The sequence below is a fragment of the Delphinapterus leucas genome, chromosome 21, assembly GCF_059928025.1.
Source record: "Delphinapterus leucas isolate spDelLeu-1000000601 "Yukka" chromosome 21, BTC_Dleu_Yukka2, whole genome shotgun sequence".
Lineage (NCBI taxonomy): Eukaryota > Metazoa > Chordata > Mammalia > Artiodactyla > Monodontidae > Delphinapterus > Delphinapterus leucas.
Genome location: NC_143149.1, coordinates 13,221,526 through 13,293,368, shown reverse-complemented (window position 1 = coordinate 13,293,368; position 71,843 = coordinate 13,221,526). Strand labels below are relative to the sequence as shown.

The 71,843-nt window shown below is 45.3% G+C and overlaps 1 protein-coding gene across 1 annotated transcript; it reads right to left on the bottom strand.

The window, feature by feature from the left end:
- Nucleotides 1-14,808: 14,808 nt before the first annotated feature.
- On the bottom strand, nt 14,809-41,520 carry HELT (helt bHLH transcription factor). Its single transcript, XM_089903545.1, has 5 exons — nt 41,304-41,520; nt 16,680-16,864; nt 16,137-16,361; nt 15,766-15,862; nt 14,809-15,331 (listed from the first exon to the last, which is right to left on the bottom strand). The coding sequence occupies exons 1-5, from the start codon at nt 41,518-41,520 to the stop codon at nt 14,832-14,834; spliced, it is 1,224 nt and encodes a 407-aa protein (XP_089759671.1). The 3' UTR covers nt 14,809-14,831.
- Between the last annotated feature and the right edge of the window lie 30,323 nt (nt 41,521-71,843).

The following is a 71,843-nucleotide window of genomic DNA, read 5'->3' as shown; positions in this document are numbered from 1 at the left end:
GCGCCATGGCCGCTGAGCCTGCGCGTCCGGAGCCTGTGCTCCGCAACGGGAGAGGCCACAAGAGTGAGAGGCCCGCGTACCGCAAAAAAAAAAAACAAACAAAAAACTGCATTTCAAGATCAAGGAATTAAATTATGTTGTAAAACACTTATGTACCTGACAACCACTAAAATATAGGCATAATGAGGAAGCCCACATCAGAAAGAGACTTTTATGGGATTAGGAAGATTAGTCAGAATTAGTATTTAAACTGAGTCTTGAAGATGCAGATGTTGTTTAGAGAATACTGCTTTTAAAAAATGATTTTCAGAAATAGATGTTTGCAAACCATGAAAGGAAACATTTCATAAGAAAACCTATTCATAAGTGATTAACAAAATGGTATCAAGCCAGTAGAAATCAAATAAGTAGACTAATGAATATCCCATTAACAAAGAGTATATAAAAATCCCAAATTGAAGAAAAAGAATTACCTAATTTTAAAATAATTATTTTTAAAATTCTGAATCTTTCCGTATTTTTAAATGATGTAAAAATCATCTATTTAGAGATACTATGTCTGTTAAATTGTCATTATTATATCTTTTTTACATTGTAATGCTTCTTAAGCTACAAGAAGTCCAAAATACAAATTTCGTAATAAAAAAAACCCTGCATTTCAGAATTTTATATTCGGTCAGTGGAACAGTTTAAATTTTAAAGGCATTTTTTCCCTTCAATATGATTGAAAGTAATACTTGGGAAACAAATGGGGAAGAGGCTGGTGTATTTGAGTGGAGGAAGAGAGGATGTCCCTCATTCCACGAGAAGCTTTGTAGGTGGGGTGTCAGCAAACAGGCTGGACTGGAAACTCCCAACTCAGTGGGCCAGGGAAGCTTCTGCCTAAAGCAGTGAAAGCCTTAGTCACTTTTCTCAGAAGAACTGATTAGCTCGACGAGCAATTAGAGCCAGAAGGAGGGTGTGTGCAAACACAGTGAGCATCTCCATGACTGACAGCAAAGAGCAGGATGCACCCAAGAGCTGAGTGGAGAGGCAGAGCTGGGAACAGTTCTGAAGGGGCTAAAGGTGAAATTTGAGACTTTTAATATTAATAGTTCATTCCAGTTTTTTTTTTAAGTGCTAGTTTTGTCAAAGGGGTTAAACCTGATTCTGATGTAGTCTCTGGATCCAGCTGCTGGATAGAGAAGACAGAGGAACATGATGAGCTACACATGAGTCCTCCACCAGCAGCATCCAGCCTTCGCAGAACTACAGCTGTTGTAGCCTGCCCTTCCTGACAGATACACTGTAAGAAAGTGAAAGGGATGGAGGGAAAAGCTAAACTTAAAAGAGATTTAAAAGACATATCAAATATTTTTAAAGAAGCAAGAAAAAACTGTATTGTCCAGGATACACAGTTGGGTGATAAAACTTTTTTTTTAATCCAAGCAAGTGATTTCTGTAAAAGTCAGGATAATGGTTACTTGGTTGGGGAGAAAGGGATTGGGATTGGCATGAAGCTACATGGAGATGGCAAAATTCTATTTCTTAACCTTTGCCATAGTTACAATGGTATCCACCTTAAAATAAATCATTAAAATAATATTTGTTTTATGTGGTTTTCTGTATCTTATTTAATTTTACAATAAAAAGATTTTTAAACATGTTTAGTTCTTATTAGGCATGTTATCATCTTTAGTCTCTTCTCTAACATTCATAATCCTTTCATCATAATTTAGCAATGCAGTTTGGCCAAGTTTACATCAGATCTTTATTCTCATGCATAAATAATTTACATTCCTGAAATCATTATTATTCATTTCCATGTCAAGCATTGCCTCCATAAAGATCAATTCCAGTGGCTGCCTACAAACGACTCACCTGCGGTGGGATCTCTGTATTGCTTCCACTACTGTAGATAATACTTGTCATTTGTTGTCAAGTTTGGAAATTGGTGTTTATTTAATAAAGATGCTGTTGTTTTAATTTAATAGTATATTTTAATAGGAATAGTAAGAGACTCCATTTTGTGTTGCTCTATTCAATTTAACAAGAAAAGAGCCTAATCTTAAGCTTAAGCTACTCTGAGGAAGTATTACCATTTGTCTCTTATAGACATTTCTTGCTAACCTCCACTAGGCTCTGATGCTAAAAAGATGAGTATAATCTAGTGCCCTTTTAAAAAGCTCAGAAACAAGACCATCAAAAATAATTCAGAATTATGAAATGCAAATAATCTGATACTGGGCTTCAACTCTTTATGGAGAAATCCTATGTAAATGCTACAAACACTAGTCCCTCGGACTCCAGTGTTCCTCCTCTCCAGTTCTTTCTCCACACTGAAACCAGAGCCATCTTTATAAAAGACATATCTGATCAAGTCTTAAAACAATTCACTGGCCATATGGACAACTGTGAATTCCTCAAAAGTTCCTTGTTCGTATTGAATACCTCTGAGGTTTCACACAGGTGTTCTCTCTACCTGAAACTCTCTTCCTTCCTCTTCGTCCCCAATTCACCTGGTTAATTCCTACACTTCCTTCGGGCATCAGCTGAAATGTCACTGTCTCTGCCTCATTAGGACCAATTGGGAGCCTCTGCTCTAGGTTTCCCCTTCTCCCCAAGCACCCTGAATATTCCTTTTTAGCATTTATCATGCTTTAATAACTGCTTACCTAATTTCTTCCCCATTAGACTGTATAACTGCTATCAGGATGTCACTTGCCTTATCCCCTGTTTCCTCAATCTCTGGCATGTATAGGCACTTAACAGGTATTTGTTAAATGAATGATAGGGGTTTTGTACAAGCGTAATGAGTAACACACAGAAGTGCCTAATGAGACTGGGAGGTAGGAAGATGGGGTATCAGAGAAAGTTTTCATCTTAAAAGGGAAGGTGGGGGGCTTCCCTGGTGGCACAGTGGTTAAGAATCTGCCTGCCAATGCAGGGGACACGGGTTCGAGCCCTGGTCTGGGAAGATCCCACATGCTGTGGGGCAACTAAGCCCGTGGCCACAACTACTGAGCCTGCGCTCTAGAGCCCACGTGCCACAACTACTGAGCCCACACGCCTAGAGCCTGTGCTCCGCAAGAGAAGCCACCGCAATGAGAAGCCCGTGCACCACAACAAAGAACAAAAGCAGCCAAAATAAATAGATAAAATAAATTCATAAAAAAAGAAAGGGGGAAGGTAGAATTTTCTTGGTAAAGAAAGGAGGTGAGGAGGCCGGGATGGTGGAGGAATGAATTTCTAAAAGAAGGAGGAAAGAACCTACGCAAAGGCAGGAGAGAGCTTGACAAGTTTAGGAAATTACAAATATTTTGGAAGACAACTAAAAGGGGTCAGAATAGGCATGTTATTTAGACCCAGTGACCCTTACCACTTAGACTTAATTTACTGGAAGAATGTTGTACAGAGTGGTGCCACAACATTACACATCAAGAAATATATGCAGTCCTGCTGAAAGACTCAACATCTTATAGTTTCTGATTCTTTGTCTCTCTTAGGTGAGGTTATTTAAGGGATGATCTCAGAAAAAGGTTTCAAGAATTGATCCCTCTCACACTGGATTTATCAGCAAGGCAGATTTTAAGGTGATTTTCACTGGGCTGTGCAACAACCTGAATGAATATGAGTGTGGACTGCCAGGAAGGAGATGTGATACTAAAGGAGAAGGAAGGTGAGTCAGATCTAGAGAGTAAGAAAATCTAGGTGTATGTTTGTATTTACTCAAAAAACAGTGTACCATTTTTTTAAAAAAGAATTAAAAATTTACTCAGTTTGTGTGTATACACGGAGTATCTTTTAAAGGTGACATAAAAACTGGTAATAGTGATCGCTTCCTAGGAAGGGCACTGCGGGGCTGGGGGCGGAGGTAGGAGGGAGACTTTTGACTGTATATCCTTTTGTACTTCTAACATTTTGTACTATATAAATGTACTAGCTATTCAAAATGTATTTTAAAATTAGTGTGTGCATAGAAAGGTTTTAAGGAAACATAAAAAATGTGCTTACATTGGATGGTGAGATTAAAGGTGTTTTTGTATCCTCTTTATACTTTCCTATGTGTTTCCAATTTTCTATAATGAGCATATATTGCTTTCATAATTAGTTTTTTTAATATCTTTATTGGAGTATAATTGCTTTACAATGTTCTGTTAGTTTCTGCTATGTAACAAAGTGAATCAGCTATATGCATACATATATTCCCATTAGTTTTTTAAAGTTACATTATTTTTTTAAACCTGAATTTTAGAAACATCCAACTGCCCAGTTTTGAGGTCCTGGAGGACTACAACTTTACACAAGAAGAGTATTCCTAAACTTAGATCTAAATCATGCAATTCCAAGAAAGAGTGAAAGTGTTCCTGATTGTGACAGCTGTTGCATAGAGGAAAGGGCAATGGACTGGGAAGCAAACATATTATAGTTCAAATCCTAGCTCTGCCACAAAATAGTTATGTGACTTTCAACAAACTCTCTGAGTTAGGCCTCATCTGAACATTGAGGGTAACGTTTCCTACTGCAGACGTGTTTGTGGAGAGTAAATGGTGTAACCGTGTGTGAAAGCCCCTAACACTGGGCCAGGTCAGGGGAGACATCCAGGAACACCTTTGGGGGACCTTAGCTCCCTCTTGATTTCCATTAACCCGACTAAGGCCACCTCAGACTGTGTTTGCAGCCTTAAGACAAATCCCCTAGAGCTGTTCCAACCAGGTGGCTGCTCTGAAGTCTATTTAGAACTTCTGGAGTTGCCCCTGTACCTGATCCCTAGCAAATCCCTTCCTAAAAAAGAGATCTCTTTCTATCAATACCTTTCTTCCATGTCTTTTCTGATGCAGAGAAGAAAACACTCAGATTAAGACTGGTTTTAAAAAAGGGGAGGGGCAATGAATTGACAAAATAAAAACCATTATTTCAAAAATTCAATATTGTAAATAGGTCAGCAGTTTCAAAGGAAATTGATTTAGTTTATACAGCAACCTCATGCAGATTTTAGTCATGCTAGCTAAGTTACTGGGTACAGACCACTGGCCAGACACTGCTGTTAACTCTCTTAATCCTCCCATTAATCCTATGGGATGGGTACTATCATTCCATTTAATGATGGGAACTGAAGCCCAGAGTTGTCCAATAATTTTCAAGGTCATATAATCAGAAAATGGCAGAACCAGGACTTAGCAGCTTAGCTCCAGAGCCCATGTTCTTAATCACCTTACCTGTTGATAGTATTTAATGTCAAATAATGATATTGTTTGATTATAAAAGTCCAGAAAAAATAGACCAGAACATAGATTTCATGTGCAGTTGACCCTTGAACAACTTGGAAGTTAGGGGCACTGACCCTCAATGCAGTAAAAAATCCACATCCAACTTTACAGGCGGCTTCCATAACCGCAGTCCCGCATCCTTGAATTCAGTCAGCGGTAGATCGTGTCATACTGTAGTACGTGTTTATTGAAAATATCCGTGTATAAGTGGACCCAAGCAGTTCAAATCCGTGTTGTTCAAGGGTCAGCTAATTTTGTCAGTGTTTCGTACCAAGAATTTCTGAAGCCATTTAAGAGGCAGATTTGTGTGAATGGGCACAAGGCTGCCGCAACTATGCATTTCCCTTCACGTGAGAATGAAGATCAACTTTTCATTAGAGAAGAGTCAGCAGCTTTGAGAGTGCTGATCAGTCGCCTAAGGGAAAAGGTGTTCTGAACTTTTCTTTGCCTTTGAAAACCAGCATTCACGATAGCCAGGGGTGTGAATCGGTGTCACTGTGCCTGATCAATCAGTGTCTGTGTGCCTGATGTTGCATTTGGGGTAGTTAGTGTCAAGCAGTGAGGCCTGAGAAGTGTGCAGGGGCCACAGTGGGAAGGCTGACAAGGAACTTGGACTTTTTCCTGAGAGTAAGAGCAGGCAGGCATTGAATAATTCTAAACAGGGGAATTTTAGATTTGTGTTTTAGAAAAACGGTCTGGTTGATATGCTGAAAATCAATTAGAGGAAGCAAAAATGGACGCTTATGAGATTGGTGGGAAGTTGAAAAGGGTCACTGACAGCCTGGTTTTTGACTGTGGCAGAAGAAATAGAAATGAATGGATCAAGAGATATAAGGTAAAATCCACAAGTCTTGATGTCTGTTTGGATGTGGAGTTAGGAGAAGGGTGAGAAGCTGGTCAAGGGATAGTGGTGAATCAAGCAGAGACAGATTGTGAGTCTGTCTGGAGGTGAGGATAGATCTGGAAATAAGGCCTTAGTGGTTTCCTTCTATTGCATGACATGGTTTTGCCTAGATTATGAGCCTCAAAAGAAACCTTCAGGGGCTTCCCTGGTGGTGCAGTGGTTGAGAGTCCGCCTGCCGATGCAGGGGACATGGGTTCGTGCCCCGGTCCAGGAAGATCCCACATGCCGTGGAATGGCTGTGCCCGTGAGCCATGGCCGCTGAGCCTGCACGTCCGGAGCCTGTTGCTCTGCAACAGGAGAGGCCACAACAGTGAGAGGCCCGCGTACCGCAAAAAAAAAAAAAAAAAAAAAAAGAAACCTTCAGGATAACTGTATCCTACCCCATAAGAGAAGAAAAGTTGGTGATTGGGCAGGAAGGGGCTGGGTAGGGAAAAAAGGGGAGAAGCAAAGGGAGGAAACATTTATGTTTTGATATTTTTATATATTTGGGGAGGAAGAATTTATTTGTCCAATAATTTTCTCTTCTGTAAGCCAGTGTGACTGGAAGAGCCTACAGAGGGCTTTTCAATATTAAAAAAACAAACAACCCAATTGAAAAATGGGCAGAAGACCTAAAGAGACATTTCTCCAAAGAAGACATACAGATGGCCAAGAGGCACATGAAAAGCTGCTCAACATCACTAATTATTAGAGAAATGCAAATCAAAACTACAATGAGGTATCACCTCATGCTGGTTAGAATGGGCATCATCAGAAAATCTACAAACAACAAATGCTGGAGAGGGTGTGGAGAAAAGGGAACCCTCTTGCACTGTTGGTGGGAATGTAAATTGATACAGCCACTATGGAGAACAGTATGGAGGTTCCTTAAAAAACTAAAAATAGGGGCGTCCCTGGCGGCGCAGTGGTTGAGAGTCTGCCTGCTGATGCAGGGGACGTGGGTTCGTGCCCTGGTCCGGGAAGATCCCACATGCCGCGGAGTGGCTGGGCCTATGAGCCATGGCCACTGAGCCTGTGCATCTGGAGCCTGTGCTCCGCAACGGGAGAGGCCACAGCAGTGAGAGGCCCGCGTACTGAAAAAGAAAAAAAAAAAAAAAAAAAAGAATAGAACTGCCATACGACCCAGCAATCCCAGTACTGGGCATATACCCTGAGAAAACCATAATTCAAAAAGAGTCACGTACCACAATGTTCACTGCAGCGCTATTTACAATAACCAGGACATAGAAGCACCTAAGTGTCCTTCGACAGATGAATGGTTAAAGAAGATGTGGTACATATATACAATAGAATATTACTCAGCCATAAAAAGGAACGAAATTGGGTCATTTGTAGAGACATGGATGGATCTAGAGACTGTCATACAGAGTGAAGTAAGTCAGAAAGAGAAAAACAATTATATTAACGCATATATGTGGAACCTTGAAAAATGGTACAGATGAACTGGTTTGCAGGGCAGAAATAGAGACACAGATGTAGAGAACAAGCATATGGACACCAAGGGGGGAAGGGGGTGGGGGTGGGCGTGTGATGAATTGGGAGATTGGGATTGATATGTATACACTATGTGTATAAAATTGATGACTAATGAGAACCTGCTCTATAAAAGAATAAATAAAATTCAAAAAAAAAAGAAAGAAACTGGGTGTTGATAGTAGTGGCTACCTTTCCTTCGCAGAATTCAAATCAGTTCTTAAGTTCTACAACTTCCTCCTTAGTGAAGATGAGCTTTATCAAAGTATGACTGGGAGTTATATGGAAAAATAGACTACAGATTTGTTTTGGAAGAAGCTTGCTAACAATAGCAAACACTTGATACCCAAAAATCCACCATCAAGTGCAACATAAACTCATCCTGTATTCTTGTTACCCACATCACTTGGTTCCTGTCCTCATAGCAAGTCATTTGATGCTTCTTGGAAATTACTGTTTCATAAACTCCCTTATCTCCAAAGCATATTCAGCTTTCATGGTGTCTCTTTCTGTAATACATAATTGAAAAGATTTGAAAGTATTGTCCCACTGATACATGTTCTCTTCATGACAAGGAAACAGACAACACAATGCTACTTTCAGTAGTTTTAGAAATTATCTTTCCATTTTTTTATAGTCTTCTAAGAAATTCTTACCTTAACTTCTTCCCTCTGAAATTAATGATATAGCAGTGAAATTCCTTCCCCTGCAGCCCCCCGTCACCATATATGTTTGGGCCATCATCAGCCTAGGGTTCAGGGTCATGATAGTTATTATTCAGTTCTAATTTGACAGTATCCACATTACCCTTGTCTTTTTTTTTTTTGCGGTACGCAGGCCTCTCACTCTTGTGGCCTCTCCCATTGCGGAGCACAGGCTCTGGACGCGCAGGCTCAGCGGCCATGGCTCACGGCACCAGCCGCTCCGCGGCATGTGGGATCCTCCCGGACCAGGGCATGAACCCGTGTCTCCTGCATCAGCAGACGGACTCTCAACCACTGCGCCACCAGGGAAGGCCCTGCTCTTGTCTTTTTGACTGGGCTGTCATGTAAGTCAGATAGGGTTCAATGGTATTCATGTCTGCCTCTTTACTGTACAGCACAGTAGGAGGGGTTTGTGAAATTAGGAATTTTTCAAACTTTCACAAATTTATTGCTTGTGGCCAGAATATATATTTGCAAATGACCCTCCCTTCAATTTGACTTTTTCCAAACAGCTTCTCCAAGTACCCAGAATTGACTTCCCGGACTTCCCCCCCAGTATTGCTGAGGCTAGACAGGTTGCAGTTGTAGGTGTGCCACATACATGGCACACAATACATCAAAAAAGTAGAGAGATGAGTTGTAACTTGTAGTCCTAAAACTTGTGTGCATCCTCTCCATGCCTTTATAGCAATTATTTTCTTCACTAATTATACTTTAGGTTATATTTAGAAAGAATAATAGGGCTAGATTACAGATTTATATAGCCTGGCATAAATATAAAATAGAAATCATGTTTATGTAAAAAATAAAGTTCTGTTCTTAGTGGATGGAGATGAAAGTCTTTTATTGTGGAAGGTATATCTACTGATATACCTATGACAAAACAGCCATAGAGGAGGCTTGCTTTTTGTTTCATCAAACATTGCAAAAGGGCTCCTAGAAATATTGTACCAAGAATGTTTCATCATATTTATAAAGCTTTAACTAGTATGTTTTACTGACTCTTGCTTTTAAGCTAAACATAATAAATGAGGCTAGGTGGGAATAGCAAAAAGTACTCAGGTTCCCATTTCCCTTGGGGTTCTTTTTCCTCACACCCTCTCTTTATAGCTCAGCCCAGAATTCCTGCTCAAGTTTCCCACCCCCATCGTCTGTGGTTTTGGTAACTTTCCTGTTATCTCCCACGCCCCCATTCAGCATAACACTGTCTACTGCCTCTCTCCTGCTTTGCTGCAGCTCTTCCCAATATATAGAGGGTTTGTCAGAGATTATAATGGGACAGATTTGCAGTCCTTCATAATGGTTGCTTCTTATCTTCCAAGTGAGCCAGAAATAGTTGGGTCCCTCAAGCTCTAATCTAGCCACTCTCTTCAGTGGTCTTTTCTCTGGTCCCAGCTCGTCTTTCCACGCACACTTGTGGACACAGCAGCCACCTGTGCACACACATGCGGACACTCTTGTGCCTACACTGCTCAACGCACACAGGCATATATGTATATCTGCCTTCCTGGCTGCACACATATAGGCACCCAGGTTCTGGGGTTTTAGGGCATCCAATAAATAAATGTCTTTTTTTTCCCTCTTAACCTGTGCTCAGAATCATTTAGGATATGGATATGGGATGTCAGGTGGAGAAAAAAAATGTCTGTTTTGAGACTGACTGGAGGATGTGACATCTGCGTGTGGAGAGTGGCCTTGTAACACTTCACCTTAGAATTAAACTTAGCCATCAAAAGCATAGGAAGAGCTCTAAATCTTCCAGCCAGCTTAGATGGGAACGCTTGCTTGCTTCCTGTGGGCAGGTTGGCGCCCAAAGATAAAGGGGCTGAGGTGAGTGTGCTCGGGTCCACCTTTTAAACCCTCCAGTGGGGTAGCTGAAGAATGTGAAAGGGCTGCTGAGAGAGGTTGGGAGTGTTACCCCAGTGATACCTCTTCATGTGGACACACACATGCAGAGATCATTCTTACCCCAGGCCGTGGGTGCATGGAGAATCGGATATTGGGAGCCGAGCAATCAGAAAACCAGAGAGCATGAGAAACGAAGGCCAAGTGAGAAAGGGAGTGAGAGTGAGGGGTCGGGACCCAGGCAGCTGGGGGTCTGCAGCACTGCCTTCACCTGCATCAGGGGGTGGGTCTGGAGCCAGCATTGGGGCAGACAGGTGACAAATAGGATGGACAGAAGACTTGAATGGGAAAAAATGGGGGAGATGCTGAGAGGAACATAAAGCTGCCAGAGAAAGTGTATTTAAGGAATATTGAATTAGTTTATTTATTTACTCCATGATCCAGAAAAGAATGCAACAGCCAAGTTTGTATGTTAATAATAGGCATTAGAATATGTACTTTGAGAGAGAATGTGGGAATGTGGGTATAAGAGCTGTAACAAAATAACATAAAGCTAGATTTCTGTATTTGAAAGAGCATAAGAGATAGCATTCCAAGGTTATTAGGGGCCCCGAGTACCAATCATAACTCGGAATGGGGCTCATAGGCCTCAAAATGACCATGGGATGGAATTTGAGCTCCCTACCCCCACTTGCCCTAAATGAAGAATATTGCCTTGTTTCAGAATAAGCCTTGGGGTTTAAGAAAGAGCCCTGGGGTTCAAGATTTTTTCATCATGTGCCTTGACGTTTTATTTTTCAGTTTGAGGTGGTCCCAAGGATCTGACACTTGCAGGGGGGAGGAATAGATAATTATTATAATAGCTAACATTTATTGAACATTCACTGTGGGCCACACACTGTCTAGAGTGCTTTGAGTGTACCAGTTCATTTAATCCTCTTAGCAACCCTATGAGGTATATGTACCTTTAATATCTCTATTTTATAGATGAGGAAACAGATGCAGAGTGGCTTAGCAATTTGCCCAGAATTGTAAGAAGCAGAGCTGGAATGCAGATCCAGGTGGGGTCTGAACAGCTAATGGTGCAGAAAAGAGGAGGGTGGAGTCGACTCAGCCCAGTCTTGGCTCTTTCCCGTGTGAAAGGAGCAGAACCCTCATCAGGCTAGTTTTGAATTCAAATCCTGGATTTGGCGTCTTCATTTAGCTGGGCCTTCAGGAAGAGTTAACTGCCTTAACCAAGCAGGCCAAGTGTGTCTCCTGCTGCCAGACCACAAGGTAGAATTTCTAGGCAAAGGCAGGGACGTTGGTCTGTCTGAAAACCCTCAGAATGTGTGTAGGTTGCTCCACAGATTTCTGGGTGGGTATACAAGTACTTTCTGGTCTCTACTGAAGTGGGGAGGGGACTAAGGGCCAGAAACAAGAGGTCTAGGGGAGATGTAGAATCCAAGAGACTCAGTACTATGATGTCACGCCACACATGTTTATTGAGCTCCTACTACATGCCCCATCTTGCCTTACTTTTCTTGGTGTGTTACTCTATGCAGATACCCATTACCAGGTTCCTAGGAATTCCGTGCCTTTGTGGGGTCAGGTAGGCACTTGCATAGCTGCTCTTCCACCTTCCTTGTCTGGTATCTAGCAGGCCAGACTGCAGGGCCCCCACTGGTACATGGCTGTGTTTGTTCAATAACGCTTGGAAGCACAAGTGAGCTCTGTATTACCGCCTTTTCGCTGGGGTGTCTGGAGGGCCAAGAAGCTCCTAGTTGTAGCCCTACAGAGCCACAGGGACTGAACCAAAGCACCAGCCATCAGCTTTGTTCCTCAAGCCTCTAGAGAAAACCTTTGATTTCATGGGGATGATTATTTTTATTCTTGCCCACTCAAGGATGAAGCCCAAGAAACAAGGGGTTGCCCCTTTCAGAAGTATCACAATGGGTCACCTCCAGCCAAACCCACTGTTTTTTGTTTTTTGTTATTTCTGGGTTTGGTTGAGCCTCTCTTGGAAACCATTACTATACAACTTACTTAAAAGAAAGAGTGGAGGGATTGGGCATAAGAGACTCAGACAGAGGGGGGAGTAGGTGGGGGGCTTGGGACAGAGAGGCTGGAAGTAATGTGTTGTCAGAGAAAGTACAGGAAGAACACATTAAAGTCACAATCTGATTTAAGTCGATTCCATTTTGTAGTGACATTTTTAATCTTCTGCAAAGTTTGACTTTTCGCCAAGCCTGGAGAATTGGAACTTTGGAAGAAGGTTTCAGAAAAAGACACAACACACACACACACACACACACACACACACACACACACACACACAGAAAGGGGGAGGGAGAGAAAGGGGAGGGAGACTTTTATCCTAAAGTCATTGTAAATCCAAAGCAGGGTTTTATCCTCCACAGTTAAATGAGAAAGAAAAAAAAAAATCAAGAATACCAACATTTGAGGTACAAAGACTGTCATGGGCCAGTGGAAGTTTGCAAAATTATATGTAAATGACCAAAGTTTTTACTATGGTGGCCCTGTGCTTTCCCAAAGCTAATCCCAAAGAGAAAATCTACTTAGCAAAAGAAAGTTTTGTCTAATTTGGTTAACAGTTGAGAAGTGACAAAAATGCTGAATATATTAATAATTTATATTTCCAGGGTAACACTATATCTTTAATGCTTCACTGCCAAAGGGAATTCAGATTGGCTTAATGCTCAGAGAGAAAAAGGCTGAAAGGCCTTCCTTCATATTCTGTATCCAGCGCTGATAAAAATGGGTGTAAGACATGTGTTCCAATAATAGGCACCATGCATTCTCCCATTTCTGCATAATTTGTTTTCATCCCATATTGCTCAATATATATTTGTTACCCAGTGGCCTCCTGACCTTACACTGACTTTCATGCTCCAACTATATCATTTCATAAGGGAGGAGATACTTGTTTGCATCTCACATTTTATAGATAAGTATTGTAGTGATATATAGTGCATGTAAGGGCAAGAACCCTTTACTTGAAAGACTTTTTCTAAAGTTTATAGATTCTCCCTGCCCCCAAAACATACACATTTAAGATTTAAGTTTCACTTTATGGACAACATAATGAAGTGCCTGTGTGTGTGTGTGTGTGTGTGTGTGTGTGTGTGTGGTATTTTTGGTCCTGTCTCTGTAATCAAGTTTGAGGGTTTATAAATTGTAGGCCATCTTCCTCCATGACCTCAGTAAACAGTCTAGGTCAGAGCTCCCTTAAGCCCTGTCCACAGAAATGGAATAAGTTAATTTATTGCACTCCAGCTAACCTGAGCAGTGACAAATAATCGTAGTTCAGCTAAATGGCCTCAGGAAACAGGAAAACCTGCTACCTAATTTTGAGTTATTTAAAGGGCATCAAAGGGAACGGGAACAGAAAGAAAAGACAAAGAAAAAAAATCAATGAAGGAAAAATTTTAAATTCTCACAAAGACAACTTTAACGGGTTGGTTACCTTGTTCATTTTACCAGTTAACATAGAACAACAGTGAGGCTTACTTTGCTCTCTGGGTCCTAGAAAAACCTGATTTCAGCTTGTTATTTTAAATGTATTGCTGTTTTGTGGGTAAGACAGATCGAATTGTCGTTGAAAACTACAAGCCCCTTACAGATCACTAGCCAAGTCTTCCCTAGACCCCAAAACGTTCCTATGTTCTGGGTGGAGCGAGAAGGTTAAAATCCCCCTCCCCCAGGAAAAGGTGGAGAAGCCTTTCTCAGCAGGCCCAAGAACCCAGCGTCTCAACGCCGCACCAGTGGCCGGATGTGGGTGTGGGCAGAGGGAACAATCCTTTCGGGGGAGCACGTCTCCCAACCCGGTCGCCGCCGGCCTCTCACCAGGTTGCCCAGCGGCCCCTAAGCTGAGCTGATTTGTGCGCCAAAGGCAACTCCAGCTTCCCGAACCCTTCGGTGCCGACGAGTAGTTGTCATTCGAAGATAAACTTCATCGTCTGTTGTTTCTAAGCCACATTCGGAAGCTACCTCCTCTACATATTTTTTACCAGACAGGTTGAGGCCGTAAACCTAGTCACGCATCCCGATGGTCTGAGTTTCGGCGCGCTCCAGACCAGCGGGCATGTGGTGCGCGCGTGTCCGGGGCCTCGTCCCGGGTTAGGGAAGGGCGCCCAGGTCGGAACTGAAGAAAGTCCGCCAAAGCCAGCTTGGGGAGGGTCCTTCGATTTGTATTTTCTGAGAGCTGAGGGCCCTGTTCTTTGAGTCTGCCCTTCCCCCAGGCAAATGCCCAAGGTGCGCCCGAGGCACGTGCGGGTCTGGAGCCCCGGGGGAAACGCGAATCCAGCCTGGAAGCGACCCCTCCACTTAGCCTCCCCGCCTCCTCAGACACCGCAGCGACCCGCCCCCTTCCCCACCCAGACTATTGAGGGCCGTCACCTTGGCCCCTATCAGCCTTGCGCCCGAGACACCTCGGAGGGGGTGGGTTTCGGAAGAGCAGAAGGTAACAAGAAATCCATCTTTCTGGTACCTTCAGAAAACGTTTATTGCCAAGGGGGAGATCCTTCAGAAGACTCTTTCGCTTTTGGCCTTCCCCCACCCAGCTCTTTTGTTGGCACCGTATTTACACTTGTACAATATACAGTATTTCTCCCAGGCAGCGCCCGAAGCGGAAAGAAATCTGCGGGCGAGTCGGCGTCAGAGCACCGCGGGGTGCTGGGGCGTGTGCAGGTTAAGGGCGTTGGGGTGGGCGTGGCCGATCAGGTTGAGGTAATGCCGGTCCAGGCCCTGCACGGGCGTCAGGAAGGGGCTGTGCTGCTGCGCAGGGCTCGGAAGAGGCACGGGCGCGCTGGGCAGGTAGGGCAGCGCCGGGCTGCGGGCCGCGCCGTGTGGCCAGGGGAAGGACCCCGGGGCCGCGCCCTGCGGGAACACGGACGCCTCACCAGGGCTATGGCCTGCGAACTCGGGCCCCGCTGGGTGCAGCTGATAAGAGAAATCCGGCTCCGGGAGCGAACCCAGCGGCTGGAAGGCGGGCTCGGCGCCCAAGCGGGCCTTGGACTGCAAGAAGGCGAGGATGCGCGCGTACTTGGTGTCCTTGGTCTCCATCCTCTCGACGGTGGTGAGGTAATGCACCAGGTTCTTCATGCACTCGTGGTAGCCGTAGTGGAAGTAGTTGGCAAACTCCGCTAGCAGTTCTGCTGGAGGGGCGAGAAAAACCGTAGAAAGAAAAAAACTGTGAGCGCCCTTTCCGACCGGGAGCGCGAGGCGGGGGCCAAGCACCTCCCATCATGTTTCCTGGCCGGAGTTTCCGTTGGACGCCCGCCCTCTCCTCTTGTTACTCTGGAGACTGGAAAAACGCCAGCTAGCGACTTCCTTTTCCTTAAGAGTCTGACCCCACCCTCCCCACCTGAGAGGAGGCCGCGGAACCTCTATCCCCAGACACCTGTGCTCCAGTCCCCCTAGCTTTCACAGGAGTCCGCTCCCACCTCCACCCCGCCCCCGCCCCGGCAGCATCCAGAGAGCGAGAGACCTCTAGCGAGCGCCGCTTCACTCCCACTCCCACTCCCGCCCCCAGGTCTCCGTGTGGCGCACGGTCCCTGTCCAGGTTCCCCTTTGCGCAACCCGCGCCCACCTTTTTCCCTTCCCCGGGGAAAATCAGCGGAGTGCAGGGCTCTCAGGTACTGAACGGTCATTTCGAGGATCTCCGCCTTCTCCAGCTTCCCGGAACTCTGCAAAAGGAGGAAGGGCTCCTCGAAGCGGCCCAGCGGGTGCCGGCCAACCCGGGCAGGCTGGGTGCAAGGTTTTATCCGGAGAGGACCAGCGAGTGGGGCGCTGCTGTGGATCTGCGCGAGGGCCGCCCGGGGCTCACTCAGCGCTCAGGCACCCGGGAAGGGAGCCCACACGTGCAAGGCCCTCTCAGGCTCCAGACTCCCGGCATCACTGCCGAGAGTGGCGGCAGAGGATCCCCAGCGCCAGCACCGTTTTCTCGGCCGCCGACGTTACCTGCTTCGCCAGGGCCATGGGCACCGTCTTGCCCAGCTCGTTCAAACAGCGGTTAATCCGGTCTCTCCTCCGCTTTTCTATCACTTTGTGGGAAACGGGGGTTCTCTGCGAACAGAGGTTTGTACGTTTAGGATGGCTTTGCCCAGAGAGTCGTGAAAGGCACGGCTGGCACAGCTGTCTCCCAGCCCTCAACGCTGCCCAGGGACTCGCCCCAGGCCCCTGTCCCTCCACAGTGGGTCACATAAGCTCTGCCTTCTCACACCCGCGCTGGTGCGCTCCCTTTCCAGCGTCCGCTGGGCCACACCGCTGTGCTGAGCAGCAGGGCAGTGGGGAGGTGGCCACTAGCCTCCAGGCGTGGGCTCCTCCCTGACTGAGGCGTCCCCTCCCTCTATCCTCATCCCCTTCTCAAACCACTCAGGATTCCTCTCCAGGAGAAGTCCCGTGTGATAATGTCCCTGCCCGTCGGTCCAGCCAGGTGGTGCTGCGGGCGTCAGACGCCCCCACCCTGTTGGCGCAAGAGCCATCTGGGCTCAAACGACTCACTTTGCGTTCCTTGAGCTTTCCTGACATTCTGGTCAGTACGCGCCCTCGGGAGAGGCGGTGGCGCGAGGCACCCGTCCACTTTTCGCCTCGTGTGCCTCCTCGAGTGTCCCAGGTAGACTGCAGCCTCCCAACTACCAGGGGCTGCCTTATAAAGCGGTCATCCAGGGCTCCAAGTGCATTCACGACTTGAATTATTCCATAGGATTAGGGGAGCTGCGTTTGGGGGATGCATGCATTCAAGATCAGTTTTTTTTTTTAAAGTTAAGAAAAAAAAATTAGCAGCCGAGGGGGGCGAGCTGGGGGCAGATCAGCTTTGTTAATCCACGTGGCCCTTCAAAGGACACGTGACCGGCGGGGGAATAACATTAGCATGGCAACAGCCGGGGCGGGAAGGAGGCGGTAAACCTGCGCCGGCGGACGAGCGAGCGCAGGGGCGCAGCGGCCGCGGGCGCCGGGGGGCGAGGACCCTCACAAAACAGTGTCGCCTCCTTTAGTCCCACCGCTGAGTCTCACACGATTGCCTGTTTACAAATCCCAGCAAGCCCGCAGTCTCAGCGCCGAGTGCGTTTTAAAGCCTGTCCAGAGTCATTAAAGTAATTAAGTAAGCCTTTAATAGGCTGTTCCGCCGGGTTCAAGGGAGAGCTCTTGGAGACGGAGGCGCCCCGTTTGTTCCCAGGCTTTTCTCACACGACTTGGTGACACGTCCATCTCCCCCCTTTTTGTTTACACCGCTTTATTTGTCCGGACATCCCGGCAGGTGTGGGGCTGCGGCGGGCACAAGAGGCTCCCGCCTCGCCTCGCCCCTCCCGCAGGTCTTTGGCACGCGACGCTCCCCCCTACTCCCTGACCACATCGCCGCCTTTCTTTTCTCCCCCCCTCGGGCTCTCTCTTCGCGGGGGGAAGAGGCTCAATTTGTAGCCTATTATGCTATAAGGAAAATGTCCATTGAAAAGTATGAATAGTTTCATTGGGCTAAATTTTAATAATGCCAGAGGGTGGGGGAGGAAAGACAGGCAGGCGTGTGTGTGAGTGTGTGTGCGTGTGAGTGTGTGTGTGTGTGTGTGTGTGTGTGTGAGGGGGGTGGTGGGAGGATTGGGGGGCAACACGGAGAAGAGTGGGCTGAGAAGAAAAGGGGGAATGCAGCTGGCCCAGGCGAGCATTATGCGACGTCACCTGCGAGAGGGGGCGCCTACAGACCCCTATTCATTTGCCTAATTTTGGTCAATTTAACAAACTTCAGGAGAAATTATTGTGGCTTTGTCAGAGAGGGTGAAGCCTTCTGATCGAATTAACAGCATGTTTTGATCCGGTAAATGTCATTAGAAAGGGAGAAACAATCGCGCTTAGAGGGCTCTAAGTAATGCGCCCAAGTGGAGACGCCAAAGCGCACGGCTCACAAAGGGAGCAAGTAGCTGCCACAGGGAACTTTTGTACCCGCCCATCGCCCAAGTTTTGACACAAAAAGGCATTATTTCATACTTGAATACGTTTAATCCAACGATTGTCTATTTTCTGCAAACATATTTTCACAGCATTGTTAACTTTTTATGTCTCCCTTTCGCGGGCGCCTTAAAGTTTGGGGGCGGGAGAGCGCAGACACTTTGGGCATCAATATTTGTCACTGAAAAGGGCTCCGTGAAGTTAGGGAGGTTGATCTCTTTTTTATGGTTTTAGAGAGCGAATATATCGGGGGAGGAGGAGGGAGGGAAGGCACGAACCGAAAGGAGGGAGGAAATTTGCTGGACTGGCGCGAGGGGCAGGAGGGGGGCGGCGGCGGCTGGGAGCTCTGTTCCGCCTGCGCCTCTGCGGGCAGCCGGGCCCAGCAGCCGGGGGCCTCCTCCCCGACCGCCAGGCCTCGCTGTCACTTGCTGCGCCGGAACCCGCGTTCTGGGGGCTCCAGGCTTGCGGGCTGTGCGTGGGGGCCAGGTTTCTTGCAGATGGAAACTGTAAAAATGCTTTTTGTTCTATGACCTGCTCCGGAGCCGCTGAGCTCTCACCTTTTTCTAATTTGTTGCATTTGAGAACAACCGAGACCTCTCCTGACACATCTTTCCCTCCCTCTCTGCTCCCCACCTCGCCTAAACTCTCTCTCCTCTGCTGGACTACGGCAGGGCCCGGGCTCTGCCTTTGGGTGTCGTTAGTCCTTGGCAGAGGTGGCTGGGGGGGGACCCCTGCTCTCCAGTGGCACCTAGGGGGCTCCTAGGGCGCAGAGGCGGGCCTGGCGGGCTGGGCCTCGGGGACGCGAGCAGCCCACCTGCTGCAGTCTGGGAGGTGTGGGGCTCGGTCCGCACCACGCACCCCTAGGGTGTCCTCCCCGTCGTACTCTCAGTCTCCTCTCGACGTTTCTTTTCTGCTTCACGCCGGATTGGGCACGACCCGCACCCTCCCGCAGGTTGCTCTGCCAGCCGCTGGTGCCCTCTCAGAGGTTGTCGATTTCAGTATATTCACTCGCACACAAGGGGATTAAACACGAACCCTTATCATCCAAATTAACTAACGTGAATGGGTAAAAGGGAGCGCGCACACTTCTCACCCCTATCCCCTTTTTAAGCCAGCGGACTAGGAGTTGATCCTCTTACAGCTGGTGTTAACCGCCAGCTGCGGGCACCTTCCACGGGCCAAACTTCATTCTGTGCAAACTGTTTAATTTCCCGTGTTTGCTTGGGAGCTGGGCTCCAGATCTTGCCCAGGGCTGCAAGTCCCCTCTTATGGCTTGGGGGAGGGGCCCAAAAGAAGGTGGGGAAGTGAGGGGAAGTGGGGTGCAGGGGTGGCCATCCTCACCAGGTCCTCTGGGTCTGCAGCCCATTCTGGAAGGCTGGGAAAGCCTTTTCCCATTCAGGTGAGGGGAAGGGTGTGTTTTATTTTTGTCTTCCCGGCAGGAAGGCTTGAATCACACTGCCAGAAAGGGGGTGCTGGGACCCTCACAGTCATCGTCCCTTTACTCCTACTTCCCAGGATGGTGATAAAGTGTTCCCTGATGGTAACCGAGTTTCCACTCAAAATGAGAGCAGAATAATGAAGAGCTATGGTCCCTGGAGCCAAACAGTCGTTCAAATTCCAGCTCCACCACGTACCATCTGGGTGAGGCTTCAGGCTGTTCACTGAATCCTGCCGTGCCTCAGTTTCCTCCTCTGTAAATTGGAGATAATTACTGTATCTACCAGGTCACAAGGTGGCCACTGGGATGAAGGAAGTAAATATAGGCAGAGCACCTAAAAGAAGGCTTACCTCACATAGTGGTGTTTTGTGGGGTTTGTGCTGTTGTATGATATTTTCATTCATTTCATAGTTTTTCCCATCACTGAGAAAGCTTCACTCTCCATAAAAAAGCCCCAGTATTTGGCCTGAGGTTTGTTAAATCGACCCAAATTAGGCAAATGATGGGGGGCCTTTAGATGCTCCCTCGCACAGGTGACATCACCTAGTGCTTGGTGGCCAGGAGTGTCTCCCATGGGGTGTGAGGCTGAAAAAAGGCTCCAAGTTCAGAAGCCCCTTAACTCAACAGCATGGCCATTTCAAGTGATTCAAACATTAGCATCAAAATCAAAGGAACGCTAGGAAGTAAGACTACTTAGAAATTAGACGATGCTAATTCAATAGTAGTCTGTACTTAGACTCCTGGCATCTGAAGACCTTTGTTGGAGAATACAGCAATCATAAACAGAAAATGTTTATTATTGTTAATATTATTATTTTTACTTAAAAAAATGTTTTAGCTACATAGATTTGACATACAGCTTCCAAACACTGAGAAATGGACTCTTTTGTGTTTCTTTCCAACTCTAGAAACTGAGGGTTTATGGGCTTGGGAAGGGGAAGGGGTAATGAATGGAAAGAAAACAAATCTAGTGGGTATTTGGTCATTTCAGCCAAATTGCTCTAAGACGAAGTGTTCTGGGTGATTTCAAATCTCTCCCTCTTCCTCCCATCTTAATACACAGACTTTGTAGATTCATTAGTGGGCCTGGGGATTTTATCAAGTGGGGAAATGTGAGGAGTCTTGTCAGAGAGTGGAGAAAACACAGCGGTAGCTGACCCTCCTGTACTTCTGAAGTACCAGGAGGTCAAGGCACAAAGAGAACCCACATTGGACTCTATTTCTGAAGCGAATAGGATCCCAGAATGTGGGACTGTAGGATGTTTCCTCTGAAAGAAGCCCAGAAGAGCATCAGGTCCGATACCCATTTTCCCACCAAAGAATCTGAGGTACCACGAGGGGAACTGGGAATGACAATGGCGCACAGCAAGCCGCTGTCTCAAGTGTTTGTTGATTTGCTGTGTGACCTCCAGGGCCGACAGCCTCAGTTTACTCCTCTGTTACTGCAAGGAGAGTCCCAGTAGGGACGCTGTGATTCAGGACTGGCAGACATTCTGTAGGACACCTGCTGCCTTTGGCTGGTGTGATCGCTGTCAGAGGCATCAACTGTGTCCTTGGGCCTCAGTCCATGTGTTCCTGCTTCTCCCAAGTCCAGTGATGACAGCATGTTGTGGGCACTGATGTGAGCCAGAGGCTGGGAACACCACTCAGAAAAGGACATGGCTCAGGGGCGTGTCCTCTCATAAGGAAGAAAAGGTCTGTGCTTGTGTCAGACCCCGGTGCAGAAGCCTCAACACAGCAGTCACCCTCAGTGCCCAGTCACCCCCAGTGCCCATCCTAGAAGCCATGCAGCACACATCCTATTGGGTTGGTGACTTCTCTGGGCTTTTCCTTACTCAGCACCCTAAATTCTTCTGTTCCCTCTGATCATGAGTAGTGCTCTCAGCTCAGCAAGGACGTCAGCAGGAAGTGCGTGTCAGGAGACGGTGCTTGTCAGAGCAGCCAGGTGATGGTGGGGGGATGTCTCCAGCCATGAGGACACACACTGAAGGTGTGGGCTTTTATCTAAACCCCAAATCCGAAAGGAGACCAGAGACTTGGGAAAACTGTATCCGTAATAGAGTGATTCCCCAGATTTTGGTCTGTATCTCCTTTGTTCTTGTCTCTGACCCAGTTTAGTTCTTTGCTTTCTAACTCTATTTTTAGATCTAGTACCTGAGTTTTTGCTGAATGAGGTAGCAGCTCTGAAACCACGGTTAGGCACCAGCCCCACCGTCTATCCAATGGCTCCGATGCCTTCAGTTTCTCTCTCCTTACGGGAAGTCCTGAAACATTACACCTATGCCTCTAGAATCGGATGCCTTACGAAGTTGGCTGTATTTTGTTTTCAGTAAAAAGGAAGTTCTTTTTACTTAATCACTTGCTACTCAAATGTGGTCCTCAGACCAGCAGCGTAGTAGTCACCTGGGAGTTCATTAGAAATGCAGAACCTCAGGCTCCTCCCCTGACCTAACAGAATCAGAACCTGCATTTGAACCAGATCCCCAGTTGACTCCTGTGCCCTTCAAAGTTTGTGAAACACCACTTTAGCTGAAGTTGGAGGCCACCATTTGGTATTTAACAGCTGAAGGCTACCAGTTGGCAAGTGCCAGGTAGGAATGGGTAGCCTAGAAAGACAAGAGCAAAGGTGGAGGGGACCTTCAGGCTGTCCTAAGTGGAAATAATTCAGTGCACAGATTGAAAGGCTTCCTTTGAACAAGGGGGGCTTTGTAGCACTGCTTGTTCAAATATTCTATGGGGTGTTTGCAATATTTTCCTTAGTACTGCCTCCTATGTGCAGTGATTTATTTCCTGCATGTCTCTCCAGAGTTTGCAAGTAGTAGATGCTCACTGTAGTTTTGATGAATGAAGGAAAACTGGAAGAGGGGCTTCAGGGATTATTTTGGCAATCTGTCACAGGGCCCCGTAGGGTCATATTTTACCAGAACTAACAAGGGGAAACGTAAATGTAACTATTGAGTAAGAACACTTAGGGAGGCTGCATGATAGGTGAAGGAGTTGTTTTCCATAGTTTGACATTAACGTCACTTAGAAAGTATGTTACAGATATTGTGAACCGTGTTGATTCTGGGCTTTGATTTTTCTAGGCAACTGGCTTTTCTTTGGGGGCTGATAATTCCAGCTTTTTGCTCTGTATTAAAGCAGCATCAGAAGTCATCGTGGGGAGCTTCAGCTTAGAGAACTGAGGGGAGTGCTTTCTACAGCTCAAAGGTTTCATCTGCTTTACAGGGCGACCGTGCACACAAAGTTAGAGGTGTATATTGCTGACAATAAGAAATTGTTGTAAATTGCGGTAAATAACACAGAACTTGGGGAGAAGATTCAGGAGGAGGAGAAAATTCCAGGAGTGTTAACAGATCCCATTGTATGGACAGTAATCCAGTAGCAGTAGTCTGTCAGACACCCCATCTGTTCATGTGGCTGACACCCTGGATCCACCCTCTCTCTCTGCCTTCCTCGTTCATCCACCACCAGAATTCAGCACTTAACTATGTGCCAGGCACTGTGCAGGGCAACATTGGAATCACTGAGAACAAACAGAGAACTTTTGGAGAATCTATACGTTATCACAAGTGAAAAGAAGACCCTGACTAAGGGGAACGTTCTTGAGGGCAGACCCCAACCCTAATTTACCTGTTTGTTGGTCCATTTCCCTAAATTTTCACCTGACTGCTAGCAGTTTCCATTCACTTTGTTTCTTTACACTAATCATACCAATTAGACATTAATTTGAGGAGTTATAAATGCCCTCCTTTTAAAACATTGTTGCCTCTGAGGGCATTAAGGGTCTCTCATTAGTGTGAATTGATATAACTGGATTTTGATCCTCTCTAACGCCAAACTAAAGAAGGCTGTCAAGAAACAAGTTTTGAATGAGAGGGAGGTAATTTAGGAAGAGCTGGTGTATTCAATATTAGTTTCCTGTGGCTGCTATAACAAATTAACATAAACTTTGGAGAAGTTTATTCTCTCACAGTCTGGAGGTCAGAGGTCTGAAAGGAGTAGTACCGGGCCGAAATCAAGGTGAGAGCAGGGCCACACTCCCTCTGGAGGGGCTAGAGGAGAATCTGTTTCTTTTCTTACCTTTTCAGCTTCATGGCTGCCCGCATTCCTTGGCTTGTGGTCACATTACTCCAGTCCCCACCTCTGTGGTCACATCGATGTCTCCTCTTCTCTGTGTCAAATCTCCCTTTGCTCTTCTCTTATAAGGATACCTATGGTTGCATTTAAGGGCCTACCTGGATAATCTCTCCATCTCAAAACACTTAATTTAATCAAATCTGCAAAGTCCTTTTTTTTGGCCTTTATAAGGTAACATTCACAGGTTCCAGGAATTAGGACACGGGTGTCTTTTGGAGGTCAAAGCCTCCTGTACCTGGTCAAGTACCATAGTAGGAGTTGAGATAGCATCTGTGCACTGATGCTCTGAGAACAGGGGCAAAGGCGTGGGCAAGAGGAAGTGGGGGAGAAGATAAAGAGAATCATGTTCTGTTTCCAAACATGGAAGAACTATCCCTCTCTTCTTCCTTCCCATTTCCCCTTCTCCCTGTTCATCCTTTCTTATCCCTCATGCATCATAACACCCCTTGCTCTCAGGCCTCAGGTTTGAAGCTGCTGTGATATATTTATGCTGCATTATGAGTTAGATCCTCTTTAGTTTACTACACTCCGACCCTCATTACTACTTACACAGACATGTACATGCACACAATGACTTTGTCTAAAAATTATATAATTAAGACCCAATCTTTTCCCCACTCTTCTCCAGCATCCCTCTTCTTCTAGTTGACCACTGTTTTTTTGAAAATGCCATGCTCACGCTCATCAAAGAGATCTGGATATAAATTCTAACTCTGCTTACAAAGTGGTCTTGGGCAAGTTGCTGTGCCTCAGTTTCTGCATCTATAAAGCAGAGATGATGGTACCTACCTCCTAGGCCTATTGAGATGCGTCAGTGAGGGAATGTTTGTGAAGTTCCTGGCATAATATTCAGACCATAGGAGGTGCACCGGGGCTGAGATTTTCATGGGTTTATCTGGTTGAGCACCTGGTCTATTTCTGAAACAGTGCTGGACCCTCATATTACAATGGGAAAAAGAACCCAATTGCTGCCTTTCAGGAGTTTATCAAGTGAGACAGACACAGGAAGGGAATCAGATAAAGCTGGCAGGAGTGGGGTGATGGTAGGAGAAAATCAGGGAGGACTTCCTGGAGGAGATGATGCGTGAACTGAGTCCCGAAAGGTGAGTGCATTAGTTTCCTAGGGCTGCCTTAGCAAATTACCACAGACCTGGTAGCTTAAAACAATGGAAGTTTATTTTCTCCCAGTTTTAGAGGCTAGGAAGTCCAAAATCAAGCTAGCAGCAGAGCCACGTGCCCTCTGAAGGCTCTAGGGGAGAGTTCCTACGTTGTCTTCTCCAGTTTTGGTGGCCTAGGCACTTCTTGGTTTGTGGCAGCGTGATTCCAATCTCTGCCTCCTTCTTCACATGGCTGTCTTTGTGTCTCTCCTCCTCTTTTTTTTTTTTTTTTTGCGGTACGCAGGCCTCTCACTGTTGTGGCCTCTCCCGTTGTGCAGCACAGGCTCTGGACGCGCAGGCTCAGGGGCCATGGCTCACGGGCCTAGCCGCTCCGCGGCATGTGGGATCTTCCCGGACCGGGGCACGAACCCGCGTCCCCTGCATCGGCAGGCGGACTCTCAACCGCTGCGCCACCAGGGAAGCCCATCTCCTCCTCTTTTTATAAGGACATTTCTCATTGGAGTTAGGGCCCACCTGAATAATTCAGGACGGTCTCATCTTGAGACCCTTAATCACATGTGCAAAGACCCATTTCCGAAATAAGGTCACATCGACAGGTTCCACGTGGATGTATCTTTTGGGAGATCATCAACCAACCCACTACAGTGAGTAAGAGGTAGCCAAGTGAAGATGGTTGGGAGGTAAAGGGAGGCTCTCAGTAAAGGGATTGGCACAAGGAAGGGCGTGAGGGCATGAAATGGCTTTCTGGTTTTGAGGAACCACAACATAGTCTGACTAGATCATGAACTGTGAGGAGGAGTGTGGTAGAGGGTGAGTGGAGAGGCAGTCATGGGTTGGGGCAGGCCCAGTACCCAGGAATTTAACTTATTTATGTCACAGTGGTTCAGGTCAAGATGCTGAAGTCCTGCATAGGGGTTAGGGACAAGCTGGACATGTTTGAGGGAGAAAATCTGCAGAGCATGGGGTAGGATTAAACATGGTGGGAGAAGAATAGGGAAGAGAATTGCTGGATTTCTGGTTTGGGAATTGACTATGTGGTGACACCATTAATTGAGGTTAGCAGTAAGGAGGAATGTAAGGTCATTTGTTGGGGGGGGTGTATATGGGGGAAGGGGATGTAGGAGAAGATGATTAATTTAATTTTGGACATATTAATTTTAAAGTTCATATGGACACCCCCTAAGTGGATGCCCAGAGACAGCTGAGATAGGAAACTGAAGGTCAGAAATAAAAAGGGTGCCTTGGCCTGCAGGGACTGACAGACAATGGCCATGGATGAAATCACTTAAGAAGAGCTTAAAGGAGAAGGGCAGGGGGCCAAGGACAGAGTCCTGGGGGAAGCTGATGGGCAAGGAGTGGGTGAAGGACATCAGCCAGGAAGGGGTCATCAGAAGGGAAGGAGGAGAGCTCAGAGGCTCCTGGGATTCCTAGGAGCAAAGGTGCAGATGGTTCAAGGAGGAGACGCTCGCCAGGATCTGACGTAGGAGAGATGCAGGAAATGTCTACAGGACTCAAAAGGTCCATTGGGACTGAGCCTGGGGGTCATCATCAAACTCTGCAAGCTTCTGAAGAGTGGTAGAAGCAGAAAGGGAGAGCAGACTCTCTTTCTTTGGCCTCAGCTGTGAGGATATGAGTGCTTTCTTGCATGATGAATTCAGACTGCATGTTAGAAAAGACAGTCCTCCTAGGAAACCACCAGCTGGAGTTAAATAAAGTGTATCTTGTAACATAGATCTGCCGACAGCCCAGGCCACTGATGCCTTGTCGGGGGGGCAGTGGCAGTGCTGCCCTGCTCTCTCTCACAGGCTAGTAATACTACAGATCAACACACAGACAGCAGCCCTTACTTCTCAGGCACTGAACCCCTCCCAGCTCTCAGTGTTTTGCAGATCTTTGCTCATTTAATCCCCACAACAATAGGATGAGTATTGTGTTTATTTTACATATAAGAAAATCAAGGCTTGGGGAATTCAAGGTCCATAACCGTGAGGTGGTAGAGCTGATACAAACAAGCTGATCCAACTCCACCAGTGTCCCTTCCCGCAGGACGCCTGACCTTGCTGTAGCCTTGGTCCCACTGAGATTACAAGTCACGGGAGAGACTTCTCAGCCCAGAGACTCTACCCACCTTCCAATGACCAAATGTAGCTGGTGCTTCACAAAGCAGGGGAGCAATTCTCAGTATGCCCAGTGGTCTCTCAGAGCTCCTAAAGGTACAATATACCCATAAGTCACCAGGTATTTGAATTCAACTCTTTCTCATTTTTGCTCTCCACATTTCTAATACTCCAGTTATATAACAATGGCTTCCAGACTCTTACACATCAGAAACCTTTGGACAACACACATTCCTGGGTCCCATTACAGACTCATTATAAAAAACTTTGTGGATGTGGTCCTCGAATCTGTATCTTAAAAAAAAATGAAAAGCCAACAAACTCAGGTAATTTGATGCACTGGTTCACTGGTCCACAGTCTGGCGGTTATTAGACACCATTGCTGTACAATGGCTTGTCAACAATGGGAAGTTATGCTGTGGTTATCTGTTGATGTTGGATTTTGGCAGATGGATAGGATGATGAACATAGGTTTTGGGGGTTTTTTTTGTTTTTTGTTTTTTAATTTTTTTTGGCTACGTTGGGTCTTCGTTGCTGCACGTGGGCTTTCTCTAGTTGCGGCAAGCGGGGGGCTACTCTTCGTTGCGGTGCGTGGGCTTCTCATTGCAGGGGCTTCTCTTGTTGCAGAGCACGGGCTCTAGGCGCGCAGGCTTCAGTAGTTGTGGCACTCGGGCCCAGTAGTTGTGGCTCACAGGCTCTAGAGCGCAGGCTCAGTAGTTGTGGCACCCGGGTTTAGTTGCTCCATGGCATGTGGGATCTTCCCAGACCAGGGCTGGAACTGGTGTCCCCTGCATTGGCAGGCGGATTCTCAACCACCGTGAGAAAGCCCCGAGCATAGGTTTTTAAAATTTTTTATGTCATGGGTTCTGATCTATTTATTCATAAGACAACCTGTGGCGTATTTGTATTAGGACAGCTTAACTCCCTTACCTTCTGATTGGCGCAAGAGTACAGCCTGTGGATTCAGTTTAAAGCGTGCCTGGTTCTCAAGGCTCATTCTGAGAAAAATGAAAGATATTAGCATTACAGATCTGGGAGCAGAGCGACCTAGTATGGAAGCGCTTCAGGATTTGGGCAGATCTGGATGGATCAAGGGTTGGTTGGTGCCCTCTAGTGGTTGGAACTTTTCAACAATTTCTGAGACAAGGGCTAACCCACTTCAGCGGCCGCCTTAAAAAGAAACTGGGTTCAGCCTTCCACTTGCTGTTTGAAGATCAGCTGTGTCTTGCCAGAGCACCTCACCTCTCTGGCTGCAGTATTTTAATAAACAAATTGGAAGATCGGACAAATATATCAGGGAACAGGGAGTCAGCGCGTCCAGAGGGCTGCCCAGGAGACCAGTCATACGTGACATCCAGGCAAGAGGGCCCAGCTGTGTCAGCCCCGCCGTGCCACACAAGGCTGTCTCCATTGGCGTGTGAGTTATCTGAGCCTGCAGCCTTCGCTTATTCATCTGTGTGTCCCTAACATCTGGTGCAGTGCCTGGCATGGAGAAGGTTCCCAGTAAACGTTTGTTGGAACGAAGGAGGGCAAAGGAAGGAAGGTAGGGTGTGGTCTAGCTTATATTTGCTCAGAGATGGCAGGTAAAGGTTAAGTCCTGGGAAGTGGGGCTTAGTGCTGCAGCCCCACACTCAGAAACCTGACCAAGAGGGGTTCCACAGCTGCTGTGGGTCTCACACTGCCCCCCCTGAGGATGAGTGAACACTTGGGTTCTGACACCCAAGGCTTGGAACCTTCCTGAATTCTTTGACTCCCAAGGTAAGCAGGTTCCTTCTGCCTGCAAGAGTGGGGCAGGGATCAGTGTAACAGGGTTTCTGTGAAGCGCAGGTTATAGGAGGTGAGTTCTCCTGTACAGGGCCTTTTATTCCTTCCCTGCCCATACACACTTGAGGGTTTTGCCACAGTAAATGGAAAGAACTCTGGTTGCCAGGAGACCTGGTCCTGATTCTCTTATGTTTGACATTGATAAGTTCCTCCCCTTGTGGTTTCCTTTCCTGCCAAGTGGGAGACTCTCCAGGGATGGGGGTGGTCATAGCCAGGGTCTTTTCTGCTACAGCAGACTCCTTGTATATCTCTGCAGTTGATGGGACCCCCAGCATGCCTGGAAAAAACCACTGGGGGAAAGATACACACAAAAGAAGGAAAGTTTAAAAAGTGTAGGGATATGAGAATGGCATTCAAAGAGAAGCAGACGAAGCAGAGAGAAAAAGGAAAATAAAGAAGAAAATAAAACTATGATTAGCAGATTTCATAAGTTTATTCCACAAGTATTTACCAAACACCTGTTTTTAATTGGTGTGATGGTTAATTTTATGTGTTAACTTAGCTAGGCCGTGGTACCCAGATATTAGGTCACACACCAGGCTAGATGTTGCTGTGAAGTTATTTTTTATGAGATTAACATTAACTCAGTAGACTTTGAGTAAAGCAGATTATCCTCCATAATGTGGGTGGGCCTCATCCAATCAGTTGAAGGCTTTGAGAGAAAAAAACCTGAGGTCCCCTAAGGAAGGGGAAAGTCTGCCCCCAGACTGCTTTTGGATGCGAGTTGCAGCATCACCTCTTCCCTGGGTCTCAAGTCTGCTGGCCCACCCTGCAGATTTTGGCCTTGTCAGCCACCATGATTGCTTTAACTAATTCCTTAAAAAAAACTCTGTCTCTGTCTTCCTCTCTCCAACGTTCTCTCTATTTCGTACACACACACACAGACACACACACACACACACACCCTATTGATTCTGTCTCTCTGGAGAACCCTGACTAATATACCTGGTATTGTATTAACTGCTGGATAGAGTTGTAAACAGAACTGAGAGACACGGCCATCTATGTCTCTTGCACTAAGAGGTAAAAGGTTTGAAGATAGATGGTGAATGGTGGATGGTGGACAGTGGAGACACAAAGGAGGGGTGTTGGAGAAAGGACCGTGAGGAAGACCCAGGTTTGCGCTGCATCTTGGATGACGAGTAGTGCTGGCTAGAGGGCCGAGTGCAGGGATGGTTCAGGCGGAGGGATTTGAGTGAGGAAGGTGTGGAGGTGTGATGGGGAGGTGTGCAAGGCCCGAGAAATCTCCTCTCACGCCCTCCCCTTTGGCCAACGTCTACTTTTCTCCGTTTGGTTGTCACTTCCTCCAGGCAGCCCTTCTGGCTTTCCTATTTGGTTGAAGCCCCCTAATATGTGACCCCATAGGATCATGTGCTTGTGACACATAATCATGTAGTTATTTAACACTTACTTGAGTGATTATTCAATAAATAATCTGTAAAATGAGTGTAAAACAGATTGGAGGAGCTTGACAGGCAAAACAGTTAGGAGGCTATCGCTGAAGCCCATGGAGGAAGTTACGGGGTGGCAGTGGTGGCGGCTATGGGGATGTTGGGAGTGGACAGACTAGAGAGATGTCAGGGGGCAGGGTCTGTCCCTTTCAGGATTATAGCCCATCACTTTCCTGTTTATCATTATTTCCCCAGAACTTAGTGTGGTGTCTGGCACACAGTAGGTACTCAATCATGTTGGCTAAAGAATGAAGGAATGCCAAATAGGTATGCTGCCGGGCACACAGTGCAAGCTTCATGAGTATCTGTCTACACAGGTGGATGAATTTATTGCATCTCTAGTGTCGTATCTTAACCAAGAGTTGTAACTGCTGGAACCTTGCTTTGAGTGTTGAGATGTCATACTGCCTTCTGTTTCCTGCAGTCAGTTCTAAGACTGTCTCATGAGCCACCAGATTGCATGGACACAAAGGGGTGTCATTCTGTCCATTAAAGGTTTGGGAGATTCCTCGTTTCCCTTCCTACTAAACAGGCTGATTCTCTTTAGGAATGTGGCCGAGAGTATGCCTTTCCTCAGATGTGGTCCTGCAGCTCGTCTGGTCTGTAGTATGTGCCAGGAATGGTGTTAGGTGCTGTATACACATTATTTTATTTAATACTTGTAATTCTTTGAAGTGTTACGATCTTCATTACCTAGAGGAGGAAACTTAAGACCAGAGGGCTAATGACTTTGTCATGGTCACCTGACGGGTAAATGGTAGAGAGGGGAAGGGCACCCTGCAGGCTTGACCCTCCTCTCTGTACTAGTGGGGCTCAGCCCGTGCTGCCCAGCAGAATCCCTTGGGTGCCTTGATCTTGCTTCCCCGGGCGATTGTATCAGCACCTCTGGGGGCAGGGGCCAGGCTTCAGCATCTTTCAAAGCTTCCAGGTGTTTGCAGTGGGAGTGCCAAGGTCGGGCAGAGCTGCTCCTCAGCCACTCCCGGGGCATCTGGCCTTCTCCAGATTCCCGCTGCATCCCTCTGCATGTGTGTCCCAAACTTGGGACATTCAAAACAGCACTCTGCCCTCTATCCCCAAATTCACACCTCCTCTCAAAGCCTCGATTTAGAATTCCTTCGCTGACGGAACACAAATCCTGAATCTCCTTTTACTATTGCTTTTCTCTTTCTCCATCCCACGGTCACTGAGTTCAGTTGATTCCCTCTGGACACCTCTCCAGCCTGTCCACCCTTGGTATCCTCGCAGCCACCACCCTTGCCACCCAGTTTCTCTCATGCGCTTTGGCGACAGCTAACCTTTTGCCTGCCACCAGCAAGCTCCTCCAATCCACTCTAGATGTATTGTTGCTGGATTGATCTTTCTAAAATGCTAAAAAGACTTCAGCTGCTTCCTGTTGGCTTTAAAAAAAGTATCCCAGCTCCTCAATACATCATATCTTGCCCTAAGATACTCGTCTTCTGCTTTGTTATTTTAAGCAGCTGACAGTCCTGTATTAAAGTACTTGTAGCGTTTCCTCAAGCACTAAGCACCCTCACGTCGACCTGGCTCTGCACAGGCAGTTTCTTATGCTTACAACGCCCCTCTTTTCCTGGGTGAATCCAACGTATCCTTCCCCACCCTGTTCAGAGATACCCTCTCCCAGGAGCCTCCCTAGATTATGTCTGCCCCAGACTGGTTTAGGTACTCTTTCTGTGTGTCACAATTGTAGCACTTTATGTTGTATTTTCCTATTTGGTTGTCTGTCTGCCCCACTAGATTGAGAGGCCCTTAAGGTTAGGCTTTATCTTACTCGTATTTGAACCCCCAGCTCCTAATGCATTGCCTAGCATGGCACAGTCACTCAGCACGTGTTTGCCAAGTGAGATTATACAAAGCCTGGACCCTGACACCAGGTTTCCAGAACATAATGCCAGAGAGTCTGATATGGGCAGTATGTAGGATGGTTTGGGAAGAGGAAAAAAAAAAGTCAGGGAACCATCAGAAAAGAGTCTAGTATCCTGGGTGAGAGGCTGCAAGCCTAGAATAAGAGCTCTGGATACAAAAACAAGGAGGAAGTAGTGATTCTAAGAGAAGCAAGAAAGGGAAATCAAAACTTGTGATCACATATTATTTTTTGGTAAAGGCAGGGACATTTTTAGAGAACGTCCTGCGTTCATTCAATAAACAGCTACACACAGCATGATATCAGGGGAATATGTTTATAGATTCATGAACTATTTTTAGTTAGGAGTTAAAGTTCTATACCTGAAACTTCAGGGACACTGCTGTAAAAGGTATTTATTATACTGTGGCAAACATGACCTCTTATATTTGGGGAAATCTCCACCAAAGGCGGAAAGGAGAATTCAGTGTCCCAGTTTCCCTTGAAGTCAGGGCACAGGAATTGACCTAGACTGTGCCAGTGAGACTTTGTTCCTGGCTGTGTGGCCCCTGGACTAATTCTCGGCCTGTCCTGGAACTACTGTAAGCTACCTAATATCCTTTTCTGTTTAAACACTGTAGTGAATTCAGCTGTTTGCAATTAAAAACCCTGAGTGATAAGAGTGCTAACATATGATAAAGTCTAAGATGTTTAGAAGAATGGTTGTGATCAAAACTGAAAACAGGGCTTCCCTGGTGGCACAGTGGTTGGGAATCCACCTGCCAATTCAGGGGATATGGGTTTGAGCCCTGGTCTGGGAAGATCCCACATGCCGCGGAGCAACTAAGCCCGTCTGCCACAGCTACTGAGCCTGCGCTCTAGAGCCTGCGAGCCACAACTACTGAAGCCTGCGTGCCACAACTAGTGAAGCCCGTGCGCCTAGAGCCCGTGCTCCACAACAAGAGAAGCCCCCGCAATAAGAAGCCCGTGCACCGCAACGAAGAGTAGCCCCCGCTCGCCGCAACTAGGGAAAGCCCGCGTGCAGCAATGAAGACCCAATGCAGCCAAAAATAAAATAAATAAAAATAAATAAATTTATTTAAAAAAAGAACACCCTGAAAACAAAGGGCAGGCTCTAGTGTAACAAACAAATATACAATAGAGAGCTATACAAATAGAGAGCTCATTCTTAATATCAAACAACATGGAATTCAGGCCAAAAAAACCCCCTATTGAGTAAGGGCACTTTATAATGCTAATAGGTGTAATTACAAGAAGATATAATAGTGATGGGGATTTGTGCACTGGATAACACGGCAACTCCGTTCATAAAGTAGAAATTGCAAGCAATATAAGTAGTCTACATTTACTACTACTAGTCCGCACAGTTAAGTAAGGCAAATCTAACTGATAGATATTGATAGAACTCTGTATTCTGGAAACAGAGAATGTACCTTCTTCACAAGTGCCCATGTAACACTGTGAATTACAGATATTCCAAGAATATAAATAGTGCAGAAAATATTCAGTGATCATCATGCTGTAAAACCAAACATTAATAATAAAGCCAGAAACAAAATGTCCCTTCCACTGGGAAATTAAAAATCTCTCCGTTTACACACTGAAATATTTACAGAGGAAATGATAAGATGTCTGGGATTTGGGGTAAGATGAACCCAGATTTGTCATATATTGATTATTATGGGAGGTAGGTGATGGGTACATAGGAATTCATTATTACTATTCTCTGTACTTTGTGTATGTTTGGGACTTCCCATTAAAGAATTTTAAAATCCCTTTATTAAATATTCTTGATATTAAGAAGATATAGAAATCAAAATTGTAAAATTTCTAGAAAACAGCAATAATGAAACCTATAGAGCACAGATAAACCTGAGTTCATGGGAGAATTTATAGTCTTAAATATTTAAATCAATCCAAAAAGAAAGAAAGAAGTCGGGAATTCCCTGGCAGTCCGGTGGTTAGGACTCTGTGCTCTCACTGCCGAGGGCCCGTGTTCAATCCCTGGTCGGGGAACTAAGATCCTGCAAGCCACACAGCACAGCCAAAAAAAAAAAGAAAAAGAAAAAGAAAGAAAGAAGTGAATTATGCATTCAACTCAAAAAAAGTTTTAAGTAAAGAACAATAAAACAAGCCAAACAAAGCCAAAGGAAGCAATGGAACACAGATAAAAAGCAGAAATTAATGAAGCAGAAAATGAAAGAAGGTAGTGCCAAATCCCAAAGCTGGTTCTTTGGTAAAATGTAAATCATTAGAGCCAATCTAGGAATAATCAAAATAATCTAATGTTTGATCGGAATCACAGAATAATCATTAGAATAAAATGATTCAAATCAATTGGGTCACAGGCTTATTAAAAATAATACTATGATACACAGTCTTTTTACCCAAAGACTTCTGCAATTTGCAAAGGCAGATCTGATTCAGCAGTCATGCAAAAGGAAGAGTATTTGCAGAGGAATTTTGAAAAGCTGACATGAAACAGTTGCGTCGTAACTGACTTTCACAGGTAATTTCTGCCTAAAATTGAAATGCATCACGTGCAGAACATTTTCCTCACGATGATGATTTTGGCCTGGGTGACCTCTCTCCACGCTTGCTCCTGGTTTTAGCCAACACTCCCTCCACTCAGTGTCACAACTAGATGCACGCAGTGATTACAGCCTTCTCCACACCTGGGACCTGCGGCAATCTCAAATGCGTTTTAGATAAAGTTCTAGCCAGAAATTGAGCCAGTTCATTCTGGCCTTTCACCCCCTTCATCTCCAATCACCTCCACTCCTGCGTTCAACCTTCTTTCCCCCGTGTGCTTCCTCAGGCGAAGTCACCGTGACCCTGTGACTCAGCATCTTCCATTCTGCCCTGTTCGTGCTAAGTCCTCCCCGCCCAGACCCTGTCTGAGGAGACCACTTCCTGTTGAGCTGCTCATTCGTTCACACCCCAAGGCTTGCCTACTGCAAGGCCATGAGCTACCTTGTCTCAGCTCTGCTTCCACATCACCATAGATGTGATCCCATAAACGTAACACTGGGGCTGCGATGCATCTGCATGTTGACCTCTTCACCTATGTGCTTTTCTCTCTCCACTCAGCCTCCAGTTGCAGTGCTCTGCCTTGGGTCTCATTATTCTTGGAAAATTCCACCTGTGAAAGTGTCCAAATGCCTCTGAACATAATCCAGCCTTTCCTAGACCTTCCAGCTCTCTCATTAAACATTCCACAAAAATTTAATTAGCACCTACTATGCTCTAGGAACTGCACAAGGCACTGGGATACAGTGATGAACCAAGTAGACAGGGTCCCTTCTCATGTAGCCTGTACCTGCTGCAGCAGAACAGCCATCAAAGAAGGACCTCATTCAGTCTTAATTAAACTGAGGCAAATGCTGTGAAGAGAAGCACCCCCACCCATCCCCTCGTGACAACTAGTTCTTGTCTCTTCCACATTTTTCAGGCGTAATGAGCCCCTTCTCTTTGCCTCTACTCCTTTCCCACCCGGACTCCACGGTGCAGCATTTCAACCACCCTGTAGCAGCTCTCTCAATGCCCTTGTCCCTTTTCTTTGGCAGACCAACACGCACGATGTCAGTTCAGCTTTACATCTTTCTACTTAAACCAGGGACCCGAGTAATGCTGATAAATCCCGAATCAGCATTCCCCTTTTTTGACATCCAACCCCAACTGCACCCTCAAGACTGCTTAGCAAAGCTCTTTCACCTGCTTCTCGTCACCCCGCCCCCCCCGCCCCATGTCATCATCCCAGGCTTGCTTCACACCACCTCCATGCCACCTGACACGCTTTTCTCTGGAGATATCCTGGTGTCTTACTTCACAAAGAAAATAGCTACCACTAAAAGGAGCTCTCTCCCCCTCCACTCTCTCCCCCTTCCCCTTCACGCACCCATCTTCCATTCATTCTTCCTCCTTCGCCCCATCGCTCTGACAAGGAGTTCCTCCTTCTCTCAGAGGCTAATTTCTCCTTATTTCAAGCCTCCCTGCCTCCATCCTCTCTCCCTGTTATGCCAACCTCCAAAAAGGGTCCAGAAAGATCTTTTTGTCCCACAAATCAGATAACGTTGCCTTCCTCATCAGAATTTGCCAGTGGCTCCGCACCGGCTCTAGGACAAAGCTTAAAGGCTCTTCCGCGGCTCCCAAGTCTTTCACAGAGGTCCCAGCTGGGCTGCTCTCAGCCTCGCTCTCTCTGCTCTCGCAACACCGACCTGCTTGCTGTGTTCTCTGCTGAGAACACCCGTCCTCTCTACAGCCCTGCAGCAACTGCTTTCCCTAGGGACTCAGCTCGGATGTGCCTTCTGAGAGGCACCCAGGAGATGCTCAGCATACCTCTCTCACTGCCCTTTGGTCATACCTCCAATATGGTAATTATCTTGTAGTATCATCACACAGATGCACGTCTGACAGTAAACTCCTTGACAGCAGATACCACATCTGTTCCCATCCACCAGGTTTCTAATGCAGTGCCTGGCACCTAGCTTATGCTCAGCAGGTATTTGCTGGGATTATTGTGACCCCTAAACCCCTTAGTAGCTGTTCCCTCTTTTTCTGTTGCAAATGCAGCTTCCATGTCAGGGTCGCAGAGTAGCTGTCTCACATCACAGATCTGTTCCTCTCCCTTCTCATCTCTTTATTACCCACCTTTCTTCCCTCCAGTCTCTCTGTTCAGAGAAAACTATCCTCTCTGTCATATCTTGAATTTTCCTTCATTTTCTATCCTCTTGACACCTACCTTACCCTGTGAAAATGGACTCTGAAGCCCTCTGACCAGGTCCCAGCTCTCGTGATGGGCCAGAAGAGGAACCTGACACCAGGACTGTGACGTTTTCTGGCCTGGCTCTGCTCTCCTTACTGGCTTCATCTCAGCTTTTGTTTTCCAGTTCCAACTCTTGCACTATTTCCTTTTCTAGTCTTGGCTTCAAGTTCCTTCTTCAGACATTTACTTACCAGGAAGAAAAGGGGGAGGGACGTATTTCTGCTAAAAATGAAATTATTATGAAATCATGGTGTCCTTCCTGTCAGTGGTGTGGCACCTACAGGGAGACAGGTGGGATGTACCTCCGGCCCATTCCTGCTTTTACCCTCATACCCTGGCCTTCTCTTCAGACATCAGTGCCCTCCTACACACCCCCCTGCCCAAGTTTCCATCAGCCTCTGTTTATCTCCACTGGTTAGTGAGATTTTCTGATCCCCAAACTGGGATGCTTGACAAAGGAGATTTTCTCATTTGTGGATTTATTTGCTTGATAAGCCTGAAGAAACATTGCAATTACATTGCATTAAAGTGATCTCTTTACCAATTTTATTGAAAAGTTACACTAAATTTGAATTGTTCTAGAAAATATGGACTGAAAGTTTGCTGAGGCAAGTGAAGCAGTTGTAGAAAAATAAGAGGAATAGAAAAGGGGGGAAATTATATACTCTATTTTAGCCAGGTTTTTCAGTAAGAGACTTTATTTACAAAGCTTAATTTAACCAAAACTGCTTTTGTATTAGTCAAGCATGTTGGTCTGTACGATTTATCACTTAAAAATATTTTCAGATAACTTAGAAAAAGAGAAAGGACAAGGGACATGAGAGAGAAATGCCTAAAATATAACTGTCATTGACCATAAGTGCCTGGGCGGTGAGGGCAAAGACAGTGTTAAAATTGTGTCTTCCAAAAAGATGTGTTGAAGTCCTAACCCCCGAGTACTGACGTTATTTGGAAACAAGGTCACTGCAGATATAATTAATTAACATGAAGTCAGACTGGTGGGCCCTTAATTCAACATGACTGTTGTCCTTATAAGAAGATGGTATGAAGACACAGAGAGGAAGACATGTAACAGCAGAGGCAGAGGTTGGAGTCACGCAGCTGCAGGCCCAGGACAGCAGGCAACAGGTAGAGCAGATTAGAGCATGGCCTTGCTGACACCTCGATTTTGGACTTCTAGCCTCCAGAACTGAGAGAGTTAATTTCTGTTGTCTTACCCAGTGTGTGGTAATTCGTAACGGCAGTCCTAGGAAGCTAGTATGGGCAGAAAATTAATATCTGAGGCCGCATTCTTCTGATAAGGGTGACACGGGGGCTCAGTTTTGGCCTTTTCCATGGCTGTGTCTCATTAATTTTTCAGTAGTTCAGCTCCCGCCATGTGAAGGAGGCACTAGTAATAACTAATGCACTAGAACTCAGGGCTGAAATGGGGGCAAATTGTAAATTATGGTCAATTCATACAAAAAATGATTGGGCTTTTGCCAGCGATGCCCCGCTGTAATCAGTTATCTCTTGTTTGTAAGAGATGGAGTGGATTTTGGTTGATTTTAGGTAAATGTAATACAAGCTGATTGACTAAAATTTGACTTTGTGGAAATGAAACTTGGCTAATGATGAATTCATTGAATTGACCACATTTGCGGATTTACCAAATTTATCATTCATATTGAATAAGAATGACTTTAATAGCAAACAGAGTTTTCTGGAAAGATTCAGTTAACTGGTTTCAGTTTTGTCTAGCGGTATTGAAAGTAATGTTCAATTTCTTGAAAGCTAACAATCATAGGGTAATATAGTCCTCTTATGAATAAATATACTTAGGATCCAGTAAATCATACTCTATCACCAGGGACCCAAATTTCAGTGTTTTATATGAAAGCTTTTCTGCTAGGATATCAATTTTTATTTGACTTTCTTTGGATAGTAGTTTTAGGATTCTTTTTCCAATTTCTTAAGCACTCTATCAAACTTCATTGGTAATTTCTAACCACTAAGCCAAATTTTACTATATTATATAGTTTTTCCTATTCCTAGATGTTTTTATTGTATCCACATTTATTTTACCATTTTACTTTTTATTCTTCATTCACATTTTTGTAATAATGGTGTAGACAGGTTAAATTTTAAAATTTATTTATTTATTTGGCTGCGTGGGGCCTTAGTTGCAGCATGCAGGATCTTCGTTGCCACGTGTGAGATCTTTAGTTGTGGCACACGGGATCTTTAGCTGCAGCGTGCAAACTCTTAGTTGCGGCAGATGGGATCTAGTTCCCTGATGGGATTGAACTTGGGCCCCCTGCATTGGGAGTGTGGAGGCTTTAGCCACTGGACCACCAGGGAAGTCCCTAGATATGTTTGAAGCACTCATCATACATTCTTTTGTAGTAATACCTTAGGGCACCACCACTTTGAAAGATTTTACCATTCACATTGGATCTTTCTGAAAACCACCACCAAATCTATATATCTCTGTTGTTCCCCGTTAGAAACCAAAATGCTAGCATTTAAAAACATTTTTTTAACATCTTTATTGGAGTATAATTGCTTTACAATGGTGTGTTAGTTTCTGTTTTATAACAAAGTGAATCAGCTATACATATACATATTTCCCCATATCTCCTCCCTGTTGCATCTCCCTCCCACCCTCCCTATCCCACCCCTCTAGGTGGTCACAAAGCACTAAGCTGAGCTCCCTGTGCTATGCGGCTGCTTCCCACTAGCTATCTATTTTACATTTGGTAGTGTATATATGTCCATGCCACTCTCTCACTTTGTCCCAGCTTACCCTTCCCCCTCCCCGTGTCCTCAAGTCCATTCTCTATGTCTGCGTCTTTATTCCTGTCCTGCCCTAGGTTCTTCAGAACCTTTTTTTTTTTTATTTCATATATATGTGTTAGCATATGGTATTTGTTTTTCTCTTTCTGACTTACTTCACTCTGTATTTCAGACTCTAGGTCCATCCACCTCACTACAAATAACTCAATTTCATTTCTTTTTATGGCTAATATTCCATTGTATATATGTGCCACATCTTCTTTATCCATTCATCTGTCGATGGACACTTAGGTTGCTTCCATGTCCTGGCTATTGTAAATAGAGCTGCAATGAACATTTTGGTACATGACTCTTTTTGAATTATGGTTTTCTCAGGGTATATGCCCAGTAGTGGGATTGCTGGGTCCTATGGTAGTTCTATTTTTAGTTTTTTAAGGAACCTCCATACTGTTCTCCATAGTGGCTGTATCAATTTACATTCCCACCAACAGTGCAAGAGGGTTCCCTTTTCTCCACACCCTCTCCAGCATTTGTTGTTTGTAGAGTTTTTGATGATGTCCATTCTGACCGATGTGAGATGATATCTCATTGTAGTTTTGATTTGCATTTCTCTAATGATTAATGATGTTGAGCATTCTTTCATGTGTTTGTTGGCAATCTGTAAATCTTCTTTGGAGAAATGTCTATTTAGGTCTTCTGCCCATTTTTGGATTGGGTTGTTTGTTTTTTTGATATTGAGCTTCATGAGCTGCTTGTATATTTTGGAGATTAATCCTTTGTCAGTTGCTTCATTTGCAAATATTTTCTCCCATTCTGAGGGTTGTCTTTTCGTCTTGTTTATGGTTTCCTTTGTTGTTCAAAAGCTTTTAAGTTTCATTAGATCTGATTTGTTTATTTTTGTTTTTATTTCCATTTCTCTAGGAGGTCGGTCAAAAAGGATCTTGCTGTGATTTATGCCATAGAGTGTTCTGCCTATGTTTTCCTCTAAGGGTTTTATAGTGGCTGGCCTTACATTTAGGTCTTTAATCCATTTTGAGTTTATTTTTGTGTATGGTGTTAGGGAGTGTTCTAATTTCATTCTTTTACATGTAGCTGTCCAGTTTTCCCAGCACCACTTATTGAAGAGGCTGTCTTTTCTTCATTGTATATTCTTGCCTCCTTTACCAAAGATAAGGTGACCACATGTGCGTGGGTTTATCTCTGGGCTTTCTATCCTGTTCCATTGATCTATATTTCTGTTTTTGTGCCAGTACCATACTGTCTTGATTCCTGTAGCTTTGTAGTATAGTCTGAAGTCCGGGAGTAAAATTTTTTAAGCATTTGTAAAAATGCAATAAATATAGCAGTTTATAAAGTCACCAATAAATTGTGGTGCTTTTGCTACTGTAACAAATCACCACAAGCTTAGTGTAATAAAACAACACAGGTTCATTCTTTATAGTTCTGGAGGTCAGAAGTCTGAAGTCATTTTCACTGGGCTGATGTCAAGGTCTGGGTCCTTCTGAAGCCTCCAGGGGAGTATCTGTCTCCTCACCATTTTCAGCCTCTAGTGGCCAGTTGTATTCCTGGACTTGCAGCCCCTTCCTCTGACCTCATTGCTATCTTAGTGCCTTCTCCTCTTCTGTAGTCAGATCTTCCTCTGCTTTCCTCTTACAAGGATACTTGTGACCCTACATGTAGGGTCCACCCAGATAATCCAGGCATCAATTTTGGTGCCCAACATGGGGCCGACTTGGGGACAGTCCTGGGGTAGAGGGACGTCCCCTGGCTTCATTGGATGCTTCAGGGCTTTCTCCACGTCAGCCCCTTTCGAGAGAGTGGAGGGTTGGAGAATTCCTTTAGAGGCCAGATCGCTTGGGACCCTTGCCTGGAAAGGCCGAGCTCCAGTCATACCCCATCTGCCATCCAGGCAGCTGGAACTCCAAGGCGGGAGTAGACAGCAGGAGAGGGACTGCCCTGGCAGCTGCCGAGGCCCTCTTTGCCTTGAGGACATTCTTCTCTTCCTCCCGCCTGGGCCACCCTGGACTTCACACTCTGAGGAATTATTTTGGGCAAGCAGAAAAGATAGCATCTGGCATTGCAACACCTCTGCCAGAATCTGGATAAGTCCCCTGGCGTGCACTCCAAGGCTGCTTCGACTTTGTCCCTCTGAAGAACTTTTGGTTCCATCTGGGGAACATTCGGTTCCCATCTGTGATTTTCCTTTTCGGAAATCCGATCTGTAAGGCACCGCTTGGACTAATGTAATGGGCTAAGTGGAACTTGGAAGCAGCCACTCTGAGCTTTGTGCTGTCTGTTTTTTTCTGGCGTAAGCCTTCCGGCTGCTGGCAAGGGCTCTGGTTTGTTTTCAGTCCACACGTGAGTGTTTTTCGATTGAATATGGGATGCGCTTCTTTAATTCCATCTGATAGCCCCCGCCCCCGGCAAGGCAAACTGGTCGACCTACAGCTATAAACCTGTGACTAAGAAAAAGGAATGAGATTCTATTATAATCTTGTCTGGCCAATGCACATTCTTGAAAATGGGAAAGGCAGTCTTTCATTGGTAGCCTAAATTATTATACTATTCTCCAGCTAGAGCTGTTTTGTCACAGGAATAGAAAGACTGGGAATTCTCTCCAGGCCATCTGGGCTAGCCAATCTGGGCTCCCTGAGAACCAACTCTGGCTTTGTTCTCTTTCAAGAACTGAGCCAATCTGTTTGGAGGCCTATGTCTGGGAGTGGAAGTGGAATTTTTAGACCATACCTCCTCTGATTTTCTGTGTGACTATAGCTTATCTGTCATTTGTGTTTTTGTATGTATTGTTTTGGGGTGAGCCACTCTGGCTTGGGCAGGGTGGGAAAATTCTGCCTGTTCGTTTTGAGCCACTTTGAGTCCTCTGTCTGGGAGTGGAAATGAAACCTTTGGGCTCCACCTTGTCTGATATTTTGTTTGTGGGACCATGTCTGTGGTTTGTATGTATGTGTGTCAGTACTTCCATTGACTGGTTGAGACGTCTTTGATAAATAAGAGGGATTTGCTTTCTCCCTCCAAAGTTTTTTTGCAATACTGCTTTTGATAACAGCTTGTAAGTTTCTTTACCTTCCAAGTGATCTGTTCTATATTGCCTTTGAAATCTTTAATTGTCACTTAAGCTAAGTGAATAACTATTGTCTCACAGTGACCTATGTATGTCCTGGTAAAATATTATGTCATAATTCTGGCTATTTTAAAATGTTGCATGTCACAGTAATAACTAAGTTTCTCTTGTCAATTACATTGTGATCAAATGTTTAACCATGACTCTTTAAGCCTTTCCTTGATTTATAGACAGTTACTGTTGTACTCTGATGCTTTTGCAAAGGTCTTCATCTTCAAGAAAATTTATGCAAATGACCTGTTGACAAATACAAGTCTCTGATAAATTTCATATGCTGCTGAACTGGGTATGAAATTTAAAAAAAATCTTAATGGAGAATCTGATGGCTTCATAAAAAGTTAACAAAAGGATTAGTTACTGGGTGAACTGGTAAATAATGTTTATGGTTTTCCAGATGTACTTAGGCTACTTAGGACTTAGAGCAATTGGGTAAATTACACCTCTGTATGTAAAATTGAAATATTTTTCTTTTCTCTCTGCCTGGTCCCTCCAGAAATTGGAGACTCTTGAGTTATGGAGATGAGGATACTTTTAGAAAAAAAGGTTATGTTTCAATAGATATGAAATTCTAGTTCTGTTAATTGAAGTCTGCAATTATGAAAGTTACTGTGTTAACCACATTTTTGCCCTGATGTTTAGGAGGAAAGGAAAATTACCTAGTGAAGTTATTAGAGTGTAATTATTCATGATGTATCACTGTTTGCTTTAGGTCTACTGCTAAAGCACATGTACAATGCTTGTGTGACAGCTGGATATAAATGATAAAATATATGGCCTATGAAGCATTTCCTCATAAACATACCACTGAGTTTGTTCATGATACCTGATCAGTTTTCCCCCAGTGTGGATTAACTGAGCAAATATAAAGGAGGCCTAGCACCGAGGAACATTATTGACACCTGGGGCAAACAGCTGACTCACCCTGGCGTCAAGGGACAGATATTTGGATCATCAGTGTTTTCTATTGAATTATTTGCAATCAAAAGGGGAAATGATGAAAAATGTGCATGTATTGAGGTATGAGAAAGTCACTCTGGCCTATATATGGTTTAACTTTTTACAAAAGCAGCCTGTGCAGTGGTTGGGAGTCCGCCTGCCGATGCAGGGGACACGGGTTCATGCCCCGGTCCAGGAAGATCCCACATGCCGCGGAGCGGCTGGGGCCGGGAGCCATGGCCGCTGAGCCTGTGCGTCTGGAGCCTGTGCTCCGCAACGGGAGAGGCCACAACAGTGAGAGGCCCGCGTACCGCAAAAAAAAAACAAAAATCAAAAAACAAAAAAAGCACCCTGTTTTGTGGCCTTTTAGACATGCATTTTATATCTGCTTTGACATTGAGGAGGGGAATGCATTTGAAAGTCAAAATGGAGTAATTATGGTAAGACTAGGTGACCACTGTGGATGTGATTTCACACACATTCTTATTGTGAACTTGAATTTTCTGAGGTATGTCAGACTTGGGATGCCACAAGGATTTAAAAATTCTCCCACCCTCTTCAATGAGATTTTGGCTAAAGATTTAAGAGGATTACACCTGGTTCAAGTTTGAGTAGAGGCCTTTCCAACCAGAACAGAAAAAGCATCAGAAGTGACAAAAGCCCTTCTTAAGGACATTATTCCTAGGTATGGCCTTCCCTCTACTATTCAGAGTGACAATGGACCTGCTTTCATTGCAGACATAAGACAAACAGTAAACAAAACTTTAGGTATAAAATGGAAACTTCACTCAGCATGGAGACCCCAGTCTACGGGAAAGGCTGAGAAGATGAATCACACTCTGAAGAAAACTCGCGGCAAGCTATGCCAAGAAACACGTCTAAAACGGAGCAAGACCTTGCCAGTTGCTCTCCTCTGTATACAGGTGGCCCCTAGAAGCAGGCTAGGATTGAGCCCTACGAAATTATATACGAGAGACCATTCTTCACTCCTAAGAGTAACCAAAGAGAAGAGAAACACTTCTAACACAGGAGGTAAAAATTGCACAGTATATACAACAGATCGGTCAAGCGTTAACTGCTATGCATGAATTTGTGTCCCACAGGTCTCTCCCTTGCCTGGAAGCTCTCTTGCATACCTTCAGCTGCAGCTGCTGCTAGCATCTCACCGCAACTAGAGAGAGCCACGCACAGCAATGAAGACCCAACGCAGCCAAAAATAAATAAATAAAAAATAAATTAATTTAAAAAATAAATTTGGATGGAGCAAAACCTCAGGTACCTCACCCTAGAGTAAGAAGATTACCAGAGACTGATCAGCCAAGCCTGCCTATAGCCAGCAGGCAGACTCCCGAGAAGTGGACATCTTACCCTTTGGGAGACCTTAAGTATTTTTTCTGACAAGCAAAATGAGAATTCTGTTCTCTTATCCTTTCTCATACCTTTTACCTTTCCCCATGAAACTATGGGTTCATATGCTGATTCTTTCGATAATTCTAACTGCTGGATATATGATCAACTTCCTACTTCAGGGTCTTGAGGATTGCCTTGGTGGGTCTTCCCCTTATAGGGAATGGTTTGAAAACAACTGGCTACCAGTCTGTCTGAAGTGCCAGGTCCGGAATCATTTCAAGCTTATTCCTAAGGGATTGAGATCTTAATCATATAAGACTCGGATCCAGGACTTGGAACTCAAATATTTCTAATTCAGTATCTATTCCCTGAAATTTAGACAGGACTATGCCCCATTTCAGCAGGAAGTAGAGTGGTTGTTGCCCTGTTCCCTGAAAGACACGGGGAAGCATAAACCTGAAGTGGGGATTCAAACCAAGTTTTTTCCCCAAAAAACTTGGGGTAGCCCCTGCTCACTGCAACTAGAGAAAGCCTGCACGCAGCAATGAAGACCCAGCGCAGCCAAAAATAAATAAATAAAATAAGTAAATTTATAAAAATAAAAAAGAAGAATATTACCTGAGACAAGATTAAAGGAATGTAGGCCCTGCACACACCCTAACCTTATCAGCAACCTCACCCTTGACCCTTTGCCATAAAACTCCTCACCAAACTCCCCTGGGTTGGAACACATAGTTTTCGAGGGCAGGAGCCCGTTATGTCCCCCTTTGCCTGGCAAAGCAATAAAGCTATTCTTTTGTACTTCACCCCAAATCCTGTCTCTGAGATTCAATTTGGCACCAGTGTACAGTGGCTGAGCTTTCAGCATCAAGACTATCCTGTCTCTGCTCAGAAGGTGAACTGCTTCCAGTTGTGGGCTGGGACTTGAGCCGATCTGAGAAAGAGGCTACAGTCTGAAGGCTGAGGCAAGCAGGGGCAAAACCAGGAAGTGAGTAAGAGCTTGCATGCACTCTAAAAATATTGATTAAGTGCTTCCCACATGCCAGACACTGTTGTAGGGCCCCGGGCACCACAGGGAGCAAAACATCAAGGCCTTGCCCTCGTGAAGCTTCCACACTAGAGGGGAGACAGGTAAACAATATAGGGTGTTGAAGGTAATAGAGCTGAGCAAAGGGAACCAGGAATGGGACCGTTGCCTAAATTATAGGGTGGTCAGCGAGTGCCTCTGTGAAGATGACATTTGAGTGGAGACTTGAAGGAGAAGGTGTGAGTCAGGCGGATTATGGGAGATGATCATTCCAGGCAGCCTGTGCGTGGGTCCGAGGCAGGAGGGTGACTGCTGGGTTCAGGGACCAGGACGGAGGCCATCAGTGTGGTTGGAGGAGAGTCAGGGAGGAGGAGAGTGAAAAAGAGATGAGGCTGGTCAAACTGACCTCTTTCCAATATGCAAAACCTCAGGGAAGAAATTCAGCAGTAATTAATTCTTCACGTTCAAAAACAATATTTAAAATGTTTTAAATGGAATATTTTGTACTTGGCTCAAGCTTCCGGAGGAAGGAGCCTTTGTCTTTGATCAGATTCTGTATCCAAGAAACAAATAGCCTTCTAAGAGTTGTCCCTTCCCTCTCCTGGGGACCACCTCTCTCTTCTGCTCTCTCAAGGGCATCTGGGGGTCTGCTTGTGATGAATGCATGCACAGAGTGATGACTTTTAACATATGTCACAGTTTTATGCTGTATTATATGACTCCTGTGATCATTAATGTGGAAACCAGACTCTACCATTGGATGTGTGGGGTTATGAATACCATGAATTTCTTGCTATTCAGAACAGCTTTTCCTTGCAGTGGACTGTTTTGACTCTGCAACTAACTAGCTCTATGATCTTGATCCAGTCACTTAGGGCAATTGGAGTTTGTTGGCCTGGAAGTAGGTGGTTGTGGACTAGATAATCTGTAAGTTCCCTTTCCATCTGAAAAGCCCGTGCTCTACCTGCTCTTAGCAAACAACATTCCTTTTCCCCAGTTTATCTCCTCTCAGAGGTCAAACCAGCAATTACCTAACCCTAATCCTAACCACCCTCCCACCCCCTTAGGCCTGTGTGTAAGACATGAATAATTCATAAGTGGGCTTGTAAAATGGGAGTGGAGGACCCTTTGGTCCCTTCCCCTATGACCTACATGACTAGTGCTTAGTACCAGAAAGGTTACCAAGGACAGAGGCTAGTTTTCTTCCGCCTTCAGCCTCTAGCCCCCAAGAGGTCTAAATAATTATCCATTGCATGATTATATATCATACATTTAAGTAATTTTAAAGCTGGAAGGAACCCTAAAGATCCTGTAGTTCAACCTTGCTAAGGAAACTGAGGCTCAGAGAGGTCAGTGACTTGCCCTACACTCACTGGGACAGAGCAGGGACCAGAATCCTGTCCCCTGAACACTGGCTGAGGCTCTCTCTCTCTTGTTGCCTCTGTTTGTGCTAACTCTGCCCCCCAAATTATGAGATGCCTGAAAATACTTTGGGGGGGATGACAAAGAGCTTTGAAAGTAAGAGTTTTGTTTTGTTTTAAAATATACGCTCATGGACCCAATGCAGTGGAAAGGGTGACCAATGACAATTTCCATAGAAATGCCAGATTTTAAAAATGTGGTGAGACTCTGACCTGTAGCATTCCATCTTAAGTGATACAATTTACAAATCCTAAAAAAAAAAAAAAAAAGAAAGACTCAAAAGAATATTCTTAACCTCAAAGGGTACAAAGTTTCAGTTATGCAAGATGAATAAGTCTTGAGATCTAACGTACAGCGTGGTGGTTATAGTTAACAATTACTGTTTTGTATAATTGAAATTTGCTAACAGAGTAGATCTTGCATTAAGTCTTCTCATCGCACACACACAAACACCCTCCCCACTCCCCAACCCCCCCAAAAAGACCCAAAAGAAAATGGTAGTGATGAGGAAAATCATAAATTATCTATGGCAGGACAATCAAACTAAGACAGAAAGAAAACCAAACAAATAAACAACAAAAAAAAAATGCCATGCCCCCTTTGTGGCAGGCCTTTCCCAATGTGCAATGTGTACCTACATTATACATTAACCAGACCTCCTCAAAGCATGAAGATGAAATCAAACCTTGAGAAAAAGTTGGCCCCTTTCTTCAGACGCCAGCATTGTAATTCTATGATTAATATATTTCTTTTTCATCTCATACAAGGGGTTGCATTGACCAAAAGCTTGTCTCTACATGCATAATTGGAAAAAAAATCTTTGATGAACTGTGTACACAATGCTAACCTGTCAGTATGATACATATCTTCTTTGTCTCTAAAATGTACAAATCTCCATCTCTAACTCCTGATCAATAGAGCAGTTCTCAGAGCTTCTGAGAATCTGTTTCCGGGTTATAATCCTCAGTTTGACTTGAATAAAGTTCTCTTTTCTTTCTTCTTAGCTTGAATGTTATTTGATATTTTTGTCGACAGTAGCTATATGGAGACAATGGATATATTAATTAGCTTGATTTGGTGATCGTTTCATGATGTACTGTGTCAAAAGATCAAGTTGTACACTTTAAATGTATTCAATGTTTGTATGTCAGTCATACCTCAGTAAAGCTGTTAAAAAAAAAAAAGACTATTCTTAACCCCTCCTTCTTGTATTTCATCACTCTCATGACTAGGTGTCCCCCTGGCTAGCAAGCTCCATCTAGGATGCTGCTTCCCTGCACTTCCTTTTTGGAATAAAGGTAAAGAGCTGAACAAATAGGATGCTTTCCTGTCTCACGAGGAGGGGCTGAAGTAGGGGGAGGGAGGGGCTTTCTGAAGGGGCCTTGTGTTCTGGGGGAACCATCTGTTTAATACAGAGAAAGAGTCATCATTGAGCTGTTGGTCTGGTTGTCATTAGAATCAACAGATTAAATGTGAAAGGAACACTGTCAAAACCTAATTTCCACCATGGGAAATGAATGTGGCTGAGAATAGATACGGAGCACGATTAACCCCAGGTTGGGCCTCTGGAGAGAGGGCGAGTTGGCACACATCTGGCAAGGAGCTTCCCCAGACCCACACGTGGGCCCAGTCTGTGGAGGGTCCTTTGCAGATGTTGGAGAGAAACAGATGATACATTTCCTTTTGGATGGATTCCTACCTAAGCAAGCCAAAGTCGCTTTTATTCTGGGGTTCCCTGGGAGCTGCAGTCCCCACTGCCCCGCCGCACTTAATCACAGGTCCATCGGCTGGATCACCAGGGCCCTGGATGTCTCTGCTTTGTTGGTGGACTTTGAGGGCACTTAGAATGCACTTGGTGAGCAACAGATCAAGCTCAGATGGAAAGAAACTGCGTCCAACCAATCAGAAGCCACTACAAGTGAAACGTCTCCCTGAGTTTTCCGACCCAGCCAGCATCCTTCTCCTTCCCATAGCCACCCTTAAACTCTAGCAAGTTCCTCAAGGACACCTGCCTGGAGCAGAATCCACTCCACCACTGTCGGATAGGAAAGGACACATTCTGGAGCTGCTGCTTCGCCAGTGCGGTAGCTGAGTCCAGGCCTTGGGCCCGTGGCTTAGCCTCTCGGAGGCTCCTGTGCTGTAGAATCTAGTTTCCTATAAAATGTAGTACTGCCTCTCTCTGCATAGCATGGTAGTGAGGATTTGCCGAAACAATGAGGGAAGTGTCTGGTGCAGAATCTGACCCCTAGTATAAATGCTTCATAAGAGATGTCTAGGATTAAGAGGCTCTTTGGACAAGGGGTCACTACCCTTGTACCTCTTCAGTGGTTATAAAGAATCACTTTTCTCGAGCCCTGTCTCAGCCGTAATGGAACTGCTCAAATCTGTATGGACAAGAACTGCCTCCACTCTGTGCTAGACGGTGTGCCCTGGGCGTGAGTTACCTGCCCCCTGCCCCCCAGGAGGTTATAATCTAGTGGGACACACACACACACACACAGAGGCACACATGCAAACGAAAAATTATTTAAGGACTCTAAGAGGTGTAGCTGCTGGGGAGTTGGGAATGTTTCATAGGAGGGTCTCAAAGGGTAAGTGAGTGTACCAGATGGATAGCGGGTGTGTGCCAGGCAGAGGGAACATGAGGTGGGCGCTTGCACGAGCTCAGGGCCTGGAGCACAGCTCAGTGTGGCTGTGAGTTGCGAGTCTGGGGGCTGGCAGGAGAAAGGGCTTTCAGGTCAGCCTGGAGGGCAGACGCTGAAAGGCTTTGTTCACCCCTCTGCAGAGTTTCAGTTTGATCTTTTGAAAGCTTTTAAGCAGATCTGTCTCAAGAAGAATGGCTCTTAGACAAGGTGGAGGTGGGAGGGGTGGAGCCTGGAGGCAGGGGGACCAGTTGGAGGATTGCTGCAGTGAGCCTGTGGGAGGAGGAACCCGGAAACAGACGGGGAGCAGCGGAGCGGTGTTTCTTACCCAGCATCTACGGGCTTGGGGGCCAGGCGGCCGGGGATGAAGGGGAGCAGAGAGGAGGGATGCCTCTGAGCTCCCAGCTTGGGGGGGTTACACAGGTGCTTCTGAGGGAGATGAGAGGCCAGAGTTGAGGCAAGTGAGCTGGAGATGCTTGTGGGAGACCCAGGTGGGGTGTCCAGGGAACTGTGGAAGCGGCGAGGTGGAGCTTAGGCTCTGCAAGATATGTGGGGAATTACTGGGGGCTGTGGAGTAGCTGAAGCTCTCGTATTGCTCAGACCTTTTAAATCGCTCAGACCTTTTAAAAACTGTGTGAGTTTTTTCAAGTCTGAACTGCGTACCGGATCTTAGCACCTCTGTGCAAGGTATAATAAGGTGCAATAAATTGCAAAGAATGGTCATAAGTACAGTACTTACCATCTGCTTCATAAGGCTGATGGGATGTCCTTTTACTAATCTCTAAAATTTCAACTAAAATCCAAACTTTTCAGCTTATGGAACCAAATACTCTGCGCAATATGTGCTACACCTCCACAGGACAGAGGCCAACGTGCACAGTTTCTAGAGTCCGTCATTAGAATCAGCCTGGACACCTGTGTCCTCTGCAGCCCTGGGCTGGTATCCTCAGGGTGTCTCTGCGAGGACCTCATAAACCGTCCGAATCAACAGAGGAAGACTGAACAACGTCCAGGAAATTTCAGCATCAACGATCATTTTTTTTGCCTTGAAGCTCATGGAAGATCGGTGACCTCTTTCTCCAATCCCTTCCGGTCCTCAACACCCTGATTACAGCCTGTGTCTGAAGGGCATGGTGGATCCTGCAACTGGAAGATGAACTCGTTCAGAGCCTCCTGTTCTGCAATCACGTTGTGTTACATATTATATAGCTAAACCAAAGATGCCACATTTTACTGGTAAAATAAATACCAGTCTGAATATTAAACATCTTTCGATGGCAATGGACATCAGGGGAGTATGCATATAAAATACCACATGTATAGTCGATCACATTTCAGCTAATCCCTTCAAAGGTCTGACACTGATTGCTGAGTTGCTAAGGGACCGGGCAGATGATAGACTCACAAAATACTTTTGTGGCCGCCATTTAGAAACCCCTTTAACAGAGCATTAGGTTTTCCAGACTATCGCCTTCCTTTTCCCCCCATTATTATGAATTCACTCTCCTCTGTGCAACCCGAGGGGCACCGCTGGCAGCTCACGGTGTGTGCTGAGGGCAGGGACAGCACTGGGTGTGGGAAAACGAGTGTGTACACAAGGCACCCCTCTAGTGCTGTGTGCGTCCCAACGCCCTGCTCCAGTACACACCCCGTGCTGCTTCTTCCAGTGTCTGTTCACCATATTGGCTGTGTCAGCAGTGAAATATGTTATCTCTACAATCGTTGACAGGTCTTGTCATTTTGGGAGACTGCTTGTGTAGGACAAGAGCCACATCTCCTTTCCTGCCCCAGATGTGCTTCTGCCTGTCGGATAACTTAGACATCCTGACGCAGAGGAATGAGAGGCCTTCTGCCCAGTTCAGCTCAGCTGACGTTGGAAGAGCAGAACCAGGGAGGCTGTGGTCCAGGGGGACAGGGTGGAACTGAGGCAGTGTGAGCAAATGGCCCCCACTCATATCCCACCCACACCCCAACCCCAAGGGTGTCCCGATTCTCCTAGGGATGGGAAGTGACCGTTGTGCTCTGTTGCCTTGTCCTGGAGAGACTACGAGGCAAGGTCACAGCCTGTGGGCAGAGCTGGTCTTCTCTGAGGAAGGGGGCTTTTCCAATGTTATCATCTGGGGAAGACCCATGCCCTCTGTAAGAAACGAAGCTCTGAAGGTGGGTGTTGACCTTGGCCGGGTTAGGAAAGGGAGCCTCTCCCTCCCTCTCTCTCTTTTTTTTTAATTTTTAATAATTTTTTAAAATTTATTTTACTTTTGGCTGCGTTGGGTCTTCGTTGCTGTGTGCAGGTTTTTCTCTGGTTGCGGCCAGCAGGGGCTACTCTTCGTTGCGGTGCGTGGGCTTCTCATTGCGGTGGCTTCTCTTGTTGCAGAACACAGGCTCTAGGTGTGTGGGCTTCAGTAGTTGTGGCTCGTGGGCTCTAGAGCACAGGCTCAGTAGTTGTAGCACATGGGCTTAGTTGCTCCGCAGCATGTGGGATCTTCCTGGACCAGGGCTCGAACCCATGTCTCCTGCATTGGCAGGTAGATTCTCAACCACTGCACCACCAGGGAAGCCCTCCCTCCCTCTCTCTTGAGGATTCTGACCATGTGCCCAGGGGTTGGGGACTGATGGCCCCTGTTGTGGGGAAGGCAGGCTGGGAGCTGGGCAGGGAGGTGCCTCTGGGGGACTCCACGCTGATATGACTAAGGTATACCTTTTAAACCAGATCGTCCAGGTGCATCTGTTCGTGTTTCCCTTTTAGCAAAGCCTGGCTTCGGTGGGGATGAAGGAGAGCATTGTGTGTACAGCTGCTGATCTCCACATGCTTCCCCTCTCTCCACCCAGCCCTCTGACACACCTGGACGTGGATGGCACCAGTATTTAGGAGGAGATTCCAAGGGCAAGGTCAGTTTTCAAAGATAAGTGCTGAGACTTGGAATAAAAGATAAAAGAGAGAGATCATAAAAAAGACAATAAGGACTTCCCTGGCAGCACGGTGGTTAAGACCCCACGCTCCCATTGCAGGGGGCCCAGGTTCGATCCCTGGTCAGGGAACTAGATCCCACATACATGCCACAACTAAGAGTTTGCATGCTACAACTAAGGAGCCAGCGAGCTGCAACTAAGGAGCCCGCCTGCCGCAACTAAGGAGCCTGCCTAGCGCAGCTAAGGAGCCTGCCTAGCGCAACTAAGACCCGGCGCAACCAACTAAATAAATTAATTTTTTAAAAAAAGAGGGCTTCCCTGGTGGCGCAGTGGTTGAGAGTCCGCCTGCCGATGCAGGGGACGCGGGTTCGTGCCCCGGTCCGGGAGGATCCCACATGCCGCGGAGCGGCTGGGCCTGTGAGCCATGGCCGCTGGGCCTGCGCGTCCGGAGCCTGTGCTCCGCAACGGGAGAGGCCACAGCAGTGAGAGGCCCGCGTACCACAAAAAAAAAAAAAAAAATATTATCAAGATTCTCCTTCCAGTGATGACCATGGATGAGCCAGGCTTCTAGAGAGGCAAGTCCTAGCAGTAAACAAGGCAGAAGCCCAGACAGGTAGGAAGACAGACAGCCTAGGAGGGTCGGAGGTAGATGCAGGTGAATACAGCGTGGTACCTGAAGCCCTGGCATCCAACCTGCCAAGGCGCTGAGTGCAGGATTCCAGTCCCCAGAGGGCTGTGTCGAGTAGGGCAGGCGCCCAGGAGCAGGGGGAGAGAATCCAGGGAGTGCACAGAGGCAGGTACTCCAGCACCAGGAGCAAAACAGAATCCTGTGTCCTGACCCTGGAGTAGGAGGCAGAGAGTAATCAGGCCTGGGCCCTGCAGTGAGGCCGACTGGACGCTGGTGCCATTGCTCCTGCAGTGAGGGACCAGATGTGCTCTAGAGTTGTGCTGGCCCACACAGTAGCCACTAGCTTCACGTGGCTATTTAAATTTAATTGTTAATTAACTAAACTTAAAATGCGCATACACTTTGACCCAGTGAGTCTGCTTCTGGAAATCTATCCAAAGGATAAACTCATAGCTATTCAAAGAGACCTGTAGAAGGGACTTTCTGCATGACACTATTACTTTTGGGAGGTCATATTTATTGCCGGTATCGTTTACATACCATAAAATTTACTCTTATTGGGTATACAGCTGGATGAGTTATGTCAATGTATATAGTCCTATAAACACCAGCACAACCAAAAGTTTTTCCATCATTCCAAGAAGTTCACCTGTGCTGCCCCTTGTCATCAGTTCCCTCCCGCAAGCCCCAGCCCCTGGCAACCGCTGATGTGCTTTTCATTCCTATAGCTTTGCCTTTCCATGAAGATCATATAAGTGGAATCACACAAGTGCGTAGCCTTTTCTGTCTGGCTACTTCCACTTAGCATGGTGTTTCTGAGATGCATCCACGGTATTGTGCCCATCAGTCGTTTGTTCCTTTGTGTTGCTGGGTAGTATCCCACCATATGGATGTACCATAGTTTGTTTATCCATGTTCCTGTTGTTGTGCATTTGGGTTGTTTCTAGTGTTTGGCAGACACTAGGAATAAAGCTGCTACAAACATTTATGTACAAGACTTTGTGTGGACAGCAGGGCATTATTCACGAAGCAAGCTGTCAGAAATAACCTCAGTGTCTGATACCTAACACCTAATACTCCTTAGAGTGAAGGGACTAAGTGCAGCCACTGAAACCATGTTTTGAAAGAATTATTTGTGGTATGGAGATATTTCACTTGTTTAATATTAAAATAATGGAACACAAAATAGGTTTTCAGGATGAGAGTGAACAGTGATCACCCCTGGCTCATGGAGGGGTTTTGTTTTGTTCTTTGTTGTACATTTCTCTGTTGACCTCTCTGAGCTTCTAAGAACTGGAAGGATAAGGTTTACTGTGAGGAACTGTGGGGCAATACGGAAGACAGGAGCCTTGTCCGCAGGGGAGACTGGAATGGGGACCTTGGGGGTGGGATGGAGGCAGCTGCCTGCTCAGAGGTCTGCAGAGGCAGCAGGTTGCTGCCCTCAGACATCCATCTGCCCCTCCCTGTCTTCGTCTCTCATCCTGTCAGTCAATCCAGACTCTCACTGGATAACTTCCATGTGCCAGGCCCTGTTTCTCTCCAGACAGAATACAAACGTGGTCCCTTCCCTCATGAAGCTAGGAGTCTAACGTTGCCTTAGTCTCTCTCTCTCTTCTCCTACCACCAGCTAAACTCCGCCTGTTCGCCTGCGTTGTCCTCCGTGCCTCCTGTCTGTGTGCGAGTCCGCTGCCTCCAGCTTTCGCTTCCTTCCTTCTCTCTCCGAACGTCCTCAGACTAACGTTCCTCCTACACACTTTCCACTCCTGTGTGCCTCCCATTTAAACTCCCCAAGAGAGGACCTGATGGGCTCAGTGAGTCACGGTGAAACCAGGGGAAGGCTTTCACAGGAGCCCACCCGGTGGACCATGGCCAGCCCGTGGTTTGGCTGCCCTTGAGCCCGGTATCCACCGTGGTCCAGCCAGCCGTGGCCGGGGTCGGGGCGGAGGGCAGAGCCACACGGCACACAGCACGGCCAGCTGTGGGTAAGGAACCCCTAGGAATGGCTGTGAATGTGGCAGGCCCCCCAAACACAACAGAGTGTTCCCCAATATAATTTGTAAACTTTAGAAATTTGTTGTAATGGGTACCTGTTACTTTTTTAATCAGAGGAAAGGGGGAGTAGAAAATAATATTGTATAGAAAGAAAACTATTTTCTAAGAAGGGGAATATTCTACTGTGTCCCAACTGATTATATATAAGCAGAGGTTAATTCGTCCACATTGGCTGCCTACCAAGGAGCAAAGGGCAAGGCCTGAGCGAACGGACTTAACGAATTTGGTCTTTGGAAAGAGATAGAGACAGAGAAAGAGATATACAGATAGAGAGAGAGAGAGAGAAGGAGAGAGAGAGAGAGATAGAGAGAGAGAGATAAAGACATAGAGATAGAGAGAGATAGGGGAGAGAGATAGGTAGAGATAGAGAGAGAGAGATAGGGAGAGAGAGAGATTAAAGAGAGAGATAGAGATAGACAGAGATAGAGAGAAAGAGAGAGAGACAGAGACAGAGATAGAGAGAGCGCGGGAGAGAGAGGAGCACGGGGAGCCCTGAGTCGGGCAAAGCTAGGCAAGAGGGCTGGGGCATAAATGTACATTCTTCTTTTGCCTGAGACAGCCCTGAACACGTGAACCCCAGGGAAAATGTGGTCACACTGTCCCTAACAGAGGCCATATCAACTAGATTTGCTATTTAAAAAAGAAAAATCTTTCTATGGAGACTTATACCTCACACCTCTCCTAAACACAAAGAATCTTTTTGCTTGAAAACGCCAGCTATTGACATAACTCTATTATTTTTCATTCTTATCACGGTCTAAACATGACTTTCCATGGCAGCATTCAATGATCGTGTGTGCCTTTGTTCTTTTTATTCCTGTGCACTTTCCGTGTGTTGACACAGTCCATATATTTACCGTTTTAATGGCTCTATATTCTTTCAGATGAATGTATGACAGTACCCCAAAGGTTATGCATTTGGATTGTTTACAATTTTTTTGCTATTATGTAAAGTATACCTTGAAATAATTAAGAATTTGGCTTTTTTTTTTTTGGTCAATAGTAATACCTATCTTTATTCTTTTTAAGACCATTTTATTATGTTTTGTTCCCTATTTACAAAACTAGAACATATTCATTGTAGACGTTTTAGAAAAAATAAGCTACTCGGGGTGTTTATGACCCACCTGGTGTGCAGTCACAGACTCTCCTTTTATTTTTCCAGTTAATGGAAACCTTGCTCATAGCGGCTGGGCCTCCCTGCCCCTCAATTGTCTAATAATCCCAGGGGTCCGGAAGGCTCGGTTCTTATTCTAAATGCAAAGCTGGAGACGATGATGGAGAGGCTACACGGCCCTCCAGATCCTGGGTGATTCACTGGCTTTGTTCTCTTACCAGCCATAGTGCCCTTGTAGAAAATTGGTTTGCCTCTTGTGTGCTAGATTGCCACACAAGCAACAGTGATGCCTACAATCAGATTTCCAAGTTTATAAGCTTATGCTCATAAACTTAACCACTGCTTCCAAAAGAGGGTGCTAAGTCTGTAAGGGAGCCCCGCTGGAGCCACACCCTGGGTTAGTGTCAGCCATATATCATGGAACTACTTGCTGAGCCCACATCAATGATCTAACTTCTTCCCCAATGAATTGGAGCAGTCCTGATTTCACCCAGAATGTTCTAGTAATGTTAATCCTTAAAAGGGAGCCTCAGTGGCCCCTATGCAGATTTTCCTTCTCTCCAACCTGGCACCCTGGAGCTTTATACACTCTAAACTCACCCCAAAGCTCTCTCCTTCCTAGTTGTTCAGCTAGAGCTAGATAAGGGACCCAGTTCTAACCCAGGAAACATTAGAGAAAGTTTACTGTGGAGATTTCTGGGAAAGTTTTTCTTTCCTGATGAAAAGAGATAGAAAATGCAATTCTTCTTTCCCTTTTTCCCTACCTTAAACACAGACACGATGTCTGGAGCTGCAGTAGCCATTATATAACCATCAGGTGATGGGCATAAGAAAACAGTAAGAGGGTTTCAGAGAGCCTTTAACCCAACATCAATAACCACCTACATCTGAACTCCTTATGTTTAAGCCACTTTGAGTTGGGCTTTCTGTTCATTGCAGCTGAACATTTTTGTTATTAGAAGCAAGGTTGCACAAAACAACTTGTGAAATTTTTACATACATTCTTCATTATTTTTATAGGATAAATTCACATAAGAAAACTTGGGAGATGTTAGGGACTGAATTGTGTCCTCCCAAAATTTATAAGTTGAAGTCCTAACCTCTGGTACCTCAGAATGTTACTGTATTTGGAGATAAATCATTTAAAGAGGTAACTAAGTTAAAATGAGGTCTCTAGGGTGAGCCCTAATATGATGACTGGTGTCCTTATAATAAGAAGGAATTTGGACACAGATATGCACATGCACAGAGGAAAACCATGTGAAGACGCAACGAGAAGGTGGCCATCGGCAAGCTAAACTAGTACAGGGGACCAAAAATATTTTTCTCATGTGTAAAATAAGAATCTGAACAATTATATTTGCTTCTAAAGTAGTTACAGGATTAAGTAGAGTGATGCATGTAAAACATTTAGTTTGGTGTCTCACATGCAGTAACCTTTCAGTAAATGATGGGTATTATTATCATGAAGCCCGACAACAGAATTTTCTGGACAAATCTCTCCAGAGAATTAGCCAAAGACCTTACTGGTCTCAAAGAGGATCACCGAGCTCAAGGTATCTGTGATGTTATTATAGCTGAGACAATGCTATGCGATCATCAAACCATTTTCTTTTCCTCCTGGCACACAGGAAGGGTATATTCCCCCCTTGCACGTGGTGTCATATGACTGGTTCTTACCAATGGAATGTGGACAGAAGTGAAATGTCATTTCCAGTCTGAGGCTGTTTAGATCAGGATTCCTTCTCTGCTTTTTCTCTCTCTGCCATTTACACGCATGGCTAGAAGAAAAGGACTCCAAGACAGTGGAATCACAAGAAGGAAGGTGACTCTGAGTCACCTTTTGGAGGAGCGCCATGCAGGAGAACCACCTGACTTACAAGGGCAAGAAATAAATCTTAGCTGTATTAAGCTATCGGGATTTAAGGATTTGTCCTTAGGGCAGTTACCTTTGCTTACTCTGACCAATACAATCAACTGTTATTTCCAATAGCATATGACAGCAGCAACACTATTACTAATAAATATGTGGTCAGAGGAAATGTAAACTAAGGGTTAGATTTCAGTCAGCCAGGTAGAAATTGATATTGTTGGGGGCCAAATGGGAGGAATGGGCTATCCTTCACTGGGTACTATTAACATTATCACATGTAGAATGCTTGATTTCCTTGACTCTCCCTTCTTTGGAGCAAAGAGCAAGCTTATAACATCTGCAGAGGATGGACGAGAGGTGGATATGGTAGTCACCTTTATATATTAATCCATCTGAGGCTTGGCCAAGAGCTTTTGAATCTGATTATTGATGCTGGTGTTACTTATGTCTGTAAACGGACATTGGCAAATATAACACAAAGGTCAGGGGCTGGAGGGAGGACTCAATGGGAAAGGTGAGTGTTTAATGGGATAGAGTTTCAGTTTGAGAAGATGAAAGTTCTGAAGATGGATGGTATTGACGGTTGCACAACAATGTGGATATGCTTCATGCCTCAGATTGTATACTTAAAAATGGCTAAACTGGTAAATTTTATGTTGTGTATATTTTACCACAGTTTTTTAAAAAGCACTTGCAAAGACTCTCTTAGGAGGAGGAGAGCGGTCTGGAGGGTTAGAGGAACATGATAGGTAACACAGGGACACAGAGAAGGGCCAGGTAGTCCTGCCACTGAGTGCTGTCTCGTTTGGTGGGGGAGAGATGGATTCAACCACACTACCAGACAAAATGCAAATACAGTGGGAGGGAAAGAAGGAAGCAGTGTAAGAATTCAGAGGAGGAAGCAGTCCGGGTCAGGCAGAAATCGTGAAGAAGGGCCACCCCACCTGGACCCAAAAAGTCTGGTAGGATCTTGAGTATTGAAAGGAGGTGGGAGTGAGGCCGAGCTCCGCATGGTAGGGGCTCAGAGCACAGTGCTTGCTGGGGGTTGGGTGGTGAGTCCCTGGAAGACCCAGCGAGGTAGAGTGGAGGGTTCCCGTTGAGAGCGGTGGGAGATGGGGTTAGATGTCAGACTAATGAGCTGGTGGTGTAGACGGTGGGAGTCGTTGGACTTTCCTTTTTTATTTGAATAAATTTTAAATTTTAGAATAGTTTTAGATTTACCAAAAAGTTGCAAAGACAATACAAAGAGTTCCCATATAGCCCTCACCCAGTTTCCCCTGATGTTAAGATGTTATATTACTATGGTGTATTTGTCACAATTAGTGAGCCAACACTGATACGTTATTTTTAACTGAAGTCCACTCTTTACTCAGATTTCCCCTAATGCCCCTTTTCTCATCCATGATTCATTCCATCATGATACACATCCAAATCTGTACCCATCCAAAAGCGCAAAGATAGTACAGAGGGTTCCCACAAACTTGACATTTTTTCCCTGATTACTGATATCTTATGTTAGTATGGTACACTTATTATAATTAATGAACAAATGTTGATACATTACTGTTAACTGAAGTCCCTGCTGTATTCAGATTTCCTTAATTTTTACCTAATGTCCTTTTCCTACTCCAGAATCGTATCAGGACACATTACATTTAGATGTCATATCTCCTTAAGTGCCTCTTGGTTGTGACAGTTTCTCAGACTTCCCTTGAGATTGGTGACGCAGACAGTTCTGAGGAGTACTGGTCAGGTATTTTGTAGACGGTCCCTTAATTTGGGTTTGTCTGATATTTTCCTCGTGGTTACACTGGGGATATGGGTTTTTGGAGGGAGACCACAGAGGTAAAACGCCCTGTAATCTCACCCTATTAGGGGCCACATACTGTCAACGTGACCTCACGGTTGATGTTATTCTTGACCCCCTGGCCAAGCTACTCTTTGTCAGGTTTATTCACCATAAAATTATTTTTTCCTGCTTTCCAAACTCTACTCTTTGAAAGCAAATGTTGGACGTTTTTGAGTAAGGACAGTGACTTAATGAAAGTGGTGCTTTGAAATGGAAAGTTCATCCATGGCTGGTGTACTAGGTGGGAGAATCTTAACCGTAAATAGTGTTTCATGTATCATGACATTTAATCCTCACATCGACCCCCATTTTACAGAGGAGGAAACTGAGGCACCAAGAGGTTAAATAGTTTGTTAAAGATCACAAAACCAGTAAGTGATCAACCTGGGATCTGAACCCAAGGAGCGTGTGACTCCAAAGTCTGTGTCATCACCATGACATCCTGGATGAGTTCAGAATATGATTGAGTGTCAGGCTTTCAGTTTGAAGGCAGATGCCACTGTCCCACCTCCAAAGGTTCCATTTTAGTCAGTGTGCAGTGGGGTCCAGGCCTCCGTGTTCTAACAAGTTCCCTGGGAGACTCGGGAGGCCCAATCCATGGGCCCATAGGTTAAAGAATGGAGAGGATGGAGGTGAGACCATTCAGGATGTGCTGGTGATGGGGGGTCATTGGGTTACAGAGGTCTCGCCCAGGGTCTGCAGTGGAAGGAGAGGGTAGACAAGAGGGGCTGCAGAGGAAGACTGGGAAGGCCTGTCACTGATGGCAGGGGCACAGGTCGGAGGCAGGTGACTTTCAGCCTGGGTGATGAGGGAATATTAGCATCAGTGACAGAAATACAGGATTCCACAGGGGAAGGTTGTTGGAGGACAGATGAAGAAGTAAGCTTTGAACTTGAGTCTGAGGTGATGGGGCACACTGGGAGGAAGTACTCAGCAGATGTGGGATGGAGCCCCCGCAGGTGGTATAAATGGGGGGAGGGGCACCAAAGAAGTCCCGAGTATATGAGCCTTCTGTGTGACAAACAGGGCAAAGGACAGACAATTCGGAAGTGCCCCATTTCAGTGGAGGGAGGGGGAAAGAGGTGGTGAGGGAACCCCAGTGTCAGTTCACTTCTCCCTCAAAACAACAAACAGCAAACCAAATCAAACTCCCCGATTGTTTACCTGCTGGGCTGTACCCCATCACTAATGGGGAAAGACCAGGTGGGAGCACAAGACTTTGATAACGTGCACAGCGACAAGAAGAGTTTCCCCGAGTCCCATAATGATGTCAGGTACCTGGGGTGACCCCTCGTGCCTTCAGACTCTCAAGCCCAGGGGGGTGGTCTGGCTCCATCCTGTCCTGAGGCAGCTAAGGAGAAGGTGTCCTTGACAAGGTGTGCCCGGGGCAGCTTCGCCACTTTGGACTCTGGAATGGGGCCCTCATGCCAGCACTTGAAGGGAAAGCTAAATTCCCAGCCGAGTCATGGCCGGCCACGAGGTCCTCATGACCTGGAGGACAAGTTTCTTTGCGCTAGAAATCATCTCCTTTGGTTAGCACATACTCTGTACCTGCTAAGACCAAGCCAGTGCCAGGACTTGTTTTGGCACCTGACTGCTCAGGGACCTGGAAGAACCTTTGCCCCTGTTCCCAGAACCTTCTTGTCCCTGGGGTAGGGCTGCTCCTTGCTTGCAGGACAAAGGAGGCACCTCCTCCTCCAGCCTATGGTTCTAAAAGGAGCCTACCCATTATGCTAAGTGGATTAAACCAGACAGAGAAAGACAGATACTGTATGATACCACTTATGTGTGGAATTTTAAAAATACAACAAACTACTGAATGTAACAAAAAAGAAGCAGACTCACAGATATAGAGAACAAACTAGTGGTTGCCAGTGGGGAGAGGGAAGGGGGGAGGGGCAATATAGGGGTAGGGGATTAAGTACAAACTATTAGGTATAAAATAAGCTACAAGGATATATTGTACAACACAGGGAGCATAGCCACTATTGTCAGTTGATTTTCTCCCAAGAATCAGCTTCCAAACGGTTAGTATCAGCACTTTGACTTGGTTTTAGTATGTACTTCAAGTCATAGATTTGAAGCCACAGAGTAGCAGAAAGTTGGTTGTTGAGAATGAACAAGTATTTTTTGACAACTTGCCCTTAAGCAGTGACACGTTCCCTGGCACTTCATCCTGCTTATTCAGTCAGTAAACATTTACTGAATGCCTGCTGTGTGCTGGGCATATGGTGCTGGGTGTAAAATGGTAAACAAAATTGTACCTGATCCTGGATCTCTTAGTATTTTGCACCCAGAGCAAATGGGGGCTATTATTCAAATAATCACACAAATAAACATGTACAGTCCTCCCTTGGTATCCGTGGGGAATTGGTTCCAGGTCGCCCTTGGTACCAAAACCCACAGATGCTCAAGTCCCTTATGTAAAATGGGGTGGTCCAGTAGGCCATCTGTACCCAAGGAGGTTGAGTCTGCAGATGCAGAACTCACAGGTATGGAGGCCAACTGTAATTATATCCCTTTACAGATTGAGATAAGGCCTCAGGATGAAAGGGACACAATTTCATGAAAAAAAGAACCTAGCTTAGAGTAGGGCTCAGGAAGAGGTTGGGTATTTTTATACCTTGAGTGGGAACTGGGATACTCGGGCAAAAAATGAGAAACTAAACAATAGAGCTACTTTTCAATTAGTAAAGCTTCATTGTAAGCATAGTGATATTTAAATACCAGCATAAATTAAGATTCCTGTCATTTCTATCCCCAGCAGGTCCTGGGGTGAATGGAAATTAACACTCTAAGCAACTCACAGACTGAGACTTAGAAATAACCAGCTGTTCTCAAAGCACAGACTCATCTGTGTAGGGCCCTGCCAGTTGAAGTCACCCCCAACTATTTCTGAAATGGATCCAGGTGACACGTGCTGAGCATGGGCCCAGTTTTGGCAGCAAGTCATGCCTGGGAAGCAGTGGGCAGAACTAGTAATAGTGCGAATGCTGACTGCTAACTAGGTAAAAGGTCAGAATATTGTCCTTCGCTCAAGGTTTTCTGAAAGGAGGCAGGCGCCTAGCTGCAGTCAGAGTTAACTGCTCACCACTGGCTAAAGGGAGGCATACAGTCTTTGCTGAAATCCATTTATAGTAGATATTAGGGACTAAGGCAGGGGTATTGATTAAATTCAACCAATGCCATAAGAATATATTATTGGGCTTCCCTGGTGGCGCAGTGGTTAAGAATCCGCCTGCCAATGCAGGGGACACGGGTTCGAGCCCTGGTCTGGGAATATCTCACATGCCACGGAGCAACTAAGCCCGTGCTCCACAACTACTGAGTCTGCGTGCCACAACTACTGAAGCCCACGCACCTAGAGCCTGTGCTCCACAACAAGAGAAGCTACTGCAACAAGAAGCCCGCACAACAGAAGGAAGAGTAGACCCCGCTCACTGCAACTAAGAGAAAGCCCGCGCACAGCAACAAAGACCCAACGCAGCCGAAAATAAATAAATAAAATAAAATGAATAAAATCTCTTAAATAAAAGGAATATATTATTGCATGAGTATTATGCTCAGTTTAATATTAAATTAAAATCTGACTCTCAACTATTTACTCCCCAGGTATTTCACTGAGTCAAATGCATAGACACAAAGAAGTTTAGAGCAGGAGGGAAACTAAAGTTTAGTTAACCTAACAGTTTCCAGATATTTGGATTTCACAGACTGATAAAATTCCTAAAAAGGATTTGGAAGACCTGTACAGAGTTGCCAACTTTTAATTTATTCAAATAAAATAATTTAAAGCACCTATTATTCACTGTCACCCTCATGTTACATTATATATTATAATTACATTACATACTATAATTATATATTAAACGAAATATAACTTACTGTTTTGATAGAAATAAATTAGCTTTATGAAAAACTCATTAGATTTTTAGGGGGTGTTTTCTCATTTCTACATGGACCTGTGAAAAATGAAGACTTCTTCCCAGTCCAGAGCCAGTTCTGGAGCTGGGATTTGAGAACCACTGATTTAACTCACACCCCTCCCCCCATTTTACAAGTGAGGAACCCGAAGCCCCACATGACCACGAGCATGAACCAATCACAGGAACCAGCTCACAGCTGGGAACAGCCCTGCTTAGGGCCAAAGTTTTGTTTTGTTTTCTTTAACTGAAAGATAGTTGTTTTACAATGTTGTGTTAATTTCTTCTGTACAGCAAAGTGACTCAGTTATACATATATACACATTCTTTTCTATATTCTTTTCCATTATGTTTTATCCCAGGAGATTAGATATAATTCCCTGTGCTCTACAGTAGGACCTTGTTGTTTATCCATTCTAAATGTAATAGTTTGCATCTACCAACCCCAAACTCCCAGTCCATCCCTCCCCCTCTCTGCCCCCTCTTGGCAACCACAAGTCTGTTCTCTATGTCTGTGAGCCTGTTTCTGTTCTGTAGACAGGATCATTTGTGCCATATTTTAGATTCCACATGTAAGTGATATCATATGGTATTTGTCTTTCTCTTTCTGACTTATTTCACTTAGTATGATAATCTCTAGTTGCGTCCACGTTGCTGCAGATGGCATTATTTCATTCTTTTTATGGCTGAGTAGTATTCCATTGTATATATGTACCACATCTTCCTTATCCATTCATCTGTCAATGGACATTTAGGTTGTTTCCTTGTCTTAGCTATTATGAATAGTGCTGCTATGAACTTAGGGGTGCATATATCTTTTTGAATTATAGTTTTGTCTGGATGTATACCCAGGAGTGGGATTGCTGGATCATATGGTAATTTTATTTTTAGTTTTCTGAGGAACCTCCATACTGTTTTCCATAGTGGCTGCATAAGGCCAAAGGTTTTGAATGCAAGTTCTATGCATCGCTCTCTGCCTTGTTCCCACGAGTCCCTGCAGGGGCCAGCAAGGGCCCCACTGCTCTTTTTATACTGATGGGTAATGTACTGCCCTGGGAACACTGGGAGAGGATGGATGAGGGAGAAAGAAGGAAAACCAGGAGCCTCTTCCTTCTTGATCTTCCCTCTGGGTCCTGCATGCCCTGGCCTAGGAGCTTCCTACTGTCTGGCACTCTCGGAGTTCTAGGTATCTTTGTTAGGTACATGGATTCCTCAGACCACTGGGAAATATTTTGTGCACTACAGATTCTTTATAATGTCCATTCCTCTGCCTCTCCTCTCCTCCATAAAGACCTGCGCTTTAGGAAACATAGGCTTACTGCTGATGTTTTTAGAGAATTGAGTATCAATTTAAAAGCACCCTGGTATGTTCCATGTTTTGTGTCAAAATGAGGGTTTAATCTAAAATAAAACAAAGGTGGGACTTCCCTGGTGGTTCAGTGGTTAAGACTTCGCCTTCCAATGCAGAGGGTGCTGGTTCGATCTCTGGTCTAGGAGATAAGATCCCACATGGCTTGGGGCCAAAAAAACCGAAACATAAAACAGAAGCAATATTGTAACAAATTCAATGAAAGACTTTAAAAATGGTCCACATCAAAAAATCTTTACAGAATAAAATAAAACGAAGATTCTCTTGTACACAACACTGTGTATAATGCAAATAGAATACTTCATTTGGGAATTTTAGCTTTAAGTAGCAGGAAGTGACTCTGGTTTATTTTACTAGAAAGGGATTTTCTGAAAAAGGCTATTGAATAGCTGATAGAATGGCCAGGAGGGCTGGAGAATTAGGCTTGGGGACTGCACAGCCAGGAACAACCGCCGAAAGCACACGCAGAAACCCTGCTGCCGCTGGTAGGACTAGAGGCTACCAGGAGCGCTGGCTGGTGCTCCTAGAGCTCCTGTGGCTGCCTCCACCCAGCATCACCGTGGGTGCTGCCTCCGCCTCTTCCTTCACATCAGTAGCTTCTAGTGGAAAACCTGGGCTGGGGCCCTCTGATGGGCAGAGACTAGGTCACTGCCTGACCTTCACAGGAGTCTGGGGAAGTGAGTCTCTGGCATTTTCTTCCTTTGTCGTGTGAGGCAAACTTTGCCTCAGTAAGGGGGTGGGGTGGGGAGGTTGCTGAAATGCAAAGTTTAGATGCTGGGCAGACAAGCAGAATAACAGTAAATTTCCTTACAAAACTTCTCAGGAAGTTGGGGCAGCAGACAGTCTTTTTAATGGTAGTAAACAAAATCTATCAGCTTAGGTCCAGGTTTGATCGGCACTCAAATATTTTTTCTTGCTTAACAGAATCCTATCTTAAGAGAACCTGTTATGACCACTTTAGGGTAATTCATAGCGACATCTTGGAATTCTGTTTTTCTTGGGTGAGTGTGTTGGACTCCAGAGCCCCACTGAGGCCTACCAAGAGCTGATGAGGGCTTTGGCATTCCCGGGCCAGACGGGTGTGCTGTACACTCTTCCAGGGGAGGGCCTGTAAACCACACTGGGGAATTCTCCTTGGGAGATTTCATCGCAGCACAAAAAGTAGTTCTTTTTTTCCTTCCACCTGTGTAAACTCCCTTTACAGTCCCTGTAATCACAATGCGTACCTGTGGAGAATATTATGCTGTTCAACAGTGTGTGTTTCCCAGGTGTCTGGGTGGGTCCTTCATCCAGGAGGGCTTCAACCTGGGACTTCCTTGAAACAGGCAGTTCCAGCCAAAGCTACAACTGGATGGGGATTCCCAAACCTTTCCATAAAAACGCTCCTGAGGGCTGAGAGCCAGAGAACAAATAATCCAAAAAGGAAGGAGAGTGTAGCCAGAGGGAAGACTAAAATTTCTTTGAACTCAAGTTTGCACTGTCAAATCCGTGCAAATTTTGATCACGCACCAGTGTCTCCCTGTGTGCAAACAGGTGCTTATAGAGCCTGGCTAGTTTACTCTCTGCCATTTAAAAGTTGCCAGCAGTTTTCTGCACCGGAAGCTGAGGCTCTACATACCCTGGAGAGACTTTTCTGTTTTGAGAAAATCATTCCAGAGGGGCCTTTGGGTCACAGAACCATGAAGCACGCACAAGCTCAATGTTCTCAGGGAGCCCCCGATGCCCTGAGGGCAGTTGTTAGTACCAGCCAACTGCACCCCTGAAGAGTTAGAAGAAAAATTTTTTTCTCTCCAAATGTGGATTTAGCCTGAGCAGGAAAAATCTGTTGTTCTTGGGAAATGGTTGTATGCCTTTCAGTCCAGTCATGCTCACAGGAGAGCTGGGCTCTGCCCCGAGGGCCTGGTCTCCATGTCACCTCACGCCGCGGAAGGAAACCGGTGACAAGAACTAGCCGACTGGCACAGTGCAACCTGAGCTGATTCTTTTTTTTAAATTGTGGTAAAATATACATAACATAAAAATTATCATTTTATTGGGAGATAGGGATTGACATATATACGCTAATATGTATAAAATGGCTAACTAATAGGAACCTGCTGTATAAAAAAATAAATAAAATTCTAAAATTCCAAAAAAATTATCATTTTAACCGTTTTTGAAAATGTGGCATTAAGTACATTCACATTATTTGCAGCCATCCCCGCCATTCGGAACAGCTTTAGCTCCTCCCAGTAAAACTCTCATGCCCATTACATCTTAACACCTCATGCCGTCTCCCCCAGCCCCTGGCCACCCTCATTCTATTCTCTGTCCCTAGGAATTTGACCACTCTAGGTACCTTGTATGTGAAATCACACAATATTTGTCCTCTTGGACTGATTCTTGACTGTGCCAGAAACTGACTGGGCTGGATTTTGTGAAATGCATTGTTAATTACTCTACTGAGTGGTATTGGCCGGTGGTGACCAGACCTTGTGGGTGGGAGCAAGTGTTTTCTTCTGAACAAATGGACGTTCCTACTGTTGGTCATCCTGAAAAAAGTTTAATCCCAGAGTAGGAAAAGAGGGGGACTGAGACTGGGGGAAGTAGGATTTTTTTCCTCTGGGGTTTATTTGGCCTCGATTCCAAGGTATGGAGCTACATGGGGATTCTAACTGGTGGGCTGTGAGCAGTGGGTGGTGATATGGCGCCCTGTGCCCCACGAAGCCTGCAGAGGGCAGAATGGTGATCATGAGGGTGACCAAGACGGGGTGGGGGGGCGACCACTAAACCCTTCTGGTGCAGGTGCATCACCTCTGTATGGCCCTTCAGTTATCCCTAGGCTCACAGCACACCAGCTCAGTTGAGCTGCAGGGAGTGAGAGAGGGGACTGTCCTTTCCATGAGGCTGAGTGTGGGTGGCAGTGGTGGTCACCAGCTAAGGAGAGCTGGGCCCAAAGGGGCAGATATCTCCCGGAACTGTAGAGATCAGAGACTCCATTATGGCAACAACTTGAAGAAACAAAGGGTAAGGGTAGCAAAAGCAAAGTAACATGTCCTAGAGTATGTGAGGCAGTGAGCAGCCTGGTGTGAGCTCATGACATCGTAATTTTAGTATTAAAAGAGGATTAGAATTTCCTTTTTAGACACAGGCTTGTGAGACCAAAGATACCAAGTTAAGCATGTTTGACTTAATATGACAATGAGATTTAAAGTTCCTTTCCATGAACCAGAGCTGATGCTCATGGAAGACATGCCGCGTGTGGCCCTCCACCCACCCACTCCTCATGGGCCAGTTGGAGACCCAGAGCCCTGGGCTGATCACAAATTACAGATTTGATCTTGCGCTCAAAATATGAGAAATTTGATTTTAAAGTGTGCCATGTATTCCATTTTTATGTAGCTTAAGTCAGAGCAGGGATCTTGGGTCGCTATTCTCCTGTGTGCCCAGGCCACCCCAAGCAGTGAGTCAGGGGCTGCTTGGAAGGAGATACAGGGATCTAAGCCAGTGGTGAATATTAAATCTATATAGTGGAAGATAAAACCATAAAAACTGGGTTTAGTATCCATGGAATCTGATGGGTTTGAAGGTAAGGCGCCCACAGGGAGTTCATAGCTTCAAGACTCTCCATGGTGCAGTTACAGAGAGATTTCCAATTGTGAGCTGTAAAAATCCTAAAGATCATACTTAATAATAGCCTTCTTCCAACTATTCTTTATTATCCTAACCATCTTCCCAGCTATCAGCTCCTTTTTCCGCTTACCCTATGCCCATGGAAGAGGTTGACGTAAGTTATTATCCGTCTTTTATGAGTGAAGAAATTAAAGCTCAGAGAGATTAAATGATATGCCCAAGGCCCTAAAATTAATCTGTGGCTAAGGCAAGGTGAGAGCTTGTGTCCCCTGCTTTTTCTCCAAGGTTGTGCTTCTCCTTTTAAAATTTTATTTATTAAAATTTTTTTCTTCCAGCTTTATTGAGATCTAATTAACATACAGCACTGGTTAAGTTTAAGGTGAATAACATAATGATTTGACTTGCATACATCATGAAGTAATTACCACAATAAGTTTAGTGAACATCCATCATCTCTTATAGATATAAAATTCAAGAAAAAGAAAAGAAATTTTCTTCCTTGTTATGAGAACTCATAGGATTTGCTCTCTTAACAATTTTCATATATAACATACAGCAGTGTTAATTACATTTATCATTTGTAGATTACATCCCTGCTTTTCCTCCAAGGTTGTGCTTCTCCTTTGACAGCTGCAGGTATCAAACCTCTCTAGGTTTGAACATCTTTGCCAACCTCATCAACAACCTAAAAATCTTTATAAAGCCCACTGGGGTACTGGTTTCCATCTCTCAAATCAACACATCTTCTGAGCACTGTCTCAGAACCGTCTTCCAAGAAGCTTCTTTATCCACTTCAGCCCAGGCTGATCTCCATCCTTGGAAAACTTCCACTGCACTTAGAATCAGCACCACACTGTGGGGCACATAATTGCACATTTTCTGGAACTGTTTGCTGCTTGCTTGCCAGTGACATTCTTTGCTGAAGAATAAGCAGCCAGCTGCATTCCACACTTCTCTGGTGTCATTCATGGCCTCTAGAAGCAATTGGGCCAGGACAAGTGTCTAATACAACTTGCTGTTTGGACACTGTGGTGTACACGTGCTAGGTGAGTCGATCGTCTTTCAGCTGGAAGGCTCGACTGCTCATTCCAACCCTTCTCTGTCCCTAGGCTTCATTTCTTTTTCTACGCAGTAGTTATCACTTAGTATTGTATGGTGCTATTTATCTATTTATTTATGTATTTTTGGCTGTCTCCCCCACGAGAGTGTAAACTCCAGAGAGCAGGGCCCTTCTTGCTTCTCCAGCTCCTAAAACATATAGGAGGTGCTCAATAAATGTTTGTTGTATACATAAACAAAGGTCTAAATCGATGCTCCATTTGGTGTGGTCACCAGCCCACTTGTATCAGAATCACTCAAGTTGCTTCTTAGAGATGCAGGTTCTTGGCCTCATCTCAGAAGAACCAAATTAGAGTCGCTGGAGGTGGGACCCAGAACATAGTAATGTCAATTTTCATGTACATTAAAGTTGAGAAGTGGCACTCATTTTTTAGATGAGAAAATTGAGCCTCCAAGATATAAAGGGATTTGCTCAAGGTCACCAGATAGATTATAGCCAAAATGTTAGTAGAATCCAGACTTCAAACTCTCAATCCAGAGCTCTACTACATCAGGCTGCCTAATTTATAGACACCATAACGTTTTCAGAAGGATTAGTCTATCATTCATTTGATGATATTTGAGCATACTGGCAGCCAGGCCTTTGTCCTCCAGGTATGAGACTGGAAAAGTCCTCTGGGAATCTGACCAGCCCAAGAAGCAAGTCTTAGAGATACTGATGATGAGTTTCCCAATGAAACAACTCAGCCAGACCACTCTAGGGTGAAGTTCACTGTTGATAAGCCCCTGCCACATATCACTCTTATGAGCATATGGTCAAGATTTACCACATGTGAGGAGAACCCTGATGTGAAAGATCCAGACCAAGACAAACCAACATCATGAAAGCAACATGAAAACAACAGAGATATTCAAAGAACAGAAGCTTAAAAAAAAAAAATCAGGGTTGGTTAGTATCTTCCAGGATACAAGAAAAGATATTTCAACCTTGAAACAGTAGCTGGATGGCATAAAACCAGAACTTTTGAAGAAAAATGAGCTTTAAACAAATTCAGAAGCATGATAATAGAAATTTTATAAATTGGAAGATAAAACTGAGGAACTCTTCCAAAAAGTAGAGCAAAAACCCAAAAGCTATGTGAAAGAGAAAAAGTAAAAAATAGAAAACTAATCCAGGAGGTCACATTATCTAAATAATAAGAGATTCAGAAAGAGAGAACAGGCAAACTGGAGTGGAAGAAATCATTGACAAAATAATCCAAAACTGTTTTTCAGGTTAGAATGGTATGTTTCCAGGCTGGCACGC

Bases quoted from the DNA above. Each gene is read 5' to 3' on its own strand.
- HELT (XM_089903545.1), bottom strand. From the start codon at position 41,520: ATGACTGGAGCTCGGCCTTTCCAGGCAAGGGTCCCAAGCGATCTGGCC. The intron at 16,362-16,679 runs GTGAGTCGTTTG...CCCACTGTGGAG, and splicing joins GAAAGCTCAAGGAACGCAAA to GGACAGGGGCCTGGGGCGAG. The intron at 15,863-16,136 runs GTAACGTCGGCG...CTCCTTTTGCAG, and splicing joins CCATGGCCCTGGCGAAGCAG to AGTTCCGGGAAGCTGGAGAA.